Raw genomic sequence first — 72,089 nt, forward strand, 5'->3', positions numbered from 1 at the left:
ACCCAAACTTAGATCTCACTGAAAATTGCAATTTGAAATGGAGTGGGGAGAAAACTCTTTAATAAATGATTTTCTTGTTTATATGAAAAATTGCAAAACAAAATAGAGAGAAAGTGATACAGTGGAAAGAAAATTTTTGAAAAAAGAAATCTATCAAGATTTTTTTTTCAGACAAACATTTTCACTAGCTCTGTTGGAAAAATAGGTAACAGTCTGGTACTCATAATATAAAGTACTGTACTCAGCAGATGGAGTATCATATTCCAAATTAGCTTCATGTTGTAGTTCCAAACTGCGTGCATGAGAGAAACCTAATCTTTTTGTGATAACACAGTATGGCCCATACTTTGCTTTCTAAGCACAAGTAGCAGAACAGACTGTTCAGTACAACTGCTTCCACAGAAGTGTAGGGTATCCCCATCAATTAGTTGATTAGAAACAACTTTTTCACCCAGTTTCCCTCCAGACCTACCTTTGAGCTTGACCCGTTCTGCTGGGTCCAACTACCCTGGTCCAAGTGAGGTAGTTTATCCAAGTTTTTGGTAGACACTGGATCATCCGTGGTTCAGTTGTACCGGCAGATTTTTACCATTCGCACTCCAAGACTCAAAGCAAAGCTCAAAAGATGTGAACCCTTTTGAAGCAAAATTGAAAACAAGTAATTTGCAAGACTTCCTACAATAGAAACCAGTGAGATTCTTCATTCAGTTCACACACACACACACACATCCCCATGGTAAATGGAGAGTTGATTCTTGGCTCAAGGTGACCTACTGTGGATGCTGTATTAAGCCAAGGTAATTTCTGCACACTATTAAAGAAAAACAGGAAACTCAAGACTTTTATTCTGTTCTTTTGGTAGGAGCTTCTTTTAATTGTTCTGGAAATTGCTGATAATTTTTTTCATTATTTCATTGTCCCTTCTGATGAATTATTACATGATAAATTATTTTTATTATGAGCTAGAATCCCATTTTTGTAGGTATTACACAAACACAGAAAAAAGACGTTCCTCATCTAAAGAGCTTATAAACTAAATCTACAACAAGAGAGAAACCCAGAGAGATGAAGGAGTACAAGGAAACAGTTAGACAATACTGTCACCAAAAGCTGTGGTCTCTGCACATCTGAAGCACAATGATTATCATTTTTTGTAAGCATCAAGGAAAATTTGAATTTTAAGGATGGATTTGAAAAGAACTAGTGAAGTGGATTTGCAAATATTTGTGGGGCGCACCCCCCAAGCATGAGAGACTTTCTGTTATCTCTTGGGTTCGCAGTAAGAAATTTCTGCATTGGTCTCGCAGTGTCTTAAATGAAGAGTCTCCCCTTCTTTCTCTTTCTCAATTAGGCTTTTTAGGAAGAAAACATCAATACAGGAAGTTGGCTCTGTCATTAAATTTAGGAGATTAAAAATAATCTAATGCTTTTTAAACTGTGTCTTGTTGATGCTTCTCTAAATCATTTAATCTTATTATGCATCACATTAGCCTCACTTCTTTTTCCTCGGGAAAATGGTGTCATGGCATTCCTTTTGCAAACCAAATCCAAACCAAAGACTGACTGCTGAGCTGTGAATTCTGGGCTTTTGTACACAAAGCAGGGATTTGCTTTCCTCCCTTCGGAAAGGGGAACAGCAAAAAGAAAGAGGAGGAATAACAGTCATAGTCCACAAATGAGTTTTACTTTCATCACAGGCTACTTCTGAATTTCTATCAACTGGTACACACTGTCAAGGAAAGCAAGGCTTACACCAGGACGCCAAAATCAGATGTAGGCTTACAAGCATTTACACTACTTGAGGGGCCAAATCCTCAAGTGGTGTAAATCACCATAGCTCCAGTGACTTGAGAAGACCTATGTATATTTATACCACTTGAGGCTTTATTAAAAATCACAGTAGATATGTATTTTTTAGAAGTACTTTGCACTGACTGACCTTTACTCCCAATGAGAGTTCAAACATTAATTTCAATGAGAGCAGAGTGAGGTCACCACTGTAGATCTAATGGTCTCTTTGCACCTTAAAAATCTGTAAAACTATTAATTCTTTTCAAAACACACACTAGCTATGTGTACACGTGCACGCTACTTCGAAGTAGCGGCACTAACTTCGAAATAGCGCCCGTCGTGGCTACACGCATCGGGCGCTATTTCGAAGTTAACTTCGACGTTAGGCGGCGAGACGTCGAAGTCGCTAACCTCATGAGGGGATCGGAATAGTGCCCTACTTCGACGTTCAACGTCGAAGTAGGGACCGTGTAGACGATCCGCATCCCGCAACGTCGAAATTGCCTGGTCCTCCATGGCGGCCATCAGCTGGGGGGTTGAGAGATGCTCTCTCTCCAGCCCCTGCGGGGCTCTATGGTCACCGTGGGCAGCAGCCCTTAGCCCAGGCCTTCTGGCTGCTGCTGCTGCAGCTGGGGATCCATGCTGCATGCACAGGGTCTGCAACCAGTTGTCGGCTCTGTGGATCTTGTGTTGTTTAGTGCAACTGTGTCTGGGAGGGGCCCTTTAAGGGAGCGGCTTGCTGTTGAGTCCGCCCTGTGACCCTGTCTGCAGCTGTTCCTGGCACCCTTATTTCGATGTGTGCTACTTTGGTGTGTAGATGTACCCTCGCAGAGCCTATTTCGATGTGGTGCCACGCAACGTCGAAGTTGAACATCGACGTTGCCAGCCCTGGAGGACGTATAGACGTTATTCATCGAAATAGCCTATTTCGATGTTGCTACATCGAAATGAGCTATTTCGATGTTGGCTTCACGTGTAGACGTAGCCACTATGGATTTGTTTCTCATCTGGAATTTCATTGAAATTAACTTCCCTCTCCCCCAGGCAACTCTTTTGGTTTCAATGACTCACTATTTTTCATGATAAAGTGTTCAGTAAAAAATCCCGACCAGCCCTAAAATGAATTTGCAACATTGCCATTTAAATGATTGCAATGGAACATCTAAGTAAACCCCTCCAAGAGGTGCATGGGGCAGTTCAAGTACTTCACAGGTATCTCTCCAGACTCAGAGATGTGTCAAAGTGCAATATGGAACTTTTTGTACCTGGTAACAGTCCATACTGTTAGTGTGTGCAGGCTAATACACTGTATACTCCTGCCCAGGCTTGCTGCATAATAATCAGGTATGTGCACCCACACTGAAACTCTGGAAGACTAAATTATATTGCATGCCCAGACAAGAGGCTTTTTAAAACAGTGGAGCTTTATTACATGTAATATCACAAATCAACAAGCATGGCTCACACAAGCTTCAGTGCTGATATTCCCCCACTAGAATGACCAAACTCTCTTAAAATGAGGTTGCCATTTGCTGTAAGGAGGGGTGGGGTTATCATAGGTCTGCATGTACCATCTGGTCTTCCCATTATGCAGATTTTGTAGGATAATTAATCATATGTATATTATATGATGATGCAATGAGCCCCTTCCACCTAAGTTTTTCTGAAATAATACCTCAGCTTGGAGCCCCCTTTTCACCACCTTCCTAGAGCTTGAATCCTTTTATGGAGAAGGCCTAGTCCCCTTTCCCAGAATGACCCCTGCTAAGTTCTTCATTGAAAAGTAAGGCAGCATTGTGCACTTTCAGATCACAGTGGGTCTTTTTTTATTATTTTTTTTTTTGTTTTTATTTTTTTTTACCATGAGCAGCAGATTGTTTTAGGAGCAGCAGTGATGAGTATATCGAAAAAGCTTGGTGCACCTGCCCTCTCCTGTCTCTCACTAAATGACTGGGATATGGCTCTCCCTCCACCCTCTCCTGGAATGTGTGTTGGGATGAATGGGCTGTCTGAGCAGCTGGGAGGTCAGCAGATCTCCCATCTAGACAAAGCGTCTGGTACCCTGATCAGGCAGCAATCACATGCTCAAGGCATGGACACTACCTGAAGTGGGGTTTGACCAGTCAGACATGTCCAAGTCATCTCTAGTCACAGACCAGAAGTAGCAGGTCCTTATAAGGGGAAGAAGCCAGATGCTCGGGATCACGCTCACAAGCTTGCACCTCCAAGAAAAGCCCTTTGCCCGGACTGCCTGTCCAGTGGTCTGCTGCATCACATTCCATGGTGCTTCAAGAAGACATCTCCAGTGCTGTGCCTGTCCTGACAAAAGCCTGACGTCTCCAATGCCTGGGAGTGTGAGTATGAGTGTGTGAGTGTGAATGTGACCCTCTTCCTCCACTCCTTTCTTGAGCTGAGTTATCATTGTGATAAAAGTGTAGCTTTCTGCCAAACTTTGGGGGGTCATTAGTCCTCCCTAAGCTTGGTAGCTGGCTCAATTTTCAGTAACAAAGATATTTGGGAACATTCTGATGCCAATTCACAAACTTCTTTCAGGTGTGGTTTCCTTTTCTCAGTGTAATCTTTCTGGTTCCAAGGAGAAGAATCAGAGTTCTTCCTGGATCTCAGCTTGCCGGAGTACACAAGTGCTGTTTAGCACAGATTTGGTTGAGAAATATCTTACTGGACAGGAAAGTAACATGTTTACAAGTATAGGGTATAGTTTGCCTACTATGTTTTCCTTGTATTGTAACCTTCAGTTCCCATATTCCTGTACTTGAATCTTTATCATAAGGTCCATTCAATAAACTTTGCCTTTTACTACCTACAGCTAGGTGCCATAAGCTTAGAAGATTGTTGAACTGAAATGAAACTTGTGAATTGGAGTGCACTTTTGTCATAGAAAATGTAGATGAGTGCACATTGTGGGTGTCCAGAACATAGACCTCTCAGCACTCCAGTGTAGCAAAGGGGGTGGCTAAATAGGAACTAGGAAAGAGGGGACGCTGATAGAACCCAAAGGAGAGCACCTGATGATGTATGGTGAGTGTTTCCATGGTGGGCATAGATGGGGCTCCCTCCTGTTGGGAGCATAGGGCAGTGATTCACCCCAGACATCTCAGGTGACTCTGAAAATGCAAGAATGGTGCAATTGAGACTTGACTTAAACCTTTGTGCTCCGAGCAGTGCATAGGTCACCTCCAAGTCTCCTCCATTTCATTCTGTTTTGGGACAAAACTTCTAGCTGACTCCAGGAGTACTCCAGTTGCTGTCCTGCAAACTCAGTAGATCTTCTCCACATTGTCCAAGGTCTTCCTCTTTCATGTTTTCCTTGCAGGTTTCATGTGAGAGCTTGACACACTATGCTGGACGAGAGTTTTCTGACGTTGAGAACACCTACATAAATCAGATTATGTTGTATCTAAGTTATGTTCAATTCCTAGTGTCGATAAACTATGGGGTTTGTCTTCAAATGAAGGATAGAAGGCCTTAGTGGGTGAGGCAGCAGCAATAGAGTATTTACTGCGATATCCTTTTTTGCTGTATTGTGGTGTTGTCTTGATTTGGCAACCATAGCATGTCTTGTTTTCCCCTATTCTAAATTGAGAGTAATAACATTTACCTCTATAAAGCACTTTAAAATCCATAGATCCAAGCACTTTTTAAAAATAATTATTATTATTTCATGTGGTTATTGCAGTTGACCGTGCAAATCCAATGTTGGATGGATAAGCCATGAGAGAAGCTGGAGACTCAACCATTGCCCATATATCCTGACCACCACTGCTAACCACTGCCTCTCGAGACAAAAAGGGGCCATTTTTTATTATTATTATTATTATTATTATTATTATTATTATTATTATTATTATAAAGAGGACCACTTATGATAATGGGCACTGTTCCTATGTGAAAGACTTTCAAAGTTGTCCCTTTGGGGAAAGTTTATGCTCTCTTTGACTTTAAGTTATGTAAATGAAACAGTGGCCTTCACCATCTTCAGGGTAAAGAAGTAGAAAGGTATGAGGGCAAGCCAATGTTAATGCTTTTATCTGATGAATAGCTACCACCAAATCTTCAATTCACCTAACAATGTTATCAATTAGTAGAGGGCACTGATTAGGTAAATCAATACAATTCTTGTTTAACGATTCAGATTCACTCTCTAGTTATGCCCTGATAAAGACATCTTGCAGGTACTCAGTTTCCCAGAAGAACACACTACACATATTACAAACAAAAAGGAAGACAAGTTGTTTTAACACAAAATGTTTGAGACAGGTCAGAACACCAATATCGTGTTTGTCATTAATTAAAACTCAGACAATATACCCATTCGTCAATATCATTTAACTTCTCTCCAACCTGTCTTGACACACTTACATTATTTTTCATTTTTGCCGCTCTAAGTTCTCTCTAGCTCACAGACTTCAGAATTAGTCTTTGATACTCCCAAATAATGCCTTTTACTTTTATCTTGTCAGTTCAAGAACAAAATAACAAGCACAAACAACAGTCTTTCTCCTCATCCCATAACAGCAGCAAGTTCGCCTTTGTATGAATGCATGAATTATTAAGCTAGCCTTTTGTTAAACTATTTTAGTGTCAAACTGGGTGCTATATCGGAAGATTCCAAATGATTAATGTACAAAATAAAAACACGTCTCTCTGTATTACCTTTAGCTCTTCCTCTTGGCATTACTGCTTCCCAGGTTTCTTACTTGTGTTAACTGTTTGTGCTCTGGATTTCCTGCACCTCCCTTCCCCATCACACAATACTGAGCTCACGCGTGTCCAAGCTGAACCACATTTTGTTATTTTTTGCCTTCTGCTATTGCCAGCTCTCACTATTTTTGCAAGCCACAGTACCTTTGCTGGTATGGGAGCCAACCTCTTGATGAACCTGCCTGGAAAAGGCCACCCTCTGATTGGATAGTTTCCTCACTTTCTGGGGAACAGCAGCCAGTCAGGGCTGTTGCAGGAAGTTGACAGAATTCTCTTCCCACAGAAGCCAGCAACATTCCCACGGAAGAGGAACAGAGAGGAGGAAGCAGAAGCCTAGCAGCTCTGCTCCCTTCTCCATATCCTTCTCCCTTGCGTGAGGAGCCAGGGTGATAATATGCACTTCCCCCAACAACACCTGGTCTAGAAAGGCAACAGCCTGCTCAGGCTGTATTACCAACCTCAAAAGACCCCCAGAATCAGGAGATTGACTAAAATGAAAAGAGAGATTTTTTACAAAAATGTTAGGTTGAGAGAGGGATAGCGGGTGTTTAGTCCTGTGATATTTGGGCTCCCTTGGTTGCCCTGTGTGAGGTGATGAGTGTTGCCCACTCTTCCAAATCTATTGTGCAAGGTGACTTTGGCCCCTGCTGCAGGAGCTATCATCCCATACCTGCCCATCCTCTGCGCAACTGTTAGTCCCATTCCTCAGCTCCCCCAGCACTTCATTTCCCCCACCCCGCCCCACCCCATCTTCTAAGCTTCCCTGTCTGTTCAGGCTTGTGCCCCACTCCTCTAAATCACCTCTGCTCCTCCTGGGGTTCTTCACCCCTCTCCCAGGCCTAGACAGCTGCAGCAGAATTCCTTGCCTCTCTTCCAGGCTGGGTGGGATACCTCTGGGGCCCAGAATGCCTTGCTGCTCATGGGGAAAAGTAGGTAGGAGCAGTTACCACACAGTATCTGTTGTCCCAATCTGTTGGGCTCTCTCTGTTCCTTCTTTCCCCCCACATCACATCTTGTGAATGGAGCTTCATATTGCTGCAGGGTATGGAGAGCAGCTCTTCCTGCAGCAGTGCTGATTGGCTACTAAGCCCTGGGAACTGGACAAATGGGACAGACAGAGAGCTGGAGCTGCTGGCATCATGTCCTGATGGCTGATATCTCATCACTCACAAAAAATGAAATCCAAGACTTGGGAGCACTGTACAGGAGACGCTATCCTGGGGGAGGAGTGGAGAAACCCAGCAGCTGTAGGAAGAGCAGAGGTTAATACGGGAGGTACAGAAGTAATATGGGGCTGAAACTTCCTGCAGCGGGTGGTGGGAGCACAAAGTCACATCGCTTTATACATTAAAAAAGAGTTGGTGACACCTTTTGTCTCTCTCACACGAACACATGGAAGGTGAAGAGTGGGCATTCAAAATTAGAATACGGACCACAAAACACAATAGAATTGTAGCAGGGTTCACTCACCACTACCATGCCCCTGCTTGACTAGGTGAAACAGCTTTTTTCCTCTGTAGCACATTTCCAGAAAAACCTTCCTGCAAATAGTGAACAGCCTGCTGGGGAATTGCCATCTGGAATTCAGCAAGGAGCTTATCAGAAAACTGCAGAGTGGATTTTGGTCTGAACAGCAAGAGCTGTTGCTAGCTTACAGACTGTCCAAACAGCAACAAGCAGGTAGAATGGCTAGGTCAACCCTGCCTGAGAAAAGGTAGACAACAAACTCTTGAAAGAGACAGATCCAGCAGGAAAAAGCAGGCTAAAGAGCAGAAGATTTTCCAAGAGCCATAAATGCAAAATGCCTGGTCTGGCTGCACACTTCACAGAAGTCACCAAGCATTAGAATCCACTGCAGAATGAAGGCAACTCCTGACTGTATAATTGACAATGTGCCAACCAAAACAGGTGAGGGGCAAAGCTCCCCCACACCTGACCCAATGGAGAAGAGAAGAAGCAAGGGATTTCCAGGCCCGCGGGGAGTCCAACTATAGACATCACTGAATAGACTGGAGATCAGAGAACCATTGAATGATACGACAGGAAGGGACCTTGAGAGGTCAACAAGTCCAGCCCCCTGTTCTCATGACAGGACCAAGTATTGTCTAGACCATCCCTGATAGACATTTATCTGACCTGTTCTTAAATATCTCCAGAGCTGCAGATTCTACAACCTTCCTAGGAAATTTATTCCAGTGTTTGACCACCCTGAGAGTTAGGAACTTTTTCCTAATGTCCAACCTAAACCTCCCTTGCTGCAGTTTAAGCCCATTGCTTCTTGCTCTATCCTCAGAGACCAAGAAGAACAAGTTTTCTCCCTCCCTCTTATGACACCCTTTTAGATACCTGAAAACTGCTATCGTATCCCCCCTCAGTCTTCCTTTTTTCCAAACTAAACAAGCCCAATTCTTTCAGCTTTTCTTCATAGGTCATGTTCTCTAGACCTTTGATCATTCTTGTTGCTTTTTTCTGCACACTTTCCAATTTCTCCACATCTTTCTTGAAATGCAGTGCCCAGAACTGGACACAATACTCCAACTGGGGCCTAACCAGCGCAGAGTAAAGCGGAAGAATGACTTCTTGTGTCTTGTTCACAACACACCTGTTAATGAAAGTCTCTGACACACTGCTGACTAAATCAATGAGTCCCTATCCCCTTCTGTATAACTGCAAGGGCAGCACACCAGGGCACAACCATGGGCAACTATTTTAGAAAAAATGATCAATATTCCTCCAACTCCTGGGGAGACTCCATACTTACCAGCCTGTGCTGCAACTGTGCTGGCAATCAAAATCCAAGAGTGTCCAGGAACAGTTGCTGCAGACGGCATTGAACCTTTTCCTTAGCCCTTTTCCAATTTCTTAGATCCCTACCAACTTAATCTCAGAGGTGCCCCCCCACTTCACAATTGTTGGGGGAACAAAGGGAGATTGTTACACTACCAAGAGTCCTGCAAGACTGAATTGCCCTTAGCAATGCAATAGATGATGCCCACTCATACACTAATAAATAAGTGCAGTCTGCCTGCTTGTAACTCCCGAGACATGATAATAACTTAGATATCATGAGCAGAGGCTGACAGATAAACTGTGAAATCATCTGGTGCCCTAGCACACAAAGACCAGTTAGACAGTTTCCGTGGATGTGCAGGAATGGCTCCATCTGTAACAGCCGGTAAAATCCCAGAGAGAGGACATCACCAACAAATGCTTCTGAACTGGAAAGCACCAGCTCAGGCTCTGATTAATCTTTTGGACACTAAAAACCAGTAGTTAGTTAACTTTATTCAAGGCCTTTCCTAGTCCAGGGATCAGCAACCTTTCTGAGGCAGAGTGCTGAAATTTGACCTTTTGACACCATGTAAAGTCTGAGTGCCAGCAGTACTTTTAAACGTCACTAAGGCTGCTTCTACACATGCCACCTGCCATTGGAGGGGGCATGGTAATGAGGCAATTCAAAGCAGGCTAATGAGGTGCAAATGTGTATATTCAGTACCTCATTAACATAATGGCAGCCACACAGATTTCAAAGTGCAGACTTTGAATTGCAGATCAACAGTGTAAATGGGGGCAGCTTGGAAATAAGCCCTCCCCCTTTGACATTCCTATATTCCCACAGAAAGTACCAGAGATATTCTCAGGCATGAATAGAGAGATACAGGGAGCAACACATAACTTCAAGTGAGCAAAAGACATGAGAGACCAAACAAATCCTTTCACTCTGGCCAGTCTAGCTCAAGCTCTGGTTAAGAGTATGCTTCAGCCAACAGTGCCACTTAGCAATAAGGTTATCAGTGGCAAATTAACATAAGAGCCAACAGATTCCAAGCTCAGTGACCTGCCTCTTGTTCCTCTACCTCCTCATGAGGCCCCAGTGTTTGCTCCTCTTCTTCCTGTGTGATGTAATCTACAATGCCATTGAAATTCCCTCCAAAGACAAAATTAGTATAAGCACCACACCAATTATAGGAAGGGCAAGGGAATGCAGAAGAAAGACATGACCCCATCCCATAGCAATGGCATACACATAAAAGATTAAAAACAGTAGTGCAACTATGTGCCTCCACTTTGGGGAACTGGCCTTGTACACTTTCCTTCACTGAGATGGTCTTTGCTCCTGACCCAAGAAAAGAGAACAGTTGCTCTAGCAGGGACATTGGAACCATGGCTCTGGCAAGATTCCCCTTCCCTTTCTTTGTGTTGTTTCTTGTGATTTAAACAAATGCCCCTCTCACAGAACTGGAAGGGACCTTGAGAAGTCATTGAATCCAGTCCCTTGTGCTCACAGCAGTACCTATCACCCTGACAGATTTTGTTTTAATCTATTTGCCCCAGATCCCTAAATGGCCCCCTCAAGAATTGAACTCACAGCCCTGTATTTGGTAAGGCCAATAAGCAAACCACTGAGATAGTTTCTTACAAAAGGACCCCTCAGCCCATTTTTGTGCAAGAAGTTCCAAGAGTTGTGCTATTTTATGACTACCTTGGCAGCCATTATTATTGAGGGAGTAGAAAATAAGCAACACTGTAGAGACTACAAGGAAAGAGCTAAATGACAGAAAGAAACCATGGAAAGTGGGAATACTTTGAACAAAATGAGCCATGGGGAGGCCTATATATCTTGAACAGTCCCCACGATTCCTAGGCTTCCTCAACTATGTTATGAGATGGAAATGTTTCCTATGGTCAACCAGGGTATTTCTCAAGAGGAGAGCTATGTGGACATCAGACTTTGACCTCAACTCCCTGTTTCTCTTTAGTTTTAGGTAAAAGGTCATTAATCTCCTGTATATTGTAGTTACTTTTCAAAGGACCAGTGAGAAGTTAAAGACCCTTCATCACCCTCCACCCTCTCAGAAGAACATTAAGCTATCATTGTAACATTCACACCATACATAGTAAGCGAGCAGCTGATATATTTTTGCCCAAGGTAGGAAAGGAGTACAGACCTAGGGTCAGTGATGGGCAACCCAGAGTAGTGACTGGGCCACAGGAATGGCCCTTCTTAGTTGCATGGGGCCACATGGCCTACTGGTGTTGTTCTTGAAGTTCCACCTGTGGCCCATGCAGCTCCTCTCTGCTCCCCTCCCTTATGCCTCTCGTGCCCTGGGACACTGTAGCTCCACATTTCCTACATTTCTTCCCTTCCAGCACTTTCAGAGCAACATGAATCTGAAGATGTGCACTCTGTCCCTGCTCCTCCCCCTCCCTTTGCAACATTCACGCTCTGGATGGGAGTGGGAGGAGCAGGGACAAAGTGCACATCATCAGATTGGTGGTGTTTTGAAAGGGCTGGGAGGGAGAAGGACAAGGACAAGCAGGAAGTCTGGGGCTCCAGTGCCCAGGAGACGTGTGGGGGAGGGGGAAGACAAGGATGCACAGGCAGCAGCAGGAATGTCAGTGAGCTGCAGGTTTCCCACCACTTCCCAGGATGGTATCCAACATCAGCACTACACTATGAAGGATAATGGCCTTGCATGCTAGGGGAAGACATTGGAAGGTCCAGGTCCAGGCTTGGAGACACCACCCAATCAACCATAGGCACTGACTTCCCCTCTAGCTGGCAGGTGCTTGAGCCTGACACACTTTCCTCCAAGCTCATGTCCCGCATCCTTCCACTCCTTCAATATCCCCTGCCTCATCCCATTCCACCCTATTTTACCAGGTTCTTGACCTGCCTCTTCCTTTCCCTGTTCTGCTCCTACCATGTTCCCATTCCACCATTCACTGAAGACCCCGCTCACACCTCTTCCCCACCCATTCACCTGGGAGTTCCCCATCCCTGCTCCCCCCACACTCCCTGAACACCACACATTTGTTTGTGGACAGAGGGGGAAGCTTTGGTCAGCAGGCCTGTCCATGGGCAAGAAGGGCTTGAGGAAGGAGGGTAAAGTGGGGATCAAATCTGCTAGTGGGTGCTGGGTACCTGCTAATTTTTTCCCATGGGTACTGTGTGATGTCAGCAACTATGAATGCAATGCTATCCTCCATCACCACCAGCAGCCCAGGGGTCAACGAAATCTTAACACTTTTATAAACAGTCCCTCATAAATCAGTCTCATCAGTCTCTTCCTCACTCCACCTCTCAAGAATCTATTTCTGCTTCCTCCACAGGGGCCTTCCTCCTCAGCCTCCAGAGCTCACTTCTGTCCAAGCACAGGGGTTGAAGCTACAAACAGGGATGCTCTGGGGAAAGAGTTTGGCTCCCTGGACCATGACAAATCATGCACAGGGGAAGGGAATAAACTATGGAAGTGCAGATATAGGCTCTGTTTTCTGCTGACTTCTTGATGTCTCATCCCTTGCCCACTAAGCCATGAACTTACTAGGAACTCCCCAAGCCAGAGGTGTGTGGGCACAAACCCTGAAAATGACCAGGGTCAATGCACAGGGGATGTTTTAAGTTCCCAGAGTTATTAGATGCTGAATAGTCTGCCCTCTTCCACCTGGTGCTTTAAAATCAGGTTCAAAGGGTGTTTGGGGTTATTTGGAACCCCATAAACTCAGCAACAGAAAAACACAACCTACCTCTCCTGTTTTCTTGCAGCCTACTTGAATCACCCTAACAGCAGAAATTACCTTCCCATTACAGGAAAAGTCAAACATTATCATCTTTTTGTGAAAGAAAAGGAAGATAGCCTTTGGCTGAAAAAATACATCAATACCAAGAATAAACACAGGAAAATATGAACAAAATACTCCTTTATCCAGAGTTCCCCCTATAAACCAAATGAGTCACAAACTGCTCCTGGGCCAGAAAAATCACTATATGTGTATTCATTGATGGACAAACTTTATATTAGTACAGCCAATAACCTTACTTACATTCGACAGCTTTTCCTCCACAGTTCAGAAGACAGCCAGTGCACACTGATCCTGGTACTTGAGGGCCAAGCCACTAAACCCATCTGAAGAGGGCCCCATGAAAAAACCCACCTAACCCATCTGCCAAAGGAAAAAAAAAGTGTGAGATAGCAGCCCTAAAACAAAGAAATGGCAAGTAACAAAACCAAACACAGGCTACCAAATCTAGCTAGAGCACAGAGCACATAACAAACATGGTCCCATGCTCTGAAATGCACAACCTAGCCAGCCCTTCAAAGGGAATCGGCCTCAACTTCACCTGACAAAGCAATTATTCCTCCCCCACCCCAAAAACTCATCTGATCCTGACTGAGTGGCTTAATTAAAATTATTAAGAACAGCTGGGAATGGGACAGGATGGTCAACAAAATGAGAGCTCAGTTGGACAAGGGATATCCAAAGAGGGGACTTTGGTGTTTAAGGATGGGCTTGTAAGAGTCAGAATTACATTACAAAATCATAGGGTGGGGGATTAGTATCTGTGATGGGCTTCACAATAGGATCAGAAGGGGAATCCTTATTCAGCCTAGAATGCAGCACAAGGAAATTGAGGAAAACCAGAAGTTCAACTCTAAGGAGGACATAAGTAGAATCTTATATTTTAATTTTGGATTTGTTAGGACATTCCAGGGGAAGCCCAACAATGTCCTACCTTGAATTTAGGCTGACATTTGAAAAGTTGTAGAGCCTGGAAGATAGAAGAGATGAAGCCGTGAGACAAAGTAGCGTTGTCAGCTTTAGTTGGACTATTCCTGGAGATTTCATCACATAACGTAATCTTTAAATTAAAGATTAATTTTTAATTCCTTGAGACTCTAGAACAATCTTAGGCTGCGTCTACACGTGCACGCTACTTCGAAGTAGCGGCAGTAACTTCGAAATAGCGCCCGTCACGTCTACACGTGTTGGGCGCTATTTCGAAGTTGAAATCGACGTTAGGCGGCGAGACGTCGAAGTCGCTAACCCCATGAGCGGATGGGAATAGCGCCCTACTTCGACGTTCAACATCGAAGTAGGGACGTGTAGACGATCCGCGTCCCGCAACATCGAAATAGCGGGGTCCTCCATGGCGGCCATCAGCTGCGGGGTTGAGAGATACTCTCTCTCCAGCCCTTGCGGGGCTCTGTGGTCACCGTGGGCAGCAGCCCTTAGCCCAGGGCTTCTGGCTGCTGCTGCTGCAGCTGGGGGTCCGTGCTGCATATACAGGGTCTGCAACTAGTTGTTGGCTCTGTGTATCTTGCACTGTTTAATGAAAGTGTGTCTGGGAGGGGCCCTTTAAGGGAGTGACTTGCTGTTGAGTCCGCCCCGTGACCCTGTCTGCAGCTGTGCCTGGCTCCCTTATTTCGATGTGTGCTACTTTGGCGTGTAGACGTTCCCTCGCTGTGCCTATTTCGATGTTGGGCTGAGCAACGTCGAAGTTGAACATCGACGTTGCCAGCCCTGGAGGACGTGTAGACGTTATTCATCGAAATAGACTATTTCGATTTTGCAACATCGAAATAAGCTATTTCTAAGTTGGGTGCACGTGTAGACGTAGCCTTAGAGGGCTAGCAACTGTATAAACAAGAGGTGTAAGGATCACTGGATGCAGAGTCAGGGCCAGAGAGTTGTCACTAGGCACTGAAGTATTTGTTGATGGGATTTTTGTTACCCTGGAATGAGTGATTATAAGTTACCTTGCAAGAGAATTGAGTCATGAGGAGAAGAAGGCTACCACAGACAGTGATGCCAGATGAAAGAATGCTGACAATGAAAACTATCTGGCTACTAGTGTGAAAGATAATGGGAAGGACTATTTTATACTCAAAGCAAACTAATTCCTAACAATGTTCTAGATCCAAAATGTTATAAAGAAGGTAGCAAAAGCCTTACTGAAATTGAGATATATCACATTTACCACTCCCACTATACACAAGAGCTGCGTCTACACGTGCATGCTACTTCGAAGTAGCGGCAGTAACTTCGAAATAGCGCCCATCAGGTCTACACGTGTTGGGCGCTATTTCGAAGTTGAAATCGACGTTAGGCGGCGAGACGTCGAAGTCGCTAACCCCATGAGGGGATGGGAATAGCGCCCTACTTCGACGTTCAACATCGAAGTAGGGACGTGTAGACGATCCGTGTCCCGCAACATCGAAATAGCAGGGTCCTCCATGGCGGCCATCAGCTGGGGGGTTGAGAGATACTCTCTCTCCAGCCCTTGCGGGGCTCTGTGGTCACCGTGGGCAGCAGCCCTTAGCCCAGGGCTTCTGGCTGCTGCTGCTGCAGCTGGGGGTCCATGCTGCATATACAGGGTCTGCAACTAGTTGTTGGCTCTGTGTATCTTGCACTGTTTAATGAAAGTGTGTCTGGGAGGGGCCCTTTAAGGGAGCGACTTGCTGTTGAGTCCGCCCCGTGACCCTGTCTGCAGCTGTGCCTGGCTCCCTTATTTCGATGTGTGCTACTTTGGCGTGTAGACGTTCCCTCGCTGTGCCTATTTCGAAGTTGGGTGCACGTGTAGACGTAGCCTACACGTCCTCCAGGGCTGGCAACGTCGATGTTCAACTTCGACGTTGCTCAGCCCAACATCGAAATAGGCACAACGAGGGAACGTCTACACGGCAAAGTAGCACACATCGAAATAAGGGAGCCAGGCACAGCTGCAGACAGGGTCACGGGGCGGACTCAACAGCAAGCCGCTCCCTTAAAGGGCCCCTCCCAGACACACTTTCATTAAAGAGTGCAAGATACACAGAGCCAACAACTAGTTGCAGACCCTGTATATGCAGCACGGACCCCCAGCTGCAGCAGCAGCAGCCAGAAGCCCTGGGCTAAGGGCTGCTGCCCACGGTGACCACAGAGCCCCGCAAGGGCTGGAGAGAGAGTATCTCTCAACCCCCCAGCTGATGGCCGCCATGGAGGACCCCGCTATTTCGATGTTGCGGGACGCGGATCGTCTACACGTCCCTACTTCGATGTTGAACGTCGAAGTAGGGCGCTATTCCCATCCGCTCATGGGGTTAGCGACTTCGACGTCTCGCCGCCTAACGTCGATTTCAACTTCGAAATAGCGCCCAACACGTGTAGACGTGACGGGCGCTATTTCGAAGTTACTGCCGCTACTTCGAAGTAGCGTGCACGTGTAGACGCAGCCCAAGATACACAGAGCCAACAACTAGTTGCAGACCCTGTATATGCAGCACGGACCCCCAGCTGCAGCAGCAGCAGCCAGAAGCCCTGGGCTAAGGGCTGCTGCCCACGGTGACCACAGAGCCCCGCAAGGGCTGGAGAGAGAGTATCTCTCAACCCCCCAGCTGATGGCCGCCATGGAGGACCCCGCTATTTCGATGTTGCGGGACGCGGATCGTCTACACGTCCCTACTTCGATGTTGAACGTCGAAGTAGGGCGCTATTCCCATCCCCTCATGGGGTTAGCGACTTCGACGTCTCGCCGCCTAACGTCGATTTGAACTTCGAAATAGCGCCCGACGCATGTAGACGTGACGGTCTCTATTTCGAAGTTAGTGCTGCTACTTCGAAGTAGCGTGCACGTGTAGACGCAGCTTGGGATGTCCTAATTCTACCTTTTCATAGACAGGCACTCTACTTGCTCTTTCCTAGTCCTCTGGCATCTTTGCTCTCTTCCAGAAATTCTAAAAGGCTGAGTGGTCTCTTCTGCCACTTCCTTAAGTATTCTAGGATGTACGTTTTCTGGCACTATCATCACTGACGACATCTCAATTGTTAAGTAATTCTTTAATTGTTCTTTTTCCTATCCTACACTCCGATCGTTCTCCATTTAGATTGGTGTTCACTATGCTATTTTCCCACTCATTTGTAACCTTTTTTGGTAAAAACTGAACCAAATATGCATTTGAACACTTCTGCCATTGCTGTTTTTTCCTATTATTTCACTTTCCTTCTCATAGGTCATATCTATACTACAGTCATCTGTTGACAGAAGTTACTGTCAGAAGATACCTTCCAACAAAACTTCTATCAACAAATCGTGGCCACACATGAAAACAGATCACTCTGTCAATCCACTCTGTTGACAGAGCATCTGGACTGCCCAGCTGCTCTCTCAACAGAACAGCCAATCAGAAGCACAAGCAGGCAGGCTGCTCATTGACCTGGAAGCCCTGTCTGTTGACAGATGGTCTCCCAGAGTATACAAATGGGTTTTTGTCAACATATTTTGTCTAAAGAGGCATTCTGCCTCATGGGGGAAAGACAGAAGGCTATCAACAAAAGTGCCGTTTTTAGTATGGACATTCAACTAGTTCTGTCAACAAAACCAGACTCAACAAAACTCTCTAGTGTAGATGTAGCTATACAGTAATAGAGGAGTTCAGACTGTATTATCGTAATAGTCCTCAACATCTATGAATTCATCCAATTCCAGGCCAAATATCTATCTACTCAAGGTAATTGTTTGGCTGTGGTGTACATTACAAAGTTAGATTTATATAAGCCATCTTGGATTGACCTAGCTGCGGAGATGCCTAAACTAACATTTTTCTTCCAATGACATAAGCATCCCATCCAGTACTGCAGTGCAGTAACACAACCTTCTCAAGCAACACTGAGCCATGGTTGATGTACAAAGACTGATGAATTGTAAGCATCGACACTGCAACAGCTGCCCCATGATGCCCAAAATTAACAGCTCAGGGTCCATGGCCACAGAGGTTTGAAATGCCTTTTCCTGATTGTTTAGCTTGGTGAGCACATCGAGTAGCTCCCCATTGCATGTGCAGCCCAGATGAGCATGCTAACTGCACACTCCAGACTTGCTCTGACTAGGAGTAGGCAGGAGATATTGCATCTCCTGGGATGGTGGGAAGAAGACTGTGGAGGCATCGCTACAGTCCAGACACAGAAATGTAGACCTCTATGAGCACTTTACATGAAAGAAGAATATGACAGTATTCAGCAGCAGTACCACATGACAGAGAAGGAATTGCTGCAGGCATAACAGAAGCCAACGGAGGCCAATAGTTAATTCAGTGCTGATATGCAGCTCTACCACTTTCCTGAAAGAATAGCATGCCACACTTGGCAGACACCCTATCACCATTCCACAGGCCATCTTGAAGACCAGAACTCGTACCCTTTGTGTGATCCGCCAGGACAAGTAAAGAGAAGGACGAGCCAGGACATGCTTGATATTCCACCACAGTCCAGTCACTTCCAACTATTGAGCAGGATTGAGTCCATTGCAAGGCAATGACCCTCTGTTGTGTGCAAATGTATTTCCCATTACAATGATATATTGATGGCATCTTCAGTTTAGTAGTGCACAGCTATTGACTTTTCAATAATTCATAGCAAAGAGATACAACAAAGAGAGAGTCACCACCTTGGTGGCAACTTTTTGCCGTTTGCATCACAGATACTATATAGGGCACAACAGGCTGCCATAAACACTGGGAATTTTTTCTCACAGAGCTCTAATGAGCCTATAACACCATCATGTCTTCAATCCGTTAAAAACACACTCAGCTCTCATTTTGAACCTGCTGAGCCTATAGTTGAATATTTTGTTGCTGTTGTTCAGATGAGTAGTATGTGGCTTCATGAGCCAGGGGAGATAGAGGTAGGCTAAGTACCCCAGGATCATTAGTGACATTTCAGTATTTCCAGTAGTAATTTGCCAATTCGGAAAGAAATATTCTGCTTGCTGCTTTCTGAACTGTGCAGTGTTCCTAATGATATGAACATCATGCACCTTTTCTAACTAGTCAGCACTGATATTGATGAAGTATCCTTAATGATCCACCAAAATTCCATAACCACAGAAAACAAGTAATTTGTTCTGACATATTGAACAGCGAAGTGGGCTGAGGACAAAACAGGTATATGCATTCCACTTATAATTTCACAACCATTCAGGAAACCCATTGCCATTCACTTCTCCACTGTCAGTTCAGCTATCATCCTGGTGTCCTTGCACTAGACACCTGAGCCAAGTTCAGAACGTAGATGCAAGAACATGGTCTTACGCACCCAAAAGTTCTGCAAACGCTTGCAAACACATCCCAGACTTGCATCATGATGAGATCCCGTGAGTCAGTGTTCATTTCTCAAGCCCAGAAGCAGCAATCCAAAGTCTGAACCAACTTTGTGAACATGACCGGCAACCTTGAACTTGCTTTATCTCCATCTCCCAGCAATCTCTCCTCCACAAAATCATTATTTTTCTCATCCAATTCAGCTCATTTTCCAACTCTTCAAATACCATGTGTCCTTGCAAGAACATAATGAAGATCTGTGCAGTCTCCAAGCTACAGTCAAAGAAGGCAGACCACTGAGGGACCATCCAGACTTGTGAGATATTTTAAAAAGTGTAAAGATTATCAGATATGGATGACATTATGGGGTAGAGAAAGTTGCTTTCTTAGAAGTTGACCACTTGTTCCCAGTGATGGATGTGTCATTTTTGCCACAGCATACATTGCCAAAAAGTCTCAAAAGAGAGTGTTCTGGATGGAAGCAAGTTGCACAGCATGATGCCTGCTCATGATGCTTTCACTGTGGTGGGATCAAGCCTGATGGCTACAAGAAAGTAACAGAAAGCAGGTATATTAGTTCTGTTTTTGTAGAGTAGACAGAGCAGAAGGGACTTAGCTAAGGGTCTACAGAAAGTCTATGCCAGATGAGGTAATGGAACCCCAAATTCTGGCCTTGCATACTAACCACTGGGCCACTCTTTCCTCACTTTGTTAAAATAATCTAACAGTCTAATGGGACATGGATGCCGAATAGGAGCACAAGAGGGACAGAATAGGTGGAACTTCTATATTATAATGTCTGTGCCTTCAGCATGATTCTTTTAAACAGCAGTAGTAGTATTAGCTCAAATGAACATCTTTTTCTTGCTTTATATTACATTTTGTGGGATTCTTCTATGTATCCAGCTCAGGAAAAAAATCTGATCGTTAGCTGGTATGGTAGATATTAAATACAAATTCTTCTGCCAAATATGCACAGCTTTACGTGTGCTACTGCTTAACCAACTGTAGTACAGGCGATATGCCAATTTCTTTATGCCTGGACTGGTGACAGGGGAATCCATTCAAGAGAGACAATCTAAAGCAAAGCTAGGAATGGAGGAAAAAAATAATGAAGTCAAGTGTAGGGTGCGAGAAGACATTGTAACGGTCGAGAGTGCAGTCCAACCCCTCTGTGAATCCTCAGGAGAATTCCAAACAGACCAGTCTGTGCAAGGTGAAAAGCTGCAAAACAACTAACCCTGCCATGGCAACAACTGCAAGCAAAACACACTTGCCAAAACTTCAAGGCTATGCTGGCAGTAGGCCACAAGAGATAGTGATAAGGAATTCATAGGCAATTTTAGGCAATCTTATGTTAATGAGTTGAGCTTTATCAGCTAGTGTTAGGAGGCCTGTTACAGAGCCTCTCCCCGAGGTAAGCTTCGACACGTCGGGTTTTCCCCCACTGGTGACTGTGGCGTCTCCGGGGCTCCCGTCGCGGGTGTCACGTGCTTTCAATAACCCAAATATAGCGCTTGCCTTCTGGGTGCAGCCTCATTTCTGCAGAACCCGAGCCTGGTTGGCTACACTGAGAAATCATCATGAATAGCATGGAATAAGTTGATTCTCTTCCTGAGGAGGAACAAATAAAGGTGGGAAATAATTGCCTAAAAAGATAAAAAAAAACCAGAGTCCAAAATCCTAGACACAAAGGTTTTTCTTTAAATATGAGATGGTCAGGGATATTTGACAAAATAATAATAATCATAATAACAATAATAATACATTTGTCAAACACTGAAACATTTTTCTGAAAAGGTTCAAATTCTTAACCTGAAAGTGTATTGACACTTTTTCTTAAAACGTCTGATTTTCATATTTTCAAACTGAAAATTTTCAGTTTTTTTGTTCAAAATAATATTTTCCAATATTTAAGATAATTATAATAAAGATCTTTAAAAAGGTAAACCCAAAACAAAACAAAATGTTGAAAAGATCTGACATTAAGTGTTTTGATGCAAACCAAGCTTTTTCTCCCAAATTTTCCTTTCATGAATTTTTTTAAAGATATCTTGGGCTACGTCTACACGTGCACCCAACTTCGAAATAGCTTATTTCGATGTTGCGACATCGAAATAGACTATTTCGATGAATAACGTCTACACGTCCTCCAGGGCCGGCAACGTCGATGTTCAACTTCGACGTTGCTCAGCCCAACATCGAAATAGGCACAGCGAGGGAACGTCTACACGGCAAAGTAGCACACATCGAAATAAGGGAGCCAGCCACAGCTGCAGACAGGGTCACGGGGCGGACTCAACAGCAAGTCGCTCCCTTAAAGGGCCCCTCCCAGACACACTTTCATTAAACAGTGCAAGATACACAGAGCCAACAACTAGTTGCAGACCCTGTATATGCAGCACGGACCCCCAGCTGCAGCAGCAGCAGCCAGAAGCCCTGGGCTAAGGACTGCTGCCCACGGTGACCACAGAGCCCCGCAAGGGCTGGAGAGAGAGTATCTCTCAACCCCACAGCTGATGGCCGCCATGGAGGACCCCTCTATTTCGATGTTGCGGGACGCGGATCGTCTACACGTCCCTACTTCGATGTTGAACGTCGAAGTAGGGCGCTATTCCCATCCGCTCATGGGGTTAGCGACTTCGACGTCTCGCCGCCTAACGTCGATTTCAACTTCGAAATAGCGCCCAACACGTGTAGACGTGACGGGCGCTATTTCGAAGTTACTGCCGCTACTTCGAAGTAGCGTGCAAGTGTAGACGCAGCCTTGGTGTTCTATAATTAAAAAAAAAGTACTTTCAGAAATGTTACCTATGATAAACAGCTGGTTCAAAGTGGATTTTCCATCCCATGAAATTCTTTGAGGTAAATAAAGAATCACCCTGAGAGGGGAAAAAAAACAAAATTTCAATTTTGTTCATGCAACGGGATTTTCCCCAATTTTATTTAAGCTCAGTCAAAATGTTTTATTTCAGTTACTTTTTCTTTTGCTGTTGAGCCATAATTTTTTAACACGGACATTTTCAAAACTTTTTTTGCAAGTCTCTCTCATTTTGACACCAATCTCACCAAAATCAGTTCAAATTCATTGAAAAAAGGAACAGAGAGGTAGCTGTGTTAGTCTGTATCCTAACAAAAAAAAAAGCAGTCATGCAGCACTTTAAAGACTAACAAAATATTTTATTAGGTGATGAGCTTTCATTGGGCAGACAGATTTGAAGAAGTAGGTATGTCCAATGGAAACTTATCACCTAATGTTTTTTTTTGTTAATCTGTAAAGTGCTACATGGCTGCTTTTCTGCTTTAATATGAAAAGGAGCAAATATTCAATCATTGACCAAGACCAGCAAAGTCTGACTAAGAGATGCATCCCAGGAGGATTATGATATTTTAAGTGCTTGATATTACCAAACTGACAAGAGTATTGGGGTCATTTTTAAATGAGGGGATTATTGTATGTTAGAAAATCTTTGCAAAATTTATGTGGATTCCTTGGTGGACATTTTCCTTAATCGACTATGGCATGCCACTGGATTGTGTGTGTGCAAACCTGAATTACTGAAAAAGAATTTTCCTCAATTTCTGTCTGAAAGCAGTGTTTCATTCCCAGTAATACGTACAGAATCACTTCCACTGTGTTTAGGTCATTTGTTTAAATCAGTGGTGATAAAGAAAGCTAGCACTGAATCCTCTAATGAAAAAGTGTAAAGCAAAAAAAGTTAACTAACCCAGATTAGGTCATGAGTTAATGACTTAAGAGTATTCACTGAATTAACTATCCAAATTTATCATCTTGTCCAGTAGGCAGAAACCCAGAAAGTCAGGATAGTGGAAATGAACAGAATAGATTTTCTGTGTGTTCAGAGCCACATAGTCAACAGATTCCACTGTTTGGAAGCCTAAATTCCATTTTTAGGCATCACTGTGAGCCACAAAACTCACTCAGCTGCTGCTTACCCCACAGACTCTTGAAATTGCTTGGTACTTAAGTTTTTTGGAGTAAAAGTTCCTAGAGAACATGTGTTTCTTTCTCTGAGCTTGTGACCTGCTGCCTCACTATAGGCTGCAGGATGTATCTCTTGCTGCTTTAGTACAGGTCCATGACGTCTCCCTCCCACCCAAGCCCCAAGGTGATTGAAGAATCAATGGAAAAATCAGAGTTCAACTACCTAAGTTGTGTGAGGGGCTGGTTCTGTAGGGGTGCTCTGAGGCCACCTGGCTGCACAAAATAGAGGAGGTCCAACCTCTAACAACTTCTACTCTAGGGATTGGGGGCGGTACTGATACAGCATGTGGGATACCTGTGGTTCCAGACCCTCACTTCACCTAATGAGGGGAAAGGCACTGTCACCTCTCAGGTGAGTGGCCTAACCCAGGAGTGAGCAAACTTTTATGTCGGGGCCCACTTTTTATCCCTGAAATTAGAAGGTCTCCCCAACCTGTCTAATGTAATCCAAACTGATGGAAATTTTGATCATGTTCATATGGGAGGAAAAAAAACGTCTTTCAGCACATGTAAGAAAAGTATGTAGACTGCAAAAACTGTATTAACTGGTACATAAATGTGAATAAATATACATAAAAACAATAACATTTCAACATTTTAATGAGATGGATGAGCCTGAGACCCAGCAGCCAATCACATTCACCAAGGGGGCCTGCCCAGCACTTTGCTGACCTCTGGCTTTACCACTAGAAATTCAAATACTTAGAATAAAAAAATAAGAGAATCCCAGGGCTGGAAGGGACCGCAGGAAGTCATTGAATCCAGCCCCCTGCCTGAAGCAGGATCAACCCTAACTAGGTCATCCCAGCCGGGACTTTGTCAAGCCAGGCCTTTAAAACCTCTTGGGATGGAAATTCCACCACCTCTCGCAGTAATGCATTCCAGTGCTTCACCATACCCCTAGTGAAATAGTTTTTCCTAATATGCAACCTACACCTCCCCTGGGGAACTTCAGACCACTGCTCCTTGCTCTTCCATCTGTTACCACTAAAAACAGTCTCTCTCTATCCCATTTAGAGCCTCGCCTTCAGGAAGTTGAAGGCTGATATCAAATCACTCCTCATTCTTCTCTTCTGCAAATTAAATAAGCCCTCCAACATATCCACCTGTCCCCCTAGCTTAGTGTTATCCACAGATTTACTGAGGGTACAATCCTTTCCCTCCAGGTCATTAATAATGATGTTGAACAATACAGGCCCTTAAACCAATCCTTCGGACCCTCCACTTGAAACCGACCACCAACCAGACCTTGAGCCATTGATGACTACCTATTGGGTCTGGCTAGCTAACCAGCTTTCTATCCACCTTAGAGTCTATTTATCTAATCCATACTTCCTTAGCTTATGGTTAAGAATATAATGGGAGACTGAAATTTTGCTAACGTCAAGGTCTATCATGTCCATTGACATCCCCATGTCCACAGAGCCAGCTACCTCATCATAAAAGCTAATTAGATTGGTCAGTCATGACTTGCCCTTGGTGAATCCATGTTGACTACTCCTGATCATTTTCTCCTCTTCTAAGTTGTGCAAAATGGATTCCTTGGGAATCCCCTCCATGATATTTCTAGGGACTGAGGTAAGGCATTTTCTTGCCCAATTAATATTTAATTATTAGATTAAACCTAAATAGGAGAGATTGAGGGAGGACCACAACAGCATAATTCATACCCCAATGGTCTGAGCACACATCTTTGAACTGGAAAATCTTAATTCAATCCCTTTTTCCCCCAATCAACAAGAAAAGGGATTTAAATAATGAGTCTCCCACATACCATTTGAGTACCCTAACCACAAGCTTAATGGTTATGTGAAAGTGCTCCTTTCCCAGCCCTGGCTGTTTTGTGGTGTTTTAGGCCTTGGAGCACACCTCTTGGTTCAGGACTTACATAGGCAAATGCTTATCTCTCCCTGGTTCATGAACAACAAACACAGGGAAAAATTTCCCTCCAGTGTGGACTTTGCATATTGAACTCAGAAAGGGGCCAGGCTTGCACATGATCCTTTCATCAGCATCTTCCATTGAATAATTTAGCCAGCTCCTCACTGAGTGTGCTGTTTTTGTGGATTGCACTGCAAATTGCCTCTCTCTTTTCATTAATTGTATAGGATTGTAGGTGCTCACTTAACTCAGACTATGTAAACTACAGCTCCTGTGATTTTATAGACATATAAAACTTAGATGTTGTAAGCAACACAATGCCTCAGTCCCATTTGTGGATTTGAGAATGTTGTAAATACAAGAACTATAACAGGGTTATGAAAAATCTAGATAAATTCATGGAGGAAGGCTATTAGCTAGACTGGGCTGGGAAGGTGTCCTTAGCCTCTGTTTGCCAGAAGCTGTGAATGGACAACAAGGAGTGAATCACTTGATAACCTTTTCTGTTCACCCCCTCTAGGGCACTGGGCATTGACTACTGTCAGAAGGCAGGATACTGGGCTAGATAGGCCTTTGGTCAGTCCCAGTATGTCTTTTTCTATGTTCTTGTGATAAATGATATATGTCCACTTGTATCAGTGGTATGTTGTGAGGATTAGTGAGCTAATGTGTCTGATCTGAATAAATAAAGCACTATATACAATTAAATTTTGGGGTGTCAGAAGCTATGAAGAGGAGACTGGAAGAAATATATAAAGTGGGGAAGTAGCTGGGCGGTTTTTTCAGAGTAAAGAGAAAGAAAAGGTCTCCAGAAGAACTGAGATGTAAACATCAAAGTTACGTAGAACCTGTAGCCAGACAAAGTCTCCCCCTTACAAGCCAGCTTGCTCGTTGCCCCCCCCACTGAGGAGCACACAGGGCACGGAAATGGCTGCTGACAGCACAGTCTTTGATGCCCTCATTGAGGCCCAGATATGCTAGCTTATCGTGACCCTGAGAAGCAGAAAGTACAGATGGAAGGCTAACAGGCCAGACTGTCAACAAGGGGGGGGGACCCTCAAGAAATCACCCCAGCTGGCATTGATCAATATGATGCACACACACAATCACCCAGAAGGGGACGTGCCCCGCCCGCACAAAAGAATGTCCTGTACTCCTAAATTGCTTATCTCTTGTCTTACAAGTGCAAACTAAGTAAGAAATGCCCTTGTAACAAACTGGCGTCACAAAGACAGACCAGTATGATCTGGCACCATAGATAAGAAAGAGAATACGTAACCCAAAAGCGGTATAAAAGGTGGGTCCAGCAGAACTCTAACTTTGAGTGCATTCCACCACCTACCTGCTGGTCGGGTCAGGTGATTGCCTCCCGAGGTCCACTACTGGGGACGCCCAACCTCGTATTCGTCTTTCGGCGGAATTGAGTGACTGATCCGGCTTGGCTACGCTGGTATCGAGAGACGCAGAGAGGGTAAGATACACCCATGCTAGGTCTCTGACTTTTTTGTGCACAGCTAAAGAATTAGAGCTCTGTAACTAGATGTCATTGTGCCAAGATATCATTGTGTTAGATGGTAACAGATATCTTTGTATTGGATTGTAACGTAACTTGTTAACACCTGTACTTTGCTAGCATATAAGAAGTAAACAATAGCCTTTGTAACCGCACGCTTATAACTGTAGCTTAAATAAACTTGTAACTAGTTAAGCTCTGAGCCTAACCATTTTGTTAACCCTTTTGTCACTGCAACACAGCCGGCACAACAAAAGAACTTTAACCGTTTGGTTACTACAGCCTGGCCGTGGGTGAGAGTGCTAGGAGCTGTCTGCTCTAACAGTAAAAAAACTGGGTTGTTTAGGACCCAGGGGAGTACCTCACTGCACATTACCTGGCCACCGGCTAACAGAACCTTAATGAATCAAATGAATACCACAGCTCAAACTTGCTGTGAAAAAAGTAGAAGCCAGTGACAAAACAGGATTCAAACAGATAGCAATATGGTATGAATGGTGATGGGGGAGTAGTAGTAGTAGGCCTCCTTCAGTCTGCATAGACTATGGATCGCGCCCTTTATAGTTTCAATTGAGGACTTCATTTACAGCGTCTACTGTGACTATGAAGACCCACACGAGAGTGACAGTCCTTGCTGCATCTCTTGCAGATGTGGTGGGTGTCTGGCAAGTCCTTAGTGTGCTTTCTGTGCGCTCCCTTCTCCTCTGCTAGCTGTCTGATCCTCATATTGAACTTCTGAAGGCCCTTGTGTAACCCCTGCCTCCATCTGCTGCGGTCATGTGCTGGTTCTTCCCAGTTGTCCAGCTCAATGTCTACCTCTCTGAGGTCTCTCTTGCAGACATCTTTGTAGCGCAACTGGGGGCGTCCGGGAGGTCTTTTGCCAGAGGCTAGCTCACCATACAGGATGTCTTTTGGAATCCTTCCATCATTCATCCTGTGGACGTGGCCAAGCCAGCGGAGCCGACCCTGCCTAAGGAGGGTGTGCATGGTTGGGATTCCAGCTTGCTTGAGGACGGCGATGTTGGTCACTCTGTCCTTTCATGATATTCCAAGGATGCGCCTGAAGCAGCGCAAGTGGAAGATGTTCAGCCTTTTTTGATTGGGCCTCATGGCCTTCCTGCTTAGGACACTTCGGTGTGGGAAAAATGAATGACAATTGACAGCGTCTCCTTGAACTGTGCACGTACCACAATCTGTGCATCACAAACGCATTCTTCCAAACAAAGCCACAGCACAGAGTGTCGTGAAGACATCCATGCTCGAAGCACTGGCATCAACTAGACGTGGTCATCACTAGGCGTAATAACCTCAAAAACGTCCTTCTGACACGCAGCTATCATAGTGCTGACTGTGATACAGATCACTCGCTAGTTTGCTCCAAGCTCAAGCTGAGACCCAAGAAGCTGTACTGCTCTAAACCTGCTGGAAGGCCCCGCACTGACTTCAGAAAGATGGCAAACTCGGAGAAAGCTGAAAAGTTCAGAGAGACCCTCCAGGAAAATCTGTGCAGTGGCCCTGGGGGTGCCGATGTGACATCCAAATGGCAACATCTGAGGGATACAGTTTACAACATGGCCTTGCCGGTGTTTGGAAGAAGAGCTAGAAACACGAATGACTGGTTTGAAGCTAACTCCGATGAGAGGATTCCAGTCATTGAAAAGAAGCGCTCTGCACTCCTGGTGTACAAACACTCACCGAGCCAGAGTACCCAGTAAGCACTTAGAGCTGCCAGAAGAACAGTACAGCAGACAGCCAGGTGCTGTGCCAACAACCACTGGCTCCAGCTATGCAGCAGCATCCAGACCTGTGCTGACTTTGGTAATCTCAAAGGAATGTACGAGGGTATGAAGAAGGCATTAGGACCCACCCAGAACAAGATGGCACCTCTGAAATCCAAATCTGGTGAAGTCATCGCTTCACAGCCACACAGCCACACAAAGCCACACAGATGGAGCGCTGGGTTGAGCACTACTCCGAGCTGTACTCACGCAAGAAAGTTGTGGTTGACGCAGCCCTCGATGCCGTCGAGCTCCTACCAGTAATGGACGAACTGGATCAGGAACCGACAGTAATGGTGATGGGGGAAGACAGCCAAAATTGGATAGAAATACACCGACCATGTCTACACTAGCCCGAAACTTCGAAATGGCCATGCAAATGGCCATTTTGAAGTTTACTAATGAAGCGCTGAAATGCATATTCAGCGCTTCATTAGCATGCGGGCGGCCGCAGCACTTTGAAATTGACGTGGCTCGCCACCACGCGGCTCATCCTGAAGGGGCTCCTTTACAAAAGGACCCCGCCTACTACAAAGTCCCCTTATTCCCATCTGCTCACAGGAATAAGGGGACTTCGAAGTAGGCGGGGTCCTTTCGAAAAGGAGCCCCGTTGGGATGAGCTGTGCGGCGGCGAGCCGCGTCAATTTTGAAGTGCTGTGGCCGCCCACATGCTAATGAGGCGCTGAATATGTATTTCAGCGCTTCATTAGTAAACTTCGAAATGGTCATTTGCATGGCCATTTCAAAGTCTGGGGCTAGTGTAGACATAGCCACCTTGTTTTGGACATTAATCTTCTGTTAACCTTACATCACTTATTCAACTTTCAGCCCTCTAGTTTTGCCATCATGAAAAGAAAAATGACTGAAACAGGCATGTCCATGAAGCAGAAATATATTGCCTGCAATACCATTTACAGAAATATGATTCTTTGAGAATGATATTGCAGAATGGAAATTAGGCTGAGACTTATTTTCAGGTTTGCCCGCTATTATTAAATTGTCTGCAGTGCCAATATTGATTTAATTATGATTATTTATTTTATTTGTTATAGAATTTAGCTTTTGTATTGATTTTCTTTTTTAAAAACCTGGAGTTATTTGAATAATGATCCGAATGTGATTTAATATGTACTTTACAATATCACATGGAAAGAAGGTTTCTTCTGACCTTACACATTTTAATTACAATTCCTAACATTTGCTATGTACCTTCTATCATTACACTGCTTTATTCAATAAATATTAGAACCTTTACACATTTTCCTGGGATTTTTTTTGCTACATATTAAAATCTTAATGCACAGGGGAGTGTACTTTCATTTAATCCACTCTGGGGCATAGGTTTTTGCCCCCTATTTTCATACTTCCAGTACTTAGCAAAAATACTGAATGGATAGAAACTTGAAGACCCATTTGCAACTCTACCTTGGACATTTTAAATTTCTAACCTAAGCTTTTAATTGATCTTGTAAGAAATGTTTCTATGAAGCTTCTTTTGTTGTGAAATGCCTCTTTGTCACAAGAAAGTATGAATTTCAATTCATTTATTGTTTCAAACAAATGTTGATGAAAAAAGTTTCAAAAATTTCAAAGCATACCATTTTAACATTTTAATTTTGAATTCATTTTCATTTTGAAATAACTTTTTCTTAAATGTAAGCCAGCTCTTCAAAGAAATTTGAATGTTCTCAACTGAATCACTTTTTTCATTTTGTTGGCTCAAAAATGTCATGATTTCAGCTTCTTGTCTTGTTTCAAGATTAGTTTTTTGTTTTTTGTTTTTTGTTTTTTAAAAATCTCAAGTATTTTCCACTGAGGTGAAAATCATTTCCCATCCAGCTTTACATTTTGATGCTACAACTATTTAGTACGAGCTTCAGTGATTGTATTGTTGCACTGCACCTCATTCTCAAAAGTAGTTAAGTTGTATTTCCAAAAAATATTACCCTGAGTTCGAGACCAAATATGGAACATGTATTCCCAATATATGAAAGCTGGAGAAACAACTAAAAGTAAATATAAACAACTAAAAAGGACACTTTGAATGTAAACAGACAAATCTTAAATGTAGCTTTTGCTAATCACTCCAGCTGATGTATATTTGTCACTATGGCTATGTTTGCATGAAAAGTGTTTTTCCAGCAAAACTGGGCTTTTGTTGGAAAAAAAAACTACATGCAAAATGTGCTTTTGTTGACAGTCTGTCAACAAAACTTGGTACATCTGCCAGTAGCATTATACCTCTCTGCATTCAGGTATAACACCTTTAATGGCAGTTTCCTGTTGACAAAACAGCCATGTAGGTGCTCTGGGGCCCTTTTGTCAACAGACAGGGCTTCCAGTTCACCAGGCACCCCTATTTGCAGAGCTTCCCATCAGCAGTTCTGCCAAGAAAGCCTGGACCATCTGGCTATTCTCTATCGACAGAGCAGATAACTCTGATCTGCTTTTATTCATGGGTGAAATCTGTCAATAGAAGTTTTTTCTAGAAAATCCCTTCCAACGGTCATTTCTGTCCACACGTGCCTCTTGTGTACACATAGCCCATAGGAATACAGGGTTCATTCCAAACATAGAAAGACATCCTTCCTGTCAGAAAGAACTTACATTTGAATGTACACAGATACAGAACATGAAAAACAACATGGAACCAAGAATGAGACAAAAGAAGCATTAACAGGCTATGACAGACATAAGGGAATGGAACAGGAGGTAGGAATAAACAAGAACACAGAAGTAGCCATAGTAGAATTGTGCACAGCATTGGTCCTCAGATTTAGTTGCTTGGGAGAACTGGATTGTACACAGATGGGTAATCTATTTCAAAGATAAACAGACACATAAGAATAACTAGAAGAAAATTCATAGTGAAAACCAGAAACACAGCATGCACTTATGTTGCTGCTGCCTTATATAAATCAAGCAACATGAGTCCCTTTCAACCTCCAAGTGAGAGTTGTTCAGACACTAACCACTGTTTTGGCCACACCATTTTGCAAGCAGAGGTGACTATTTATTCTGATACTTTTGGGGGATCTTTCAAATCAGAAATAACCAGGCACATGCATATTTTTAAAAGGAAGAAAGAAAAACCTATAAATAAGTGTGAAATGTACAATAAAAATTGCAGTATAATCAAGAAGCAACAATCCCCAGAGAAAATCCTCTCAAAACCTATGTTGATGATTGTGCTTACTATATTCCTTGCAACAAATGGAATACTTCTGAAAAAGAACAAATCCATGGCCCAGATCAACTTCTCTATGAGATGAACATGTCCTGGCAGGACACAAAAGGATAATAAGCCAGTCAAATCCTTGCAAAAAAGAAGAAATATAGGAGAAAAAACCCTTTAAAATAACTTGCTTCCTGTACTTTCCGGCAACTAAACAAACACACATTCACACAGAACCTTTGATATTGAATAAAGTGGATGAGCAAACAGACTGGATCTCTGATAAAAAGACAGCTAAGAATTTTTAAGCCTCCTTCTGCAAATGGATGGAACCCCCTGCCGATGCTGCTAGAAATATAATGAACCCTTTTTTTCCCCCTGGTTTGATCATTAGCTATATCATACAGTTTGTTACTCTTTTGTGTAACAGTGAGGTTCTCTTTTTTACAATGAAGAATGTAAAGAAAGTTCCTTTCAAGTGACAGCCTCAGATTCACTTGAAAGATTCCTTATGTTTCCTTTCCATTTTGTCACCTTGAAATGGAGCATGTTTTATATTCATGTTATTTAGGTGATTGAATCAAAAGGCATAAAAAGAAAAAGAAGCTTGTATATTATCTGTTAAAGTTATGTATTCTTTTTAGATGTTTTGAATGACAGTAACAATGATAGCAAAATGTTGCATTATGAACACTTAATTATTTTATAGTGCCAGATTTCAGACTTGGAACCAGTTGTATTGGAGATTTGTAAAATGGGCAGGACAACTTTATTACTACTTTGAATTTTACACTGTTGCAGTTGAAACTACCCCAAGGATGAATTGGTCTTTGTCTGACTTCTTACAGATGTCCACCTCAGAAAACTGCATTGACCATTTGGACTGAGGAACTGAGGACCTAGTGAGTGAATTACTCTCACACTTCTCAGACTGATTCTGCTAGATCACCATTCGGATGATCTGAGCCCGGAATCGGAGAAATCTGCAGGGCTGTTGGCCTTTAGATGAAAAGGACTTCATTCAAACTGGATACTGTCTTGTCATCAGCAGTGTAAATTTTATTTAGTTTAGATATGTAGCAAGGTAGCTGGAGAGGGACAAAATTCATTGCTGGTAAAACTCAGAAGAAGGCTATTAGAATTATGCTGCTGACAAACTAGGCTCTTGATGCTTACAACTGAGAAAGTAATACCTGTCTGGCACCTGTGGACATTCCCCATTCTACCTTGTTACATGACTTTGTTCATGTACACAAAGACAACATTGAAGCATTGTAATATTGCTGTTTGATAACAGCATGTTATAGGACATTGGCATGTTAGCAGATGCAACATTAACAGCTGTATGAAAGAGCACATGATGGGTTCTCCTTGGAATGGGCTTACTCTTGGGAAGTGTTGCATGTTCAAGAACTGAGCCTCTGCTGCTTGAGCTAAGAGCCAGCTGGCTCTCATCTGAGGCTGTAGAGAAGACTGGTCTTTCTGTCTATGGGCACATCTACATGAGAAGCCTCTGTCTACAGAAGTTATTGTCTAAAGGCATTTCCTGGCAAAACTTCTGTTGACAGATTGCATCTACACATAAAAGTGGATCAAAAGAGCAATCCTCTCTGTTAACAGAGAGCAGCCAGACTTCCCAGTTCTCTCTCGACAGACAGGCTGACTGGAAGGTCTGAAAACAGGGTTGCTCAGTAAACTGAAAGCCCTGTCTGTCGACAAAAGGGTCCCAGAGCACCTATAAGGCTATTTTGTCAACAGAACACTTTTGAGAGACGAATTAAACCTGAACAGGGAGAGGTATAATGCTGCCAGCAGATGGGCTGGGTTTCATCAACAAAATCTCAACAAAACACATTTGCTGTGTAGATGCTACACATTTTTTTCTGTCAAAAGCCCAGTTCTGCCAGGAAAATGCATTTATGTAGAAGTGGGCTATAAGAGGTTTAAATGTCACTACATGGTCCAGTGAAGTAGGCATGTGGGTTACACAAACACATGTGTTTAAATATTGTTAGCAAATAGTGGCAGAGAATTTTTTAACATTAATCCTCCGGTTCTCGTGTCTGAGTGTAAGAGAAGGTTCTTGTTGCTTTATTTCTGATTTTAATGGGCATATATATTAAATACTGGAAATCACACAAGAAATTCTTGCATCATGAGATCTGCAATCCATGTTTGCAGGGTGGCCAGATCCAAGTGGCTCCAAAGTTGGATAAGTTTTCTATGAGAAATTTGTTGTGTTGATCTGACAGGGTTGTGTGTGTGCTATTTTGGCAATGTTCCTGAGAATAGAGCAAAGCTCTATGGTCTCCATGCTTCTGTCAGAGATGGTAAATGCTGAAAATGCCATGCAGATTTGCAGAATTTTTTAAAAGGTGTGGAAGTTATGGGTTATGGGTGTCAGTATGTGATGGAGAAAATTGCATGCTGGAAACCTGATCCTCGACACCTAGAGATCTCTGCACAACTCAGTTCTGCCTAAAACACATTGGCTGTGGCTACACTAGCCCCCTCCTTTTGGAAGAAGAATAGTAATGAGGGATTTCGGTGGATGCTAATGAGGCACTGCTATGAATATGCAGAACTTCATTAGCAAAATGCCACTCTCAAAATTCACACTACCCATGCAGCCAGGGGCCTTTTGAAAGGACCCCCTGATTTTGAAAACCTCTTCTTCTCATTTGGTTTTGGGAAGAAGGGGCTTTCCAAATCAGGGGGGCTCTTTCAAATCACACGGTAGCCATCATGCTAATGAGGTGCTGCATATTCATGGAAGCACCTTATTAGCATCTGCCAAAATCCCTAATTGCCATGCCCCTTCTCAAAGGAGGGGGCTAGTAGGGCCACAGCCATTGTGAAAAATTTCCCAAAAGGCAGTGCACCAAATGGCAGTGAATGGCACACTAGTATGGTACATCCACACAACCACTTCCAGTGAGTGTATGAAGCATCAACACAAGCGGCTAAGTAAGCATGTGCACACGTCAAATCATGTGGGTTTGTAGATACGTTGGAGAGTAGAGATAGGATCCAGAGTGACCTGGATAAATTGGAGGATTGGGCCAACAAAAATCTGATGCAGTTCAACAAGGGGAAGTGTAGAGTCCTGCACTTGGGACGGAAGAATCTCAAGCATTGTTGTAGGCTGGGAACCAACTGACTAAGCAGCAGTGCAGCGGAAAGGGACCTAGGTATTATAGGGGATAAAAGGCTGGATATGAGTAAACAGTGTGTCCTTCTAGCTAAGAAGGCCAATAGCATATTGAGAAACATTAGGAGGAGCATTTCGAGCAGATCTAGAGAAGCTGTTGTTCCTTCTATTTGGCTCTGGTGAGGCCACATCTGGAGTATTGCATCCAGTTGTGGGCCCCTCAGTATAGAAAGAATATGGATGTGCTGGAGCAGGTTCAGTGGAGGGTAACAAAAATTATTAGGGGGCTGGAACACATGACCTATGAGAAGAGGCTGAGGAATTTGTGCATATTTAGTGTACAGAAGAGAAGACTTAGGGGTGATTTAATAGCAGCCTTCAACTTCCTGAAGGGGTGCTCTATTGAGGATGGAGATAAACTGTTCTAAATGGTGACAGACAGCACAACAAGGAGCAATGGTCTGAAATTTCAGAAGGAGAGAAGTAGGTTGGATATTAGGGAAAAACTATTTCACCAAGAGAGTGGTGAAGCACTGGCATGTGTTGCCTGGAGAGGTGGTGGAATCTCCATCCTGGCTTGACATAGTCATGTCTGGGATGACCTAGTTGGAGTTGATCCTGCTTGAAGCAAGTGGCTGGACTCAACGACCTCTTGAGGTCCCTTGCAGCTCTGTGGTTCTATTATTCTATAAAACCAACACCTCAATGTTCACCTGTAAACAAATTCAAAGATTGAATTTTTGGAGCATTCTTCCACTGTGAAATAGAACTATGTAAACAAGTAGTTCACTGAAGTTTCCAGTCAGTCTACACAAAGGTCCCTTCAATTAAGGTATATTGCAATAACCAAAAGCAGGGATAACTGTGGCTAGGTCCAGATATGAAAAGGCCCAGACGTATACCCCTTTACAGCAGTGATTATTATTTATTTATATAGTGCCATAACAGTACCTGGTGCTCTACACCATAGAATAAGGTACGTGTGCAGCTTGGAAAGGCTTACAGTCTGTGGTCCATCTTTTTAGTCCAAAAAGCCTGAAGCTTATGGTGGAATAGGTGTGCTATTGTATATTTATTGGCGCAGAGGATGGTAGAGCTGCAGCTAGGAAGAGGTTTATAAGTTGATTTATGTTATTTGAGTGTGAGATATTATTATGTCACCATTATGAACAAAGACAGCAATTACTTCACACATTAAAATGACTGCTTCTCTTCCTTTGATGTTGGTAATTATCTCAGGCAAGACACAAAACATTCCCCATCCTTCAGTCCTATGTACTTGCTTTGTTAGTTTTTAATCACAATTTTTATTTTTTTAATCTCTGTACTATATAGATGTCAATCTGTACTGGAAATGCTATTGATCTGATGAAGTGGGTCTGTCCCCCGAAAGCTCATCACCTAATAAATCATTTTGTTAACCTTTAGAGTGCTACATTACTGCTATTTTGTTTTTTTTTACAGAGTCAGCAGTTGAGAAATTATCTTTTTATAGTGTTTGCTCCTTTTTAATGACATTTCAACTGTTGTTTTTATGGGGAATTCTAATTATTTAGCTGTACTGCCTATCAGAGCTAAGCAAGAGAAAGAGTTAAAAGCTGATGACAATTACTGTAAAGCAGTTTGTGATGGCACTGGGGTGAAAAGAAATGTTTGTGTAGAGGTATAGCTACATGGCTGAGGCTTCCCACTTCGAAGACTAGCCAGAAATCATCCACTGATTGTCCTTCACATGGAAACAAAGATACTGTTAGATTCTCACTGTAATGACTGAAGAAAACTTACACCATGCTGAGGAAGGTCGAAAAAGAAGATGCTCAAGTGATCTTCAGTGGAATTCCACTCACTCCTGAAGAAGCAAAAGAAAGGAATGACAAAATGTTGATGCTCAATAGAGTTCTGTAAGGAGGGTTTGGGGATGTCTGACAAGCAGTTTGTGATGCCATGGGGTGAAAAGACTTACTTTCCGTGAGACATGGCAACAGCTCCACAGGCCAGGGAGTAGACCAGGTCTGTGACTCAATTATAATTCCTGCCTCCTGACTTAGCTTAGGGGAAAAAGATGGAATAACTTCATCTCTTGTCATGCAGCAGCATCTTATTAAAGCCAGCATATTGAATTGAGCCACAAATTTGAATTGAGAGGAAGAAATAAGGCTCTTCCTACTTTTTCCTTCTCTCCACATTTTCCTGCTCACAGGGGCTATGTCTACATGGTGAGTTGGTTTTGAAGTAATTTAATCAATTTGTGCTACACAAATTGTGTACATTATTTAGAAATTCCTTATTCCAAACTTGGTGCCATCCAAATGGCACTGAAGTTCACAATAAGCGGCTACTCCAAAAGTTCCGTTACCCCTCCTACGATAAGAGGCACCAGAACTGGAATACCATGCTGAAAAGCCAGCGTTATTTCAAGCATGGGGAAAAGCCATGGCATTGCTATTTTGGGATACATCTATACATCCAAATACCATGTACCAAATGCCATGTATAAATATCCGGAGTATCCTGTAGGGAACTTGAGTGGTGTGTCAGCTTCACTTGGTCTCACCACATATGTGTGAATTTCTTGCAGAAAGTGCATACTGCACTGTACTCCCCTAACAGAGAAGGCTATTTGCTTCGCATTATAAAGAGTGCCATGTGGCAGACCAGGAGCTGGTGATTACGGATCCTTAAATGGCAGGTCTGACTCCCAGAGCCAGAATAGTAAAAAAGTAGTGTTCATACGAAGGAAGCCCATTATTTGCTGCTCCATCATTTCCATCAAGTAATAAATCACCTCTGTCTTTCCTAGGACAGATAAATAGTTTCCTGGGATTAATGAGGTTCATTGCATAAAGTGTCAACATTCTCTTGCTTTTTTAATTAAGAGAAATAAGCATATGGTATGGGATGTTGTTACCATCTTTTGTTTGTATTGATTCTGAGAAACATTTGAAGTGCAATGCACAGCTAATGATTAAAAGCTGAACAAATAAATCTGGGGGGAAAGGGGAAGGGGAAGGGAGTTTTGTTTGGACACAGTGTTTCTTAATTATGTGATGGCTTCAACTGCACAGTATGTTAAAAAAATCCTACTTCATGTACAACATGACTTGCATTGGAAGTACAGGAACAACAAGCTGTGAAAATTACAAAATCATACTAATAGCATCTTCTACCCTGAATGAGAGAAGGGTCCTTTGGGAGAGAAGTTGATGTAATTAAATAAATATGCAAAGAAGGACAGAATTACGGCTGCATGGATTCCTAATTCTGGTGTTTGTGAAATGCTGAGCCTGAGAGCATCACCTTTCCAGCCTCATTAAAATAACTTTCCTACTGGAAAGTATATTAAACATGTATGATGTGCTGTAATGCATAATAGAATTTTTGTATAACATGCCTACTTGAAATTGCTATGTCACTTTAAGATGTGCATTGATTAAGTCTTGGCTTGCTTTTTGACCTCCTCCCCAAAATCTTAGGCTTACTACCTGTGGCCTCCAAACCACTTTTGTTTATTAACTCTGGGATGTGTCTTCCTATGAGAAGCTGTCCTGCAATTTTCAAAACATTTGTCAACATTGTATAAACTAAGTTATTCTACTAGCTCCAAACAGCCATAGCTTTAAGCCAACTCAGCTGACATTCCTCAGGCTTTAGGTTTAATTTGTAGTCTTGTTAAATAGTTTTATAGCTGCCTTAAAGATTATCCAACAGCAACTAGAAATACTCCATCTATTTAGTTTCTTTTACCTAGAAGATCATGAGGCATATTGATAATGGTGTTTACAAGTACATTCACGGGGATATGCTTTACTGTAGCAGGCATAAGAACTAGTGACTGGAAGCTGAAATCAGGCTAATTCAAGTTGGAAGTAAGGCTCAAAACTCTTTTCGTGAAGGTGATTAATCATTGGAACAAGCTGTCAAAGAAAATAACAGATTCTGCATCTCCTGATTGTGTCAGATCAGGACTGCATGCCACTCTGGAAGATGTTCTTTAGCCACAGAAGTTGCTGGGCCCAATACAGTTATAACAGGATGAATCCTATGGCCTGGTGTCTTATAGCAGTCATAGAATCATGGAACCCTAGAACTGAAAGGGACCTTGAGAGGTCATTGATTACAGTCCCTTTGCCTTCATGGCAGGACCATCTAGACCATCTCTTATAGATGTCTATCTAACCTGATCATAAATACTTCCAGTGATGGAGATTCCTCACACTCCCTAGGTGATTTATTCCAATGTTAAACCACCCTCACAGTTGGGAAGTTTTAACTAATGTTCAAACGAAAACCCCCGGCTGCAGTATAAGCCCATTGCTTCTTGCCTTATCCTCAGAGACCAAGAAGAACAATTTTTCCCCTTCCTCCTTGCAACCCTCTTTTACATACTTGAGTCAAAGTTGATAATTTAATAGTGACCTTGTCCTTGAAACCTATGATCCTAGAACAAAGAATAGCTATTCATTTTTTAAAGGTCTGAATAATTCTAAATATGCCATGGAACTGGTATACCACATTCCCACTGGGGGAGGGAGGAAGTGTGTTAGAGTCCCCAGATAAGTCCAAATGACCAGCTCTGTTTTCAGAGCTCCATTGTCTAATGATCAAGGACAATATATCTGCCCTCCTCCCCACGAATGCAGAGCTTAGTGGCCAGGGAAAAGTGCACAACCATTATGGGGGGGCTGACAGCTGGGGCAGGGGGATACAGGCCTTTTTGACCCCTGGAACCCAACCAAGGCCTTGGTAGTGTCAAATAGATTAATCATCAGGGGAGCAGGGATCCATCCAAAACATGCTGCTTTTATTCTGGTTCAAAAACTATATCCAAGTGTAGCTCCTTGAGTTACTTCCCATCCTGTTTTCCAGCCGTGTTGTCTCTTGGACATCTGGACTCATTAGCTTGTGAAGCTCACAATGAATCCAAGTTCTTTTGGGCTTCCACAGGCCTAGTGTCTAACCTGGCTCTCTCCATGTTTGGCCTCTGCAGTCTTGGGATCCAGGAATTCCCAGAAGGAAGCTTGCAGCATATAACCTCACTCCTCAGCAGTCAGTCCCAACTGAGCTGGGCTGCTCCCTTTTGTACTGAGAACTCATTTGGAGCATGCCCAGTTGCAAGGTGGCTTCGCCTCGCCTGCCCACAGTATGGGGTGAACCTTTTCTTTTCCAGTCTGGGACTGGTACATCCTGGCACAAAATACAATAACTGCTTAGGCCAGTGACAAAATAAGCCTCATGTATTTCTTTCATATCAGCCCTGGAAAGCCCACACAACTAGGAAGGTGTATGTTAGATTTTACTTCATCAACAGAAGACATCTGGAAATTTGGCTTGGAACCCCTGTACAAATGGATCAAAAAAATGAAGTGCGTACATCACCAGATTTTGCTATCAGAAGCCAGATGAAGGAGGCACATAAGAAAATAAGAAACCAGTTTAACTCTCACCTTTAGGCTCAGGTTGCATAGCTGACCAAGAGGAAGAAAAGAGTAATCCATAAACTGAGCACAGTTCATTAGGACTCAATGACTTTTGTATGAAATGGACTGCTAGTGAGGACATTTTTATAGAGTAGAACCATATTGTAAGAGGTAATGTCTCTATCTTCCAATCTTTTAAATAGTTAAACATATGTTTTATTATTACATATTTTGAACCCCGCTGAGCCAACCATCGCAAAGTTGAAGATTAGGTAACAAATTCTGATTATGCAAATACTCTAACACTGATTTAGTTTTTCAATTATTAATTACTAATAAATGAGATATTTGCTTCTGCACTTATTCCTAAGATTTAAAGTATTGTTTGTACTGTATTGCCAGGAGCTAGAAAGAGCTAATGCAGTGCATCTTGACGAATTTCTTAGGCTTTCAGTTCAGTGGCACCGAACATATGTTCAATTAGCTAACAGCTGAGTTTGACCCTCCTCGCATCCCTGCTGGGACTGAACAGAATAAGAATGAAGCCAAATAAACTGGACAATTGGTGAGCTGCTGCTTTGCTTCAGCAGCCAAAGGATGCCCATATCTACCTGGGAGGTGGTAAAGGTGGGGGGGTCCCCAGCATATAGCTCCCAGAAACCTTCACAGAATGTGCATCCCAGTTAGCTGTCCACAGATGTAGGCCTTTCACGTTAGGGAGTGGTCTGTGTTGTATAGTGATACAATTCAAGTTAACATCAGCTCAGTAAGGCACTGTTCACCTCCCAACCCATTGGAATCATTAGTGAAGATTATGCTGATTCTGTCATTAATACGCCACATGTTGTACCTACAGCACCAAAACACACACACATGCGTGCACACGCACACACACACAGAACACCTGAGGAATTTGGGGAGCAGCTTCCATCAGAATAATTGCACATTAGCAGTTGTGGTGCCAAGGAGGCTAAGCAGCCTGGCCTGTAATAATGCCCAAAAGCCCCTGTCAGAATTGTGACCCCATTATTCTCTGTATATACAGAAACATGGGGCAAGCCCTGTCCTGAAGTTCTTGTAAACTGATCATCAGATATGTACCATGGTCCACATAAACTCCCAGTTATCCAGTTGCTTGCCTCCAAGATCCTTCTCAGAATAACTCTAAGCACGCAAATTGAATGTGTTTGTAGGTTCTGTGGCTAACAGTTATATACCCAACAGGACAGGCTAATCAACGAGATCTCTTTTCCTGTGGGAAAAGTTGGATGTTTCCCACCAGAATGGTTAAATCTTACCTTCGTTTTAAGATAAATTGTTTTTGTTTATTGTGGACCAATTGAAACTGCACATTTTTTAAAAGAATATTCTATTTCTTTTAGAATTCTCATTATATAGCTGGGGAATACGTGGGACAGAATCTTACCAAGCAGTTGCAGTTAAGCACACCTACTGTAGCTTAGAAGTAGTGGGGTTTGAGGCAGGAATGGGATGTGTTGTGCATGAAGATAAATGGCATCCCTATTCCCCAGTGTTCTTATGAACTGGCACTCCTGTGAAAAGTAGCATATACTCTGAGTAAAATCCTGGCCCCACTGAATTAGTGGTAAAACTCTCACTAAATTCCCCTGTATGAATTTCCCATATGAATGCCATTTTACCCCATCTTTTAGCCCAGTTTTGCACAGGCATAACTATTGATTTCAACACACTTGCTCCTGATTTTCAGCTACAAGTGGCATCTGAAGTATTACCTATTCTCTGTTTCCAGTGTTGTTTACACTTAGCATTCACAGTTAGCTATGCTTTCCTGATTTTTCTCAGATAGTGAAGAACATTGTAAACAAGCTCAAGGAGAAATTATTTCCCCTTGTTGATATGCAAGCCTTGTAACTATGGGGTAAAGGTCTGTTTTACACCATTTCTCAGCAAAACCTGAGTAACACACAGCTTGAAGTAGGTTTCATAATGCAAGTTCATTATTTCTATGAAATAAAGTACATTATATTTGCCATTATACTAGGAACAATAATATCTAGCTTTTATAAAGTTGTTTTCATCAAGAGGCCTGAAGGGGCTTTACAAAAGGAGGTGGAGCAGGAAGTGACATGGACCAGGATGTAATCTGGCCATGGCCAGCCAACAGCAAAGCCAAGAATAGAAGTAAAGACTTCTGACTCTCAGGCCAGTGCTTGGAAATAGAACCTCAAATGGTTAAAACTGACCTACACTTATCAAATTAAATATTAATATGTAGGGAACTGTCATGCTCTTCCCCTTAACTTACATCTTGTGGTGATCCAAATTATATCCAAGTCAATACCACAAATGTAGGGCCAAGGTGTCCCTCTTAACACTTGATGGTGTAAAAGTCATGAAGGAAGCCTTTTGCCATGGACTACAGCAAGTGTTTAGTGTTACCAAACCCATAAATTGTGCTACATATTCTTGGGCATTGTATGCCGGTATGTTTACTATTATGTACCTGTGCACATGCATTGGCCATTCCTGTAACAGTCTCCCGCTCTTATGGGGTTGTGCCCTCTTCCTAGCCCCCATAGCTCAAGAACAGTAATTCTCTGAACATAGGGCAGTAAGATTCACAAAGTTGGTTAGGCTTTTAAAGGGCAACAGGAGCCTTGTCTGTAAAGCGTAACTTGTTAGCTCTCGTTCTACAGTGGGGAACTCCAGGAGGATTTCATATGAGACCCTCCGAGCTACTTGTGTAAAAAAAAATAAGAATGAATGTTTGCATAACAATTTATTTTAACACCACTCTCATGCATAAAATGTTAAACTCTTCCAACCAGAGACAGAGAAATACAGTGTGCCTTAGGGACCAACTGCAATGTGAACTGGGAATTATGACTACCATGTGCTCTCAGTGCAGCCATCTCAGTGATTACCTCTTGGACAGCCCACAACAGGGATTCTCAACCTATAGGTCGGGACCCAAACATAGGTTGCCATTAGATTTTCTAAGTGTTGATGTCTGGGTGGCTCCGAGCTGCAGGTAACTCTTTAAGCAGCCATTTGCAGCTCCCACTGCTGCTGCAACTCATTCCTCCAGCTTCCAGTCCCTGCCTTGCCACACTGAAATGCAACTCAGTTTAATTGGTTTAACATCAGGCAGGCAGGATCTGGCTGTTAAACCATTAAACTGACTCCCATTTAATGCAGCTGGGCAGGGAACTGCCTGGGCTGCAGGTGGGAGAAGGGAGTAGGAGGGTTGGGGGGAACCACATGGAGGAGGTGGCAGTGGTTGTGGTAGCCTAGCTGAGGAGCAGCAGGGAGCAACAGCAGCACTTCTGTGAGGGTAGGCGGGGAGAGGGAGGCATTTTGAGACTGCAAAGGGTTTAAGCCTGAGGGCTGGATGAGGCAGGGGAATCAAGATTTATAAAAAAAACAAAATCCTGAGTGAGAACCTCCACCACCCAGGTTTTGAATTGTTTTGGGTCACAAAGTCTTATTGAATTATCAAAATGGGTCACCATCTCAAAAAGGTTGGGAATCACTGGTCTACAGCCTGAAGAGTGTTTATCCATAAAATAAAACTCATCAAATGAACAAACTGATAAATTGTAAGGTCTGCCTGCTGATCACCGACAAATTGGAGAATGAGCTGAATTTATTAAATTCTTTGCGGAAAACAGTTTGTCCATCTCTTCTCTGTTTTTGACCAGTCAGAGAAAATATGTTCCCTCTTAAATCTCCTGGTCAAATCAAGTTCTTTTGTGCACACCCATTGAGGCTTCAGTTTAGAGTTGAGTGAATATTTGAGTGCTTTGCTAAATTGGGATAGAAACTTCTACTTGGTTACAATATTGTAATTCTAATTGCTGTATATTCTGCCTGGTTAGGATACCCAGATATTTTCTTCATTACCTTCTCATTCTGTTTAAAACTGCTAAAGAAAATACAGTATCTCTCTGTCCCTGTCTCTGTTTCTCTCTCTCTCTCTATGAGAAAAACTAGGCTCTAGTTCATTGCACAATAGTACATGCAGAGCAGTATTTGGAGGCTTAGAATTTTATTTGAATAATCTGTGGACACAGATAACCTGAATAGTTGTTAAATAAATCACATAACCTACCTTATGGAGGACAGAATTCTTATCTTCGAACATTACAGGCACTGGTTCCCAACATAAATAGACCACACAAGTTTATGAAATTTTCCCATCTCAAAGAGTGTGGTCAAGTGTCTTTTGCAGGACCTGGATTGAACTGGGGCATGGAAGAGATCAGACTGTCTGCGACTCAATCCTGATAAGGCCAGGAATGATGGTGGTGGGATGAGGGAAGCAGCTACAGGAGTTAACAGAAGCTGTTCTGGGCAGGGAGAACCCCTAAACCACATGGTGAAGCCACACAATTATTGGGAACAGATGACTTTCAGCCCACAGGATTTCTGTGCTATGCGTGATGGTCTTTTCCCCAGATAGATGGGCACACCAGATGTCACTTCCACCTCTCAGCATTCATTGGGGATATATGCTTCCATATGTTGCTCCTTTGCCTTACAAATGTGAAAATGGAGAGATCTGAGATTCAAACTTCACCTCTTGGAGCAATCCGTGAAGATGGCCTCCAACCTAGGAAAGGAAACATCATTCAAGATTATCAGCTAGTGTTTCAACAACTAGGCATACCTCCCATTCTGGTTCAGACAAGAGATCAAAAGTGCAGCTAAAATAATATCCTTACATGAAATCTCTGAATGAGCTCCCCCTGTCACTTACATCCTCCAGACTGACCTTCAGAGAGAAAGACAGAGACACTGAATAGTCCAGACTAGACACCAAATTGCATTGCTAATCTAGCCCCAGATAGTCATCACACCCAATCCAAAAGATGGACTTTATATCCAAACACAGACCATCCAGACCATCAAGTTTCAGGGATAGTAGTAAGGCATTGACAGGAAAGGAAGACAGATATCAACACAGAACTGACATCAGCACTGACAGAGAAACCCTTCCAGGAGCCAAGGTTTGCTTGTGAGGATCCTCTTTCACTGTTACCCCTGACACCGACATCATTGCTGGAAGCATTACCCATTGATAATTAGAGAGACAAAGTGGGTGAGCTAAGATTGTGAAGTGGAAAATCTGTTCTTAAGAGAAACAGGGTTTAGAGCAGGGGAGAGCAATAAGCGGCCAATGGGCCAGATGTGGTTCACCAGGGACAGCCACTTGCAGGCTGCTGGCTGTTTTATTTACCTGCACGTCTACAGTCATGGTCACTTGCAGCTCCCTTTTGCCACAGATCGCTATTCCTGGCCAATGGGATCTGTGGGAAGTGGCACAGACTGGGATACTGCTTTCCACAGCTCCCACTGACCAAGAAAATCCATCTACAGACAACAGGAGCTGCAAGCAGCTGCACCTGTGAACATGCAAGTAAATAAAACATCTTGCAGCCTGCCAGAACCTAGCTCTGGTGAACTATGTCAACAGTGGATGACTTATTGCTCACCCCAAGTGTTACATTTTACCTCAACCAACTTGAATTTCTAATATCTCAGGACAAATTCATCCACAACAACCCTTTCGTAACTGCATTCTCGGAGACAATCTTTTCCTTCCCCACTCCAGGCCACTCCTCTCTTTTTTACTCCAGCAGAGAGACCTCCACTGAGAAACTGGAACAATACCCTCATGGTCACCCTAGGGATTCTCTGAATACATTAGGGCTACGTCTACACTAGAGAGTTTTGTAGACAAAATTGGGGTTTTGCTGACAAAACTGAATGAGCATTTACACACAAAATGTGTTTTTTTGACAGAAGCTGTCAACAAAAATGCTGTGCAGACACTCCAAGGAGCCCTTTTGTCAACAAAGATCAAAATATCAATTCTTTTTTATCTGTAGACACGATCTGTCAACAGAAGTTTTGTCAGAACATCTCTTCTGACAATAACTTCTGTAGGCAGATGCTTCTATTGTACATGTAGCCTAGGAGAAAGAGGCAGAACAAATAAAATTTAGCTCATCTACCTAGTGGGGAATGAGAGCCAGTTACTGATGAAATCAAAAAGGTTGAGGTGTTTAATGCCTATGTTGCTTCACTCTCCACTAAAAAGGTTATGGTAACCAGATACTCAACATAATTAACAGTAACAAGGGGGTAGGAACATAAGACAAACTAGGAAGAAACCAAGTGAAAAAATATTTAGGTAAGATACCTATATTCAAATAGATAAGGCTTAAATAAATTGATTCAAAGGTACTTCAGGAACTGACTGATGCAACCATGAATGATTAACAATTATTTTCATTGAGAGTCACAAACTGAATGAGTCAACAAAGTGATGCAATTGAGCAACTATCATTGGAGTAGAGGGGGTGTGTTATCAAAGCTGCGTCTACACGTGCACGCTACTTCGAAGTAGCGGCACCAACTTCGACGTTAGGCGGCGAGACGTCGAAGTCGCTAACCTCATGACGAGATAGGAATAGCGCCCTACTTCGATGTTCAACGTCGAAGTAGGGACCGTGTAGACGATCCGCGTCCCGCAACGTCGAAATTGCCGGGTCCTCCATGGCGGCCATCAGCTGGGGGGTTGAGAGATGCTCTCTCTCCAGCCCCTGCGGGGCTCTATGGTCACCATGGGCAGCAGCCCTTAGCCCAGGGCTTCTGGCTGCTTCTGCGGCAGCTGGGGATCTATGCTGCAGGCACAGGGTCTGCAACCAGTTGTCGGCTCTGTGTATCTTGTGTTGTTTAGTGCAACTGTGTCTGGGAGGGGCCCTTTAAGGGAGCGGCTTGCTGTTGAGTCCGCCCTGTGACCCTGTCTGCAGCTGTGCCTGGCATCCCTATTTCGATATGTGCTACTTTGATGTGTAGACGTTCCCTCGCTGCGCCTATTTCGATGTTGGGCTGAGCAACGTCGAAGTTGAACATCGACGTTGCTGGCCCTGGAGGACGTGTAGACGTTATTCATCGAAATAGACTATTTCGATGTTGGCTGCACGTGTAGACGTAGCCCAAGAGTGTTATATGTAAGACATGGGAGTTAATTATCCTGTTCCATCAGCACTTGTAAGGCTGCAGCTGGACGACTGTGTCCAGTTCCTGCTGCCACTCTTGAAGAAAGATGTGGACAAATTAGAGAGAGTCCAAGGGACAGTAACAATAATTAAAGAACAGAAAATCTGGCCTACGAGGAAAGATTAAAACTTGTCATGTATAGTACTGAAAATAAGGCTGCGTCTATACTAGTCCCCTCCTTTAGTAAGGGGCATGGTAATAAGGGAGTTTGGCAGATGCTAATGAGGTGCTGCCATGAATATGCAGTGCCCCATTAGCATAATGGCAGCTGTGCGCGATTTGAATGTGCCACTTTTAAAACAACCGCCGCCTGTGTAGATTGGCCTTTCATAAGAACCCCCGGCCTTCAAAAGCCCCTTCCTCCCAAAACCAAATGAGAAGAAGGGCTTTTGAAATCAGCAGGGCCTTTTGAAAGGCCTCTGGCTACATGGGTGGCTCATTTCAAAAGCAGCATGTTCAAATCACACATGGCCACCATTATGCTAATGAGGTACTGCATATTTATGGAAATGCCTCATTAGCATCTGCTGAACTCCCTCATTACCATGCCCCTTCCAAAAGGAGGGGGCTAGTGTAGACATGGCCTAAGAGACTGGGGGAGAGGCTTATGAGTATTTGAATACCTAAAAGGCTGCTATAAAGAGGATTATGAGCAGTTGTTCCCCATATCCACTGAAGGTAGAACAAGAAGTAATTGGCTTAATCCACAAAAAGGAAGATTTAAGTTAGACATTAAGAAAAAACAGAAGTTCTAGAACAGGCTTCCTAGGAATATTGTGAAATCCCCTATCATTGCAACTGGTTAGAAAGACGTGTTCCAGGTTTATGCCTCAGTGCAGATGACTGGACTTGGTGACTTCTTGAGGTTGTCTCTAGCCAAGCCTCAGTGGGACTGACAGCCACCATGGGCCCCAGAGCAAGGGGGGAGAGAGGCCCAGCTTGGTGCCCCAGAAGGGGTGGGGCCAAGGGGAGGAGGATCAGGACCTAGATTCTAGTAGCACTGTCCCCACCCAACACTGCATGGAATGGCAGGAGTAGCACTGCACCACTTCAAAGGGGCCTGGACCTCTGGCCGCTGCCATGGCCAAAGTAGCAGTGTCAGTGGCTGGAACTCTGGCCCCCTTTGAAACAGGGGGCTCCAGAGCAATTGCTTCTCTTTGCTTCACACCTCACCATTGATGGTCCTTCCCCTATTTAGGTTTCACAAGGATCTGTTCTTAATCATAAATTATTTAACATTTTCATTAATAATACCATCACTGTTAGGTTTTGCAGATGAAAAATAGAAATGATAAGTATTGAAGCCAAGAGGTCACAGATACAGAGCGATTGGGATCTGTTGATAATATGAACACAAGAAAACAATCTATGTTACAGGTTCAGATCCTGGCACAATGCAGAAAACCATCCACGGAAGACTTACTTTTCCAAATGGAAAAAAGATTTCCTATATGGTTTACCCAGTGTGGTTTAATGCTTTGGCAGTTCTTGGTACCAAACATTCTGGATTACTTACTGCAGTGAAAACATTACACCTTTTCCTTCAGTTTCATCAAGGTTCATGAGGGTGGGGCAGAAGGGGTATGTGATATTGGTGTATCATCTTCCATATAGTCACTTTCAACCTTCTTCCATCCAACAAGATTAAAATTCCTTAAGGGCCAGAGGCATGCTTACTACCAGTCACAGAATCTCCTCCAGAAAGGTATTTCAATATAGTGATCCTGAAGTTTGTGGAGCCTGGTGGAATATTCTAGCTACCATCTAAGTCTTAAAATAGCATTCCGGTGGCCAACACCTCAACAGGGAGGCCAAGGTAGCTTCAGGCATTTGTGACAGTACCTCTGTACATCTGTTTCCACAAGAACAAAGTAGTTCTTGCACTGCAAGACAAGTACACCCAAAGATGGTGTCTGAGTTTCATTTAAACCAGGCAATACCCTTAACTTTGCTCTTCCATAAGCTGCTTTCCAGGAAGGGAACACACACCTAGCTAAGTTTTTTTCCCCAACCTTCTCCCTGATGGAAGTGTAATCATTAATGGTAATATGGGTCTGATTCAGATCAGGAATACTGTGAAGTAAGTTATATTTTCCCTTTGACTTTCAGATTCCACTCAGCTGGTTTTCTCCGAGACAAGACTCTTCACCAGTGAAAGTAAAATTTTGCTGGCAAAGAAATTAGTGAGTCAGTTGCATGGAATTACTTTATTTTCATACCTATTTCAGGAGACAGCAGAAAAGCCATACCAGTTTGACAAGTGACAAGCAAGCAGTATCCTTTCTGGGGTGGTGGGAATGAGGAGTGCCAGCTGACCCAATCAATCAGAAATTGAAGCTGGTCTGCTGCATCTGGCCCCAGATCTAACAGCCAGGTCTGTTTCATAATGATTGACAAACACGAGCAGATTGCTCCATGTAGCAAGCAGCCTTGCAGATTTCAGCTATAAGCACATTATGGAAGCAGGCCAAGAGTAATGCTTGAGCTCTGACAGAGTGAGTCTTCATGGTCAGCGTGGGTGGTATACCTGCCAGCTGGAAGAGCAGCGTGAAATACAGAGCTATAGTCTGTCTTTGGGATGAAACGCCCTGGGTTTTGGAGAACCCAGCTATTGCCAACAGGCATGGGGATGGACTGAAAGATTTAATCTTGTGGAATGTGATGGAAAAGAGAAACCTCATACCAATAGAATAAACTTCATTCAGCTAGCCCCACTCAGCAGTTCCCACCCTGTTGTACCCGTAACCAATGCCAGACCTTGAAGAGGAAGAAAAAGGAGAGAACCAGGCTCAGTTCAAAGTTTACTGGAGAAAAGACAGGAAGTACCCAGGATCCACCATGCTACAGGAGAGGGGACTTCACTATAAGCCTAACAGCATGACAGCTGCTGGGGGAGAAGCAATGCATCCCTGACCAGAGAGCGAGCCTGTTGAGGAGTCTCAGGAGCATCCAGCAGTGAGTGAACATACCTGTTTGATTTTCAGAATGGTATCAGTGGAAAGAAGGGAAGAAGGATTCTTTCGAAGATGGGGTTTACTTTCGAAAGAGCAGCGTCTACATTGGTTTTCTTCTTTCGAAAGAAGCCATTTTGAAATAATATGCAAATGAGGTGCCAGGTATGCAAATCTGCATCTCATTTGCATTTTCAATTTACCTCATTTGCATACCTCTTTCGAAAGAGGAATACAAGTGGAGACACAGCCCCTTAGTTTGAAATAAGTTATAAACAAGCTATAGGTTGCTTGGATGGGAGGCTGGCAGAGTCAGAGATTGGCAGTAGGATATGAAGAGTTGCACCAAAAGAGCCTCATATCCTGTCCTAACCAGGTTTCTCTCCAATAAACCAGATATGAATTTTGAAGATTGTAAAAGGTATAGGGGATATTTTCTGTGTTCAGACAAAGTCTGAAGGATATAGGAGTTTGGGCAGTAATATTTTCTGTGAGGAACATTGTGATTTCACAATTTTAAGAGAAAAAAAAGGGGATCAGGAGGTCTGGGGGCTAGCTGCAGAACTCTCCATCCCCGGTGAAAATGGATGCTGGGGCTCACCGATACACCCTGCACTGGGTCTGGTGTTCTTGGCTAGTGGTGGGAGGACCTGCTCTGGCCTGAGAGAGAGAAGGGTTGGGGCCAGACTCCCCGCTCCCATCCCAGCTAGTCCTTTATTAGAAGCCACAAGGGTGCGGCAACGCCAGGGCTCCAGGAGCAATTTGAAGGACCTGGGGCTCCTCTTGTTTCTGGACCATATGGCAGGGCTGCCAAGAGCGGGGAGCAGAAAGGGCAGGAATGCTAAACACTGGGCAAAAGGCCCAGGACCAGTGGCCATTTCTCACCACGGTGCCATATCAGCCCACACTGGCCTACTTTCACCTCTGCCACTCTTCTTGCTAAACTGGTAGTGGAATACAGCTTGGGTCCATGGGAAGACATGGTTCAGCTAGAAAAGTAGGACTGGCCCAGATAAGGCTTTCTTCAGGCAAGTAAGTGAAGCTTCCAAATCACAGGCCCTGGTTCTCATGGGAGACTTTGATCATCCGAACATTTGTTGGGAGACCAATACATCAGCACACGGACAATCCAGGAAGTTTTTGGAGGATGTTGTTGATAACTTCTTGGTGCAAGTGCTGAAGGAACCAACCAGGGGACGTGCACAACTTGACCTGCTGCTCACAAACAGGGAAGAACTAGTAGGAGAAACAGAAGAGGGAGGAAACCTGGGCTGCAGCAACCATGAGATGCTAGATCTCAGGATCTGGACAAAAGGAAGAAAGGTGAGCAGTAACATACAGACCCTTGATTTCAAAAGAGCAGACTTCGACTCCCTGAGATAACTGATGAGCAGGATCCCTTGAGAAATGAAGAAGAAGGGGAAAAGAGTTTAAGAGAACTGGCAGCATTTTAAAGAAGTCTTACTGAAGGCACAGGAACAAAACATCCCACTGCATAGTAAGAAATGCAATAATGATAGGCAACCAGCTTGGCTTAACAGGGAAATCCTTAGTCAGCTTGAACTCAAAGGATGCATACAAGAGATGGAAACATGGACAGTTGACTAAGGAAGAGTATAAACATATGGCTGAAGAATGCTGGGCAGTAATCAGGAAAGCAAAAGCACAATTGGAACTTCAGCTGGCAAGGGATGTGAAGAGTAACAAGAAGGGTTTCTACTGTTATATCAACAATAAACAGGTTATCAGAGAAGGTGTGGGGCCTTTACTGGATGAGGGAGGTAACCTAGTGACAGATGATGTAGAAAAAGCTGAAGTACTCAATGCTTTTTTTGCCTCAGTCTTCACGAACAAAGTCAACTTCCACATGATGCTCCTAGATAATGCAGTATGGGAAGGTGGAGGGGAGCCACATGTGGGGAAGGAACAAGTTCTGAGCTATCTAGAAAAACTAGATGTACACAAAGGCATGGCTCTGGATTTAATGCACCCAAGGGTACTAAGGGAATTGGCAGAAGTCATTGCTGAATCTTTGGCCATTATCTCTGAAGATTCTTGAAGATCGGGGGAGGTACCAGATGGCTAGAGAAAGGCAAATGTAGCGCTCGTCTTTAAAAAAGGAAAGAAAGACAACCCAGGGAACTATAGACCGGTCAGTCTTACCTCAAACCTTGGGAAAATAATGGAGGGACTCCTCAAATAATCCATTTTGGAGCACTTGGAAGAGGGGAAAGTGATCAAAATTAGCCAACATGGATTCACCAGGGGCAAGTCCTGCCTGACCAATCTGATTAGCTTTTATGACAAGATAACAGGCTGTGTGGAGATGGAGAAGTCAGTGGATGTGATATACCTTGACTTCAGCAAAGCTTTTGATATGGTCTCCCACAACATTCTTGTCCATAAGTTAAGTATGGATAAGTATGGATTGGATCCTTGGACTATAAGAAGGATAGAAATCTGGCTTGATGGTTGGGCCCAACGGGTAGTGGGCAATGGCTCAATATACAGACGGCAGTAGGTTTCAAGCGGAGAGCCGCAAGGCTCAGTTCTGGGGCCGGTGTTATTCAACATCTTTATTAATGACCTGGATGAGGGACTGGATTGCACCCTCAGCAAGTTTGTGGATGACACAAAACTAGGGGGAGAGGTAGATACATTGGAGGGCAGAGAGAGAATCCAGAGTGTCCTAAACAAAGTGGAGGACTGGGCCAAAAGAAATCTGATGCGGTTCAACAAGGAGAAGTTTAGAGTCCTGCACCTGAGGCAGAAGAATCCCAAGCATTGTTATAGGCTGGGGACCAACTGGCTACTCAGCAGAAAGGGACCTAGGAATTATAGTGGATGAAAGGCTGGATATGAGTAAACAGTGTGCCCTTGTAGCAAAGAAGGCTAACGGCATACTAGGGTGCATTAGGAGGAGCATTTTGAGCAGATCTAGAGAAATGGCTGTTCCCCTCTATTTGGCACTAGTGATGCCACATCTGGAATATTGTGTGCAGTTTTGGGTCCCCCAGTATAAAATGAGTGTGGATTTACTGGAGCAGGTACAGTAGAGGGCAACAAAAGTGATTAAGGGTCTGGAGCACAAGACCTATGAGGATAGGCTGAGGGATTTGGGCTTGTTTAGTTTACAGAAGAGAAGACTTAGGGGTGATTTAACAGTGGCCTTCAACTTCCTGAAGGGGAGTTCTAAAGAGGAGGGTGAGACACTGTTCTCAGTGGTGTCAGATGGCAGAAAAAGGAGTAATGGTCTGGAGTTGAAGAGGGAGAGGTGTAGGTTAGATGTTAGGAAAAACTACTTCACCAGGAGGGTGGGAAAGCATTGGAATGCGTTGCCTACAGAGGTGGTAGATTCTCCATCCCTCAAGGTTTTTAAGTCCCAGCTTGATAAGGTCCTTTCTGGGATGACTTAGTTGGGGTTGATCCCGCTTGAAGCAGGGGGCTGGGCTAGATGACATCCTGAGGTCCCTTCCAGCCCTATGATTCTGTGATTCTGTGATAAGCAGGCAGACAAAGAGCCAATCTGATGTAAATAATTTGATTATGGACAATTTAGTCAAATTCAATAAAAGAACATAAGGGATTCTATTGAAAACTATCTGCCCCCACGTGTATAAAATGTAATCTATGTACAGCTGTATAAAATAATTAAAGCAGTTCCAAATATTCTGAAATAAAATTTAAGAACCTAATCTAGCATTCCTGTTCTATGATTAAAAATATTTTTTTAAATAATGCCACTAGAATCCATTTTAATCTTTCATTCAAAGTTTCATAGATTTTTTTTTGTTAAACGCAGAGAGTAAATGTTGTTTAGCTTTGGTATTTAAAATTTAATTCCTAAGCTATTTTAATGCTTTATAGAATTTAATATGATTTCGAACAAAAAGCAGTCAAGCAGCACTTTAAAGACTAGCAAAATAGTTTACTAGGTGAGTTTTCGTGGGACAGACCCACTTCTGCAGACCATAGCCAGACCAGAACAGACTCAATATTTAAGACACAGAGAACCAAAAACAGTAAGCAAGGAGGACAAATCAGAAAAAGATAATCAAGGTGAGCAAATCAGAAAGTGGAGGGGTGGGGGGGAAGATCAATAATTAGATTGAGCCAAGTATGCAGACGAGCCCCTATAGTGACTCAGAAAGTTCACATCACGATTTAAACCATGTGTTAATGTTCCGAATTTGAATATAAATGTCAATTCGTCCACTTCCCCTTCTACAAAGGAGCGATAATTTCTTTTCAGTAACACACATAGCTTTAGGTCATTGACAGAATGCCCCATTCCATTAAAATGTTGACTAACTGGTTTGTGAATCTGGAGTGTTTTGATGTCTGTTTTGTGCCCGTTGACCCTTTGTCTAAGGGAGTTAGAAGTCTGTCCAATATACAAAGCATTTGGGCATTGTTGGCACATGATGGCATATATGATGTTAGTAGAGGAGCATGAGAACTTTCTGAGTCACTATAAGGGCTCGTCTACATACTTAACTCAATCTAATACTTGATCTTCCCCCCCACCCCTCCACTCTCTGATTTGCTCACCTTGATTATCTTTTTCTGATTTGTCCTCCTTGCTTACTGTTTTTGGTTCTCTGTGTCTTAAATATTGAGTCTGTTCTGGTCTGGCTATGGTCTGAAGAAGTGGGTCTGTCCCACGAAAGCTCACCTAATAAACTATTTTGCTAGTCTTTAAAGTGCTACTTGACTGCTTTTTGTTTTGATAGTGTATAGACTAGAACGGCTTACTCTCTGTTACTATTCAAGATGATTTAGATGTAAGGAATGTAGAAGCAGGAATCTGAAGAATGTTTTCTTTACAGATCAATTTCATGAAACTGGGAACAGTTTCAAACTGTGTATATGTAAACAGAGGGTTTATTTGCAAGACCTCTGGGTAGCAGATGAAGTAGTGGTGTTTTGCCTCTTGTAGGCTACGTCTACACGTGCAGCCAACATCGAAATAGTCTATTTCGATGAATAACGTCTACACGTCCTCCAGGGCCAGCAACGTCGATGTTCAACTTCGACGTTGCTCAGCCCAACATCGAAATAGGCGCAGCGAGGGAACGTCTAGGCTACGTCTACACGTGCAGCCAACATCGAAATAGCTTATTTCGATGTAGCGACATCGAAATAGGCTATTTCGATGAATAACGTCTACACGTCCTCCAGGGCCGGCAACGTCGATGTTCAACTTCGACGTTGCTCAGCCCAACATCGAAATAGGCACAGTGAGGGAACGTCTACACATCAAAGTAGCACATATCGAAATAGGGATGCCAGGCACAGCTGCAGACAGGGTCACAGGGCGGACTCAACAGCAAGCCGCTCCCTTAAAGGGCCCCTCCCAGACACAGTTGCACTAAACAACACAAGATACACAGAGCTGACAAATGGTTGCAGACCCTGTGCCTGCAGCATAGATCCCCAGCTGCCGCAGAAGCAGCCAGAAGCCCTGGGCTAAGGGCTGCTGCCCACAGTGACCATAGAGCCCCGCAGGGGCTGGAGAGAGAGCATCTCTCAACCCCCCAGCTGATGGCCACCATGGAGGACCCAGCAATTTCGACGTTGCGGGACGCGGATCGTCTACACTGTCCCTACTTCGACGTTGAACGTCGAAGTAGGGCGCTATTCCTATCTCCTCATGAGGTTAGCGGCTTCGACGTCTCGCCGCCTAACGTCGAAGTTAACTTCGAAATAGCGCCCGACACGTGTAGACGTAACGGGCGCTATTTCGAAGTTGGTGCCGCTACTTCGAAGTAGCGTGCACGTGTAGACGCAGCCCTACACGCCAAAGTAGCACACATCAAAATAGGGATGCCAGGCACAGCTGCAGACAGGGTCACAGGGCGGACTAGCGCTTCCGGGGCAACAGCTAGCCGCTCCCTTAAAGGGCCCCTCCCAGACACACTCAGCCTGCACAGCACGCGGTCTGAGGAGCCATAGGCACACAGACCCCAGGTGACGCAGTCATGGACCCCCAGCAGCAGCAGCGGCAGCAGCAGCGGCAGCCAGAGGTCCACCCAGCCCTCCCGGCAGGAGCAGGGCTTGCCCTGCTCCATGCCATGAGGGAGGCAGCTGAGCACCTCCTTGCTACACTGGAGGAGGAGCTTCCCCCAGGGCAGCAGGTCTCAACCCCCAACCCTGCAGCACCCCGCCCCCCACCCCCGCCTCACACACCGGCGGCTGTGGAGCTACCCCACCAGCACCGACTGGTGGGAGCGGCTGGTGCCTGGGGAGTGGGACGACGACCGCTGGCTCAGGAACTTCAGAATGAGCTGGCAGACATTTATGGAGCTGTGCCAGTGGCTCACCCCCTCACTCAGGCACCAGGACACCGTCATGCGGCATGCCCTCTCAGTGGAGAAACGGGTCGGCATCGCTGTCTGGAAGCTGGCCATTCCCGACAGCTACCGATCCATGGGACAGCAGTTTGGTGTCGGCAAGGCCACCGTCGGGGCTGTCCTCATGGAGGTGAGAGAACCCACGGGGGGAGGGCAGGGCAGGGGAGGGGAAGCCAGGGCAGGGCAGAGGGGGGAAGGGGAGGGCAGGGGAGGGCAGGGCAGGGCCACGCACACCCTGCTCACCCCTCATTGGGGCTGTCCCATGTGCTTTCTCTGCAGGTTGTGCGTGCCATCAACGCCATGCTCCTGCATAGGCTCGTGAGGCTGGGGGACCCAGATGCCACCATTGCGGCCTTTGCCACCCTGGGCTTCCCCAACTGCTTCAGGGCTCTGGATGGGACTCACATCCCCATCCGCGCCCCGCATCACAGTGGAGGACGATACCTGAATCGCAAGGGCTACCATTCTGTCGTCCTGCAGGCCTTGGTGGACAGCCGGGGACGTTTCCAGGACATTTATGTGGGCTGGCCTGGCAGGACCCACGACGCCCGGGTTTTCCGGAACTCGGGCCTGTGCCGCTGGTTGGAGGCGGGGACCTACATCTCCCAGCGGGAGATCCCTCTGGGGGACATCACCATGCCCCTCTGCGTCATCACAGATGAGGCATACCCCCTCCGGCCCTGGCTCATGCACCCGTACACGGGCCATGTCTCCGCTAGCCAGGAGCGCTTCAACGAGTGCCTGAACCACGTGCGCCAGGTGGTGGAGCGCTCATTTGGCCGCCTGAAAGGACGCTGGAGATGTCTCCTGACCCGCCTGGATGCGGGCCCCAACAACATCCCCCTGATTGTGGGTGCCTGCTGCGCCCTGCACAATTTGGTGGAGAGCAAGAGGGAGGCCTTTTTCCAGGGCTGGGCTGTGGAGGCCGGCAGGGCCGACGTGCAGCCACCCGCTGCCCCCAGTCGGCAGGTGGACACCGAAGGGACCCGGGTCCGGGAGGCCCTGCGGGCCCACTTCGATGATGAGGCCGCGGGGTGAACTCTGCCAGGCCCCCCACTGCCCGCCCCTTCCTCCACCACACTCCTGCCCCAACGCCCACACCATGGAGCACCCAACCGCACCCCCCTCCCACTTTTCCTGGACAAATGACAGCACGCACTTGTGGCTGAACTTAAACTGCTTTTTCTTTGAGAACTTTTTTTTTTAACTTTAAATATATAAAACAAGAACAAACTATATACAACATGTGGAACCAAAGTAATATGTACAAATAAAACAATAGTAAGAAAAAAGTGTCCTCATTAATAAAAAGAAAACCAGGGAGGATAAAGGGGAGAACTATTTACATGGGGGGGACGGGGCAAATGGGGGGCACAAAATAATAACTTCAAACTATATACAAGGGAGGGGGCACGTCCCGGGCCCCTCGCCCCTACAGTCCGGCTCTGGGCGTGGGCGGCCAGGAGCCCCGCAACGGCCGCAGCCCTGTCCGGGGCTGGCTGGGGGCGGGCCGGACCGGAAGATATGCCCGGCGAGTCTCAGCTGGCTCCAGGGGTCCCTCGGCGCTCTATCCCTCGGCGGTGGGTGGCGGGGCGACGGCGGACGGGACGGCGACGGGCGGAGCAGCTGGTGGTGCGGCTGGTGGAGCAGGCGCAGCGGGCGCTGCGGCGGCCGGCGCGGCATGGGGGGCCAGGTAGTCCACCAGGCAGTTGAAAGTCTCCATGTAGGCCCCCCATGCCTCTTGGCGCCAGGCCAGCGCCCACTCCTGCAGGTGCAGGTGCTGCTCCGCGACCTCCAGCTGCCGACGGTGGATGGCCTGCAGCTGGGGGTCCGTCACCGTTGGCTGGTGGTGGTGCGGGGTCCGCCAGCTAGCCCGCTGTGGGGCCGGTCGGTCCTCGGCCAAGGGGCTGGCCTGTAGCGATGGTCCCGGAGGGCTCTCCAGGACCACTGATGCCTCGCCGGCACTCTGTTCCGGTCCTTCTGATGGTGCAGGTGCAGGACACAGGAGAGGAGGGGGGGAAGAAGAATGGAGACAGGCGTTAGTGTGGGCCCTGAGCCATGGCCTTTGTCCCCCCAGCCCTGTGCTGCAGGTTCCCCATCCCCGTCCCTGGGAGATGCTGCTGTGATGGATGGGGTTCAGGGGTCCCCCTGCCCTGCACCCCGTCCCCTGGTGGGAGCGACTCTCACTGCACTCCACAGGGCTCTGAGAGCAGGAGAGGTTTCTTAGGCCACAGATGCCCAGTTTCTCCCAGGAGTGACAGCACCAGCTGTCGGAAGAGACAGTCCTTCCAACCCATCCTGGGGAGAAGACCCCAAGGGTTGCCCCTCTGGGATGCAGCTTTCCCCCTCCTCAGGCTGGCTGCCTTCCAGCTCTCCCTTCCCCTAGCCTCTATCTGTGGCCCCCTCCCTCCCCCCGCAATTCCAAGCCAGCTCGGCTCCTCCCTCTTTTTTGTTCAGGGCAGAGGTGTCACCTGCCAGCTGTAGCCCCAGGATCATCCTTTGCCCTGGGAGCTCTTCGGCTCTTGTGGCTCATATGTAGCCTGAGTCTCCCTTTTGCACTCCTCCCACTCCATCACATGCTGCTGCTGCTGCTGTTGCTGCTGCTGCGGGGTGTCCCACCCCCTCCTCCCGGGGGCCCCTCGAGGTTCCGCTCCCCCCTTCCCCGGGGATGGGGCATGGCACTGTTGTGCGGGGTGAGGGGGGGGCAGGGGCTGATGCACTGCTGTGAGGGCCATGGCCCTGCTGTCCTTGGGACCATGGCCATGTGAGCATGTGGGGGGCCCTGGACACATATCTATTACCCCCCGCCCCTCAAGCCCAGGGGTGTACACCAGAGGGGGGTACATACCTGTCGGTCCACTCCCATGGTCTGGAGATCCCCGGGGGGTGGAGGCCTGGCTGCTGCTCTGGGATGGCAGGAGGAGGATCTGCAGCCCAGATTCTGCGGAGGAGGAGCCCCCCTCCTCCTCCTCCTGCCGCGATGTCCCGGGGGTGGGCTCCGGGGGGGGGGCCCCGGGGTGCGGGGCTTACCTCCGGGGCGGACTCCAGCTGTAGGGCCTGCTGGGGCTCGTCGGCCGAAGTATCAAGGGTGGCCGGAGGGGAGGAGGTGTGCCGGGGGCCCAGGATGTCCCTGAGCTCCCTGTAAAAGGGGCAAGTGACGGGGGTGGCCCCAGATCGGCTGGCCGCATCCCGGGCCTGGGAGTAACCCTGACGCAGCTCCTTCACCTTACTCCTGATGTGATCAGGAGTGCGGGCAGGGTGACCCCAGGCAGCCAGGCCATCTGCCAGCCGAGCGAACGGATCCGCATTCCGCCTCTTACTCCCCATTACCTGGAGCACCTCCTCCTCGCTCCAGATCCCCAGCAGGTCCCGCACCTCAGCCTCCATCCAGGAGGGGCCCCGCTGCCACTTGCCAGCCTGGCTGCCCGCCTGGCTGGGCTGGCTGCCCTGGCTCCCCTTGGGGGGTTCCCCTGGGGGCGCTGGGGGTGCTGCCGGGCAGCCATCGCAGCTGGGTGGGTGGCTGTGCTGGCTGAGGGACGTGCAGGCTGGCTGCGTGTCTGGGCTGCCGCCTGCACGTTCCCTCAGCTTCCTGCACAGGAAGGGAGGGGGAGGGGACCTTTAAGGGGCCGCTCCATGCGGCCACCATTGAGCTGAGGGGCTGCAGAGAGCGTCTCTCAACCCCTCAGCTGATGGCCGCCATGGAGGACCCCGCAATTTCGACCTTGTGGGACGCGCAACGACTTCACGGTCCCTACTTCGATGTTGAACGTCGAGGTAGGGCGCTATTCCTATCCCCTCATGGGGTTAGCGACTTCGACGTCTCGCCGCCTAACGTCGAAGTTAACTTCGAAATAGCGCCCGACGCGTGTAGCCGTGACGGACGCTATTTCGAAGTTAGTGCCGCTACTTCAAAGTAGCGTGCACGTGTAGACACGGCTGTAAACAATTTGTTGTAAAGTTACAATTTATGTTATCACCCAGTGTAGGAATTGAGGATTACCACCAATGCTTGAAATTATTGTGGGGATACAGGGTAGTCACCATCTCTGTGTAAGATGTGGATCACACAGGGGTCCCCCCATCAAAGCATTGTGGAGAAGCTGGGAGGGGTATTGGTTGAACCAGCTGTAAGTCTGACTTGACTAGTCCTTCCTACCTCTGTTCATAGACAGAACTAAACCCCTGACTGCTGCTGGGGTCTGTACTTATTCTGTGAGCATTCACCTCTGTGGATAGTGATATTCTTCTAGTGAAGTCACTGAGAGCTGAAATCACTTGCAGTTGAAGCAAGAGTGGCAGGCAAAAGTGCCTGCGTATCAAGAGTCTCCATGCTGATAAACCTGTGAATTCTGGGTTGGAACAGACCAGACTGCACAGTGAGTGGACAGTGAGGCAGAGATAAATTCTGTAATTGGGGTTGTGCAGATAAAGAGCTCTAAGCAAGGAACTCAGCTCAGCAGACTCTGGGGACAGTGCTTTGCTGAATGGAGGTGTCCTTTCCTTTGTTTAGGAATACTTCATGTTTCACTGTGTACATTTATGTCAGGCTACTGTTCTTAAACAAGCTATTTTTATCTCAGACTCTGTGCTTGAGAGAGGGGAAAAACTGCCTTTACTAAGCAGGTATGGTGAGATTTTCTCAGGTTATTGGGTGGGGCTAAAGCCATTTTGGTTGCCGTATTGATTAAATTCCCTAGGAACTGAACCTGGCCCTTCTGGCAGTCACCTGGGTTACCTAAACGAAAACCAAAGCTGTGTAGGTAATAAGGGGCAGACAAAAGCTGCGGTAAAACAAAATTAAAATAAAAAAAAAAGCCCAGCAGGGACAAGGTGCACTAAGAATCAGTGTTAAAATTATTGAACCTTAAGGTGAGTCTACCTAATCAGACAATCACTATCATAAAAGTACATGAAACTCTGTAAGCACACAACAATATAATGATAATGCAGCTCAGTTATTACCTGTAAATAAACATAAAGTTTAGCACAGCAGAAAAACTCTTATAAATCTGGTTTGTTGTGTTAGAAGAAAATATATGGTAGACCAACTCATAAATTTCGTAACTAAATAATGAAATAATTCACCCTACACCCATTAAAACAGAACCCATTAAAACAAGTTCTGCCTGTGGAACAAGAACTATGAAATGTATGGAGTAATTCCTTTGTTTTGCCTGAAATCAGCAAGCAAATTTGTCCAGGAAAAGGATTTTAAGAATAATTTACTCTTCCTACCTCTGTACCCACAAAGGGGGTAAAAATGGTTTTCATGGCCTACAGAATGATAAAAAAACTGGAACCAGTTAAGGAGCAACTCTGAGTGCCATGGATTTACTGTTTCCACAAAAATATATTCTGTAATGTTTGTTGTTTGTCTTTTTGCTGGTATTGTTGTTTATTTGGTTTCTTTTTGAAAAGAAAAACAAAACTGTATTAATTTAAAAAGCATTTAAACTGTATTTACTAATGCAGATATTGCAGAAGGGTGAAAATGAAGAAATGCTACTTTACTAGCAGCAAACAAACAATCAAACAAATCCAAAACTTCCAAAGTTGGAAAAAGCACATTTAAAAAGCAAAATATGCATGAAACAAAATATTTATCTATTGATAATAATAAAAAGTCTAGACATTTTAGGGTCTGCAAGGTGTGGTGCACGCTTGGCCCTGCAGCCAGCAGTGTCAGGATTAGCTAGCTCTTCCCACCGTGGGAGGGTGAAAAGCGAAAAGTTGTAGCCTGCTGATGACCCGTGCCCACACATCAACCCCACCTCTTAGTGGTGCAGACTGGTAGCTGCCTCCGTAAGGAGGCAGGCTAATGGGGCTCTGGCCACCTGGAGAGGGATGGGCTCTGCCAGGTTTGAAATCTGCCCAAGACACGCCTCATGACAACTAACATAACTAACTCCATACCGGATCGGTCGTCATCCAGGTTAACAAGGACCACGCATTCTGTCGTCCACCAGGACGGTTGCGTTAAGTCAGCTACTGGTGAACCAGAAATCTTGCGTGCAAGAAAATACCTAACCGTGGGCGTATGGAATGTAAGATCACTAAATCAAACAGGTAAACTTAAAGAACTAGCCTACAGAATGAAATACTACACCTGGCATATCCTTGGACTCTGCGAAGTAAGATGGAAAAATTCTGGGGAGCTCAGAACAGACAAAGGCCATTTGTTCTATTACAGTTGAGAAGATAAACACCTTAATAGAGTAGGTTTCTTCATTCATAGAGACATCAAAAACTCAGTTCTTGCTTGCTGCCCGATATCTAGCAGGATCATGTCCATATGCCTGAAAGCTTCACCATTCATCACTGCCATCATTCAGGTGTATGCACCGACTACTGACCATGATGATGATTACACAGAAAGTTTCTACAGTCAACTTCAGGATACTATAAATGCAATCCTGAAAAAAGATATTGTAATTGTACAAGGTGACTGGAATGCCCAAATAGGCATGGATGCCATAAACAAATGGCAGAATCTCATTGGGCCCTCATGCAATGAAGTGACAAATGACCAAGTCTTCCAATTATTGGAATTTGCCGGCTACAACAACTTAGCAGTGGCAAACACACTGGCAGCCCATAAACCATGAGGATGTTGGACCTGGCACAGCCCCGATGGACAACATCATAACCAGATAGATTACATCCTAATTAAAAAGTGTTTCTGGTCAGGTGTGAACATACACAAGACATGAAGCTTCCCAGGAGCAGACATCGGGAGTGATCATAACCTGGTCCTAATGAGTTTTAAGATACAGCTGAAAAAGATTACCAAACCAAAGAACACTCGCATTAAGTTTAATCTGGACTGGCTTAAAGACCCAAACACTGTCAATGAGTTCCAACCTATGATAGGAAGGAATTTTGCTCCCCGATCACACTTGAGCAAGACCTAGAAACACTCACTAAAAGCTTTGAAAACGTAGTCACAGAAACAGCTACAGAGATACTAGGAACATATCGTGCCAAAAAGAAACAATGGATTACAAATGAGATTTTGAACCTTGGTGACCAAAGAAGTGAACTTAAGAAAAAGAAAAAATCAGCTGAAGGAACAACACAATATAGGATAATTAACAACAAAATAAAAACCAGTATGAAAGCAGCAAAGGAAAATTGGATCGAAAACTGCTGTTCAGAGACTGAAGAGAGCCTAAATGCAAACAACAGTAAGAAAGCTTTAAAAATTATTAAAGGGTTAACACAGACTACAGAACACAGAATAGGCACTATACAAGACAAAACTAGCAACTACCTCACTGAAGAGAAATACATTATAAACAGATGGACGGAATACTGCTCTGAGCTCTACAACCATAACTCCAACGGAGATCCCAATGTTTTGAAAGTTAACAACCCAACAGAAGAAACAAACTTTTCCATCCTGCAGGAGGAAGTTGAAGCAGCCATTAAATTGCTAAAGGCAGGCAAATCACCTGGCATAGATAACATCCCAACTGAACTTGTAAAAAATGGAGGCAGCAGTATGGTTGACATACTCATGATGATTTGCAACAAAATATGGCAGTGTGGAGAATGGCCAACAACTTGGATTCAATCACTAATTATAACACTTCCTAAAAAAGGAAACCTACAGTTATGTGAAAATTACAGCACCATTAGCTTAATTAGCCACCCTAGTAAGGTGATGCTGAAAATCACACTGAACAGACTAACACCCCAGGCTGAGAAGATTATTTCTGAAGAACAAGCCAGTTTTTGATCAGGCAGGAGTACCATCGAACAGATTTTCAACCTATCTGTACTCTGTCAGAAATACAATTTACATCAGCAAGACCTGTACCTCGTTTTTATTGATTTTAAAAAGACCTTCGACAAAGTTTGGCACGCAGCACTGTGGGCAACAATGAAACAATTTAACATCAACAGTAAACTCATTGACATAATTAAAAATTAATACGGAAAGGCCAGTAGCGCAGTATTATTCAATGGTGACATTGATGCCTGGTTCTGTACCACTGTAGGAGTATGACAGGGCTGCATACTCTCTCCTACCCTTTTCAACATCTTTCTGGAACATATAATGATAGATGCTCTAGGTGACCACACTGGAACCATAAGTATTGGTGGCCAATCTATAACCAACTTACGCTTCACAGATGACATTGTTGGACTGGCAGAGAGCGAAAAAGAACTAGATAACCTTGTTAAATGCATTGATAAAACTTCAACAAAGATGGTATGGAAATAAATGCAGAAAAGACAAAACTCATGACCAACAATCCTAGGGGCATATCCACGCAAATATCCATAAAACAACAGAAACTGGAAGAAATAAAACAATTTAAATACCTAGGGTTGATCATCTCTGATGTAGGTACAAAACCAGCACTACTAGCCAGAACAGCAATAACAGCTGCAGCAATGGCAAATTTAAAACCAATCTGGAAAGACAAAAATATGTCCCTAAAGTCCAAAGTAAGGCTCATGCAAGCTCTTGTACACTCCATCTTTTCTATGCTTGTGAGACCTGGACTCTGACAGCAGAACTAGAGTGCAAGATCAAGGCCCTTGACATTAGGCTATACCACAAGCTTCTTAACATCCCCTACATGGCACATATTAGTAATGAAGAGGTCAGAAACATCATCAACTCAGCAATAGGACCTCATCATGACCTATTATCCAGAGTGAAAAAGAGCAAACTAAGATGGTATGGACACACAACGAGATCGTCAGGCCTGTCCAAGACCATACTGCAAGGCACAGTCAATGGCAAAAGGAGACATGGCAGACAGAAAAAGCAATGGATAGACAACATTAAAGAATTGACAGGGATGAGCTTTGCCACAACTCGAGAACTGGCACACGACCGCCAAAGATGGAGAGACATTATAAGGAACGTTTTCATGAAGGCTCCCCAACAACCTCAGTCAAGGGACTGATGATGATGATGATGATGCATTTTAAGTACAAAGTAAAATTACCAAAAATGGCGAAATACAAACATTGGTTACCAAAAAAAGATCAGTACTAAATTGTGAACCTCCCTCAACGTTCTGCCGGAAACTCCAGGTAAGTGCAGCTGGGTATGGTATTAATTAAATATAAGCAAACCAATCAATAAATTTGCTATTAACCTTAAAAAAGGGTTATGCAAGTGTATCTGAATGATGGGTCAGCACAGCATGCTGAGCTGCATGCTATATACCAAATTTTAAAGCAATATAAAATCACCTCCAAACCTATATACACAATAGTGATTTTTGTGTGACGGGAATAAAGCATTGTATATATAAATGATGAATAAATGGCTAAAACTAAGTTAATAAAAATATATTGCATATTTCAAAAATTGAAAAAATATATGAATTACTTACAAGTAATCATAATCAATTAAAAGTCCAGTATGTAAAAGCACATTTTCAAAACAATTATGATATGGGACTTTATGACATCAAATTGCTAACCATTTTAGTTTGTGTATATTTTTTTACATAGGTAAACCCTTTTGTGTTTGTTTATGAAATGACATATCAAAGTAGACCACACCAGGGGAAGAGACAATTAATTCTAGGATAAAACGTTTCCTTTTACACCCAAAAACCGGGCATAAAATCTTGTATTAGACAAACCAACAGATAACAACACCAGGAAAGGCATGGGAGACTCCTTTGCCTTACACTGGGAAGGGCCCAGGTCCTCAAAAAATTTGTAAGCAAAATAAAAATTATTTTAGTAATAGAAGTTTTATATGGTGTTTTGGTAAAATGGTCAAAAGATATGAACTGTAAATTTTAAAACCACCGGTAATTAATTTAACTTAAGCATTCGTGTTTCAAACCATTTCAAATAAGCATATAAAATAAAAATTAAAAGGAAATTAATTATGGTCAGTCTGTTAACATACAGTAAAGGCTCAATACAAGTATAGCTGCTCCAACACTATTTCAATGTAAACGACTAAAAGTTATTAAATTTGCTTGGCAGCAAAATACATCCTAAAAGAAAGGTTCCTGAAAATATATTAAACTGCTTTAAACTAAACTAAATTAGGATTTAAGAAATATTGAATTCTACAAACATAAAGATAATAGCAAACAGGCAAATATTTTTAAACACTAGCCTTCCTCATGGACATCAGTCCTAAATATAAGGATTGATCCCATAATCAGCCTTCTTGTATTAATTAAAATGATGTTTAGTATAAGGTGTTTTGTGTGCTTTTTAATAACAAAATATTTACAATTAAAATCACAAGACCAAATTGCTTCTCAATACATTGCTTTAAAGCAATTATATAAAGCCTGACTCATGAAGTGTTATTGTAGGGTCAAGAGGGAGACAATCATGGGAACATTAATTTGGGGATGAAATTGTTTTGTCCTTTACAATAAGTTTATTTAATGTATTTTTAACATAAGTTTATACTTTGTTTCCTTACTAACTTAGCAATATTGGAATAGTTCACTTTTGTTCTGATCTGTAAGAAGGTTTGTTCTTGGAATTATTTAGCTTTTCTCTGTGTGTTAGGTAAAGTATCTGTATGTGGCATGCAAGTTAAAAAGAGATAAGGCACAAGCACACATGGGCCTATGTACACAAAGAAGGAAGCAAACATGACAACAGAAAAATGCCAGCTTCATTACCCATTATCCTGATGTCATCAGGTTGCAGACTGACAACTCTAAAACACAAAGGTATTCCACTCTAAGACAAAGAATATGGTATAAAATAAAAGAAAGAAAGAATAACTGCAAAATTGTAAAATCCAACCAAGCAACAACAAAAAGTTTATAATTAGCAATCCAAACTTAGCAGAGGAAGATCCATAGACTTCCATTGAAACTGACTATTATAAAAGATGGGTGAGGGCCTTGGGTTCATTCTGCAACATAGAATCATAACTGAGAGAACCCAACCCCCCGTTCATGATCAGCCTCTAGATTGACTGGAGCAATGAAGGGAACATTATAACACCAGCTGCAGGAAACAAAAAAGCAGTCCCATAGCACTTTAAAGACTAACAAAATGGCTTATTAGGTGATGAGCTTTGGAGTGACAGATCCACTTCTTGGGCTTATCTACACTTGCCCCCAATTTCAAAAGGGCCATGCTAGTCAGGGCAATGGGAGATTACTAATGAAGTGCTGTGGTGAATACACAGCACTTCATTAGGCTAATTCTCCCCCATGGCAACCTTGAAGCTGCAAACTTCAAAGTGCCAGCATGGGAGAATTAGCCTAATGAAGTGTTGCGTATTCACCACAGTACTTCATAAGTAATCTCCCATCGCCCTGATTAACATGTCCTCTTCGAAGCTGGGTGCAAGTGTAGACCCAGCCCTTCTGTCCCAGTAAAGCTCTTCACCTAATAAATCATTTTGTTTGTCCAGTAGCACTTTAAAGACTGCTGTTTTGTTTTGTGAAGAAACAGACTAACCCGGTTACCTCTCCGTGCCTACAGTTAGTCAACAAACTGATAGAACACTTATAAACAAAATGGGTTTTGCCAACAGTGTCGACAAAACCCAGCACTTTCAGTGGCAGCATTCTGCATCAATACTTTCATAGAATCATAGGTCTTGAAGAGACCTCAGGAGGTCATCTAGTCCAGCCCCCTGCTTCAAGCAGGATCAACCCCCACTAAGTCATCCCAGCCAGGATCTTGTCAAGCCAGAACTTAAAAACATCTAGGGATGGAGAATCCACCACCTCTCTAGGCAACACATTCCAGTGCTTCACCACCCTCCTGGTGAAGTAGTTTTTACCTAATATCCAATCTACACCTCTCCCTCTGTAACTGTGAGGCTCAACGCTTCTGTCGACAGATTTCCGTCAACAAAAAGTCTGCATAAATGCCCCCAGGGGGCCTCTCTCAACAGACAGGGCATCCACAACAATTAGCAGCCCTGTCTGCTGTGCTCCTGGGTGCCAGTTTAGTTGAGATAGCAGCCTGGTAGTCCAGCTACACCAACTGTGTACCAAAAATCAACTTTGCAGCCGTCAACATCAGGGCTGTCTTTACAGCAGAAGGTCGACAGGAGTGCTCCTCTTATAGAGCTTCCTTAATCCTCACAGCTTGTGAGGAGTTCTGGGGTCGATTTTGACCCTGAAATGGGCCGTTTCGCACATGCATAAAATGGTGCCCTGGAAGACTGAACCTAAGCAGTCAATCTTCTATAATCAGTATAGATGTAGCCTATATAGGCCAAAATTCTCTGCTGAGGTTAATGGGGCATCACTCACTAATTCCAGTGCAGCTGTTCAAATTGACACCAGCAGAGGATTTGACTAGTGATTTCAAATGAATCCCATGGATAGGCCACTGTAACATATTTTCAGTATTTAAAAAATTCATTGTTTTATTCCCTGCACTAGCCGTTCCAACCCCTTTTTTTCTCTTTAGGATACTGAAAGTTTAGAATCCTTTGTTTGATGAGACATTTAGGACTCTTTGGTCAAAGTGAAAATCTTACTTTTTCCAGATTAAATTTCCTATACCATTTAGCTACTTTATCCCCCCCACCCCCAGCACATTTAAATCTGTCTAGAGTTTCTCTCAATCCTCAGCGGAATTTACTAATACAAACAATATAACCTCACCAGCAGCTTTCCTTAATGCCCTTTCCATTTGCTCCTCCAAGACTTAAATAAATGTTTTAAATGACACTAGTCAAATCCAATCCCTTGGGAAGCTTTTCCATGAACTGCTAAAGAGATGTATTGTCTATTTTTTTAAAAAAAGATTGTAATCCACAATAATATTTTGTCTCTTGCTTTGTGCTTATTCATTTTTCTTGTTTTTATGAAATACATAGGGAGAAAGGCTTGGGTCTGCCCCATGTCAAGCAGGAGGGGAGAAGTGTGTCAGCCAGTTCTGTGGAGGGGGGAAAGAGGTGAAATATACTCACCCTACCAAAGGCTCTGTCTTCCATCCTGGCTAGGGGGAGGGAACCAAAGGGGAAGAAGAGAAGCAGGGTAGAGAAGCATGGTGGCCAGGCAGACGAGTGGGCAAGGAACAGTTGAGGTTAGATCTAGAGTTCTGGCACTCTTGCCTGGCCTTCAAATTGGCCAGGGCCGTGGGCACAGATACCATGATTGCATGTGGTAATCTACTGCTTAGTTGTCTGAACCAAACATGAGTTCACTGAAAAAATACTTTCGGAGGTTTTGAACATTATTTATGTTGTGAACATTTTACAGGAACTGCAAAAACCACAAGTTAGTGTGTGTTGGAGTCTGATTCACAGAGGATATGAGTCTGGTTACTAATAGCTCTCAATGCATAATTATAAATGGGGATGCAGCAAGCATATGTATTTCTAGGGCAGTTCTGCAGAGATTCTTTGACTTTTGCTATTAATGTTATTCAATATCTTGGACGAAAGTGAAATTATTTCTCGTATTTGTAAATGACCCAAAGTGCGAGGGAGTAATGAATAATTAACGACATGTTACGGAATGGATCACTTGGAAAAAGGAGCATAAGCCAACGATATGAAACTCTATGGCTATGTCTACATTAGCCAAAAACTTCGAAATGGCCATGCAAATGGCCATTTTGAAGTTTACTAATGAAGCGCTCACATACATATTCAGCATCTCATTAGAATGCGGGCATCTGTGGCACTTCAAAATTGACGCTGCTAGCAGCCACACAGCTTGTCCAGACAGGGCTTCTTTTTGAAAGGACCCAGGCTACTTCGAAGTCTCCGTATTCCTATCTGCTCATAGAAATAAGGGGACTTCGAAGTAGCCAGGGTCCTTTCGAAAAGGAACCCCATCTGGACGAGCCACGTGGCGGCAAGCCACGTCAATTTTGAAGTGCCACAGCTGCCTGCATTCTAATGAGGCACTGAATATGTATTTCAGCGCTTCCTTAGTAAACTTCTAAATGGCCATTTGCATAGCCATTTCAAAGTTTTTGGCTAGTGTAGACACGGCCTATGTGGCCAAATATAAGGCCATATTTCTGGGAACAAAGAATGCAGACATACTTACAGGATGGGGGCCTTATCCTGGGAAGTAGTGATTCTGAAAAGAACTTTGGGGTCATGGCAAACAATTAGCTTGTCCTAAGATCCTACTGTGAGATGTCTCCAAAAGGTCTAACACTAGTGGAAGAATAAATAGGGGAATATCAGTTAGGCGTAGGTAGGTTATATTGCCTCTTTATTTGGCACTGGTGTCATCATAGAGGAATACTGGTTTGTAGTTCTCATGTCAGTAAGCCAAGAAAGATCCTGATAAACTGGCAGCAGTTGAGAAAAAATAAGGAAAATTATTAAAGTACTAAAATACATGCCCATAATGAGAAAAAGAACGTGAAGGAGCTATTTTGCATAACAAATAAAAGTCTAAGGGGTAACCTGACGGCAAACTGTCATGTGATAAAGGGCTGTCTGCTCTAGTAGACAAAATTGTCATGAATTCCAGTGATTGGAACTTAAATTAGACAAAGTCATACTAAGGCTGTGTCTACACTACAAAAATAACTTCAAAGTTGCGTACTTCGAAGTACAATTTCAAGTAACAGACTTTGAAGTTGAGCATCTACACACACCCTACTTTGAAGTTAACTTCGAAGTGAGGGAAAATTAATTAACCATTGGAACAATTTAACAAGAATTAAGATACAACCTCCAACACTGTTTTTTTTTTAACTATAGGCTCAATATTTATGTAAAAGATTTGCTATGATGCAGTGTAGGCTGTGTGGCTGTCTCTTCCTGTTAGTGTCTGAGGGATGCCAGACCTCCTCACTGTAACATACCCGTAAAAGTGAGGTCAAAGGTGCGGTTTGGGGGATTAGCTTCACCTAGTGTTGCCATTGGGTAGAACAGTATGGCAGTCTGTGAACAAAGCAATGACTAAGCTCTGGCGAGAGATCAGGCAGATTGACTAAGCAGTTTATGAGCCCCGGAAAAGGGTGAGCACCAATAAAATTTGGAAGCTCAGTTAAGAGCATATTGTGGTCTGTCTCTGTCAGGCTCTGAGGAACACTACATTTAACAAAAGCTCTGGAACCTGAGTCAGGAATTAATCTGGGGGAGTCTTGTGTTCCACAGGAGGTCAGACTACATGACTGCAGTATTCTCTTCCAGCCCCAAAGTCAATGATCTTTCACAGCCACTATCCAGGAAGCCTGGCTCTTTAGGTCAAGCTGTGGAGACTTATGCTTCCAGATTTGGGGACCCTGTTTTAATCTCTTGTGCTGACCATATTTAATCAGCTGCCATGCACATTGAATCACCTTCTGTTCATAATAAGAACATTAGAATGTCTATACTGGATCTGACCGAAGGTCCATCATGCCCAATATCCTGTCTTCCAGCAGTGGCCAATGCCAATGCACCAGAGCAAGTAAACTGAACAAATGATCCCTCTCCTGTCATCTAGTTCCAGCCTCTTACAAACGGAGGCTAAGGACATCATTCCCGCCCATCTGGCTAATAGCCATTGATGG

This window comes from Carettochelys insculpta, chromosome 1, assembly GCF_033958435.1.
Source record: "Carettochelys insculpta isolate YL-2023 chromosome 1, ASM3395843v1, whole genome shotgun sequence".
NCBI classification, from domain to species: domain Eukaryota; kingdom Metazoa; phylum Chordata; order Testudines; family Carettochelyidae; genus Carettochelys; species Carettochelys insculpta.